The sequence below is a fragment of the Fistularia commersonii genome, chromosome 6 (genome assembly GCF_037954325.1).
Source record: "Fistularia commersonii isolate RoL2024-O1a breed Wild chromosome 6, RoL_Fcom_v1.0, whole genome shotgun sequence".
NCBI lineage: Eukaryota > Metazoa > Chordata > Actinopteri > Syngnathiformes > Fistulariidae > Fistularia > Fistularia commersonii.
This window is the reverse complement of record NC_141289.1, coordinates 4174807-4246895: the sequence shown is the minus strand read 5'-3', so window position 1 is coordinate 4246895 and position 72089 is coordinate 4174807. Positions and strand designations below refer to the sequence as shown.

The following is a 72089-nucleotide window of genomic DNA, read 5'->3' as shown; positions in this document are numbered from 1 at the left end:
CACATACACACACGTACACACACACAAACACACCTTCTTACAAGTCCAAAATCTGCAATGGACAAACATTCTTGGTAGCGCAGTATAGCTAATGTTATTCAAAGTTGACTGAGTGCTGCGATTAAATAATCTCTTCTTGTTTTATAATTATTATAAAATATTGAACAATCTGAAACTGTATCATTTGGTGTAATTGAGACACCAGCAACACCACCCCAACCCCAATTTGATTCATTTTGTGATTCTGATTCCAGCTCCTCCCAATGTAGGTCAGCTCTGATGTTCTGATCTCTGTGTTCCTTTCCATTGGAATCAACGGCAGAGAAAAAAAAAAAAAGGGATGCGTGTGGCGAGTTACCATGGTTACAGAATGACTATGGCGAGTGCTAATGTCTGTGGGAGGGTTGCCGATGCTGACAGCAGCTTAAATTGGGTAATTTTCAGAAATGAAATTGGACAAAATGTATTCTGCTGCCCTGCTTTGATGGTCTCACCAGTCAGAGCGCGTCGCATTTGTTTATGGCCTCTAAATGGATTGATCTCTGTGCAATTAATATTTACTAACTGGACATTATCCAATATTTTAATTGAAACATTTTCATTTTTTTAAAGTTTTTCTCTAAGGGATATTTAATCAATCAGACTAAAATAGTACAAAGTAAAACAATACTGTCTTAGTGAACACAAATGAGGTAATAACCACTTTAATTATTTTTAAGTTCAACATCAAACAAGTGATTTTACATTTAGATGCATCATGGACTGTTAAGAAGCATCACAGACCATTGCTCTCATAAACTTGAAAGTTTTCAAACCATATGTATAATAAATAGCTGGAACCTTGAACATCTACAACTTTTTCCATTTTGACATTTTTTTCTGAGTGACTGTGGTTCAGTAAAAAAATCAAAAATAAATGAAAATAGTTACAATGTAAATGATAATTACAATGATTATGATAAACTTACTGCCACTACTGCTATTACAACAAATAATAATAATAACAATAATAATGATAATAATAATGATCAAAATGTTGAGTGATATTTGATTAAGTGGTCACTTTTTACCTCCAACTACGGGTACTTTGGATCTTTGGTGACTGGATTGCACTTTTTGTATGTCGCTTTGGCTAAAAGTGTCTGTCAAATGACTGTAATGTAATGTAATGTAGTGATGATGATAATGATGATGACGATGATGATGAGGATGATGATGATTTACTTCTCCTCTCAGATTTTCCCTTCAGGGGTTGCCATAGATAAATCAACCTTTTCCATGTAACCCTATTCTCTGCATCCTACTACCTCCCACCAACTACTTTTTATCCTCTCTCACTACATCCATAAATCTTCTCTTTGGCCTTCCTCTAGACCTTCAATTCCAGCATCTGTCCAATTCCACTATCTCAGTCTGGCTTCTCTGTCTTTCTCTCCAAAACGTCTAACGTGCTGTTCTTCTGATAGACTCATTCCGGATCTTATCCATCCTTGTCACTCCCAAAGAGAATCTTAGCATCTTCATGTCTGTGACCTCCAGCTCTGCCTCCTGCTTTTTGTCATTGTAACTATTTCTAGGCCATACAGCATCACTGGTCTCACCACTGTCTTGTAAAACTTTTCCTTTCATCCTGGCTGATAGTCTTCTATCGCATAGTACCCATGATGCTTTTCTCCACCCATTCCAACCTACCTGTCAGGGTTCACACCTGATCCCCATTGTAATTGGCGCCAGCTGCAGCAGATGCCGCTAATCAAGATCCCTATAAAGGGCAGCGGCACTCTCTGCCTGGTGCCGGGGGATTGTGGTCCTCACAGACTACTGTGAAGCCTTGCTACGGCCGGACCCCCATTCCTTGCCACGACCGGACCCCAGGTGTGACCTCTGTTCCCTTCCCTCGTCACGACCGGGCCCAGTCGGCCGGCGTGACCTCTGTTCCCTTCCCTCGTCACGACCGGGTCCAGTCGGCCGGCGTGACCTCTGTTCCCTTCCCGAGTCATGACTGGGCCCAGTTGGCCGGCGTGACCTCTGTTCCCTCCCGCAACCCGTCCAGTCTGCCATCCTGCCTGGGGCCCGCCCCGTCTGCAACCCGTACTGTCCAGTCTGCAACCCGTACAGTCCCGCCCCGTCTGCAACCCGTACTGTTGAGGCCCAGCCTCTGCAGTTCTGTCTGCGACTCGCCCTGTCTGCATCCCGTACTGTCCAGTCTGCAACCCGTACTGTCCTGTCTGCAACCGTCCTGGTGAGCCCCTGCGTCCCGTCCAGTCTGCAACTCGTCCTGTCTGTAACCCGTTTTGGTGAGGCCCGGTCTCTGCAGTTCTGTCTGCAACCCGTCCTGTCTGCATCCCGTACATTCTAGTCTGCAACCCGCACTGGTGAGGCCTAGCCTCTGCAGTTCCATCTGCAACCCGTTCTGTCTGCGCCCCATCTGCACACCCGTCCAGTCTTCCCGTCCTGTCTGTATCCCGTCCAGTCTGCATCCCTTCCAGTCTGCAACTCGTCCCGTCTGTAACCCGTACTGGTGAGACCCAGCCTCTACAGTCCCGTCTGCATCCCGTCCCATCTGTACACCCGTCCCGTCTGCAACCAGCCCCGTCTGCAACCCGTCCTGTCCCGTCTGCAACCCGTCCTGTTTGCAACCCATCCCGTTTGCATCCCGTTCCGCCACTTCAACCAAATAAAAGTGCTTTCAACCCATCTCTGCCCCGAAGTGTGGTTCCCTGCTTGAGTCTGCCCCAGCACTTCGTGACACTACCTGAGCCTGTTTCTTCACTTTTCCACACTCCACTGCTATGGACTGCTGATCCAAAGTACCTGAAATTGTCTAACTTCTTGGTGTCCACTCCCTGTAGCCTCATCGTTCACCCAGGTTCCTCATTCACACACATATTCTGTCTTGGTGCGACTAACCTTCATACCTCCACCTCTCTAGATTTTCCTCAGCCTGTTCTCTGCTCACTAAAACTCACAATGTCATCTGCAAACATCACGGTCCATGGAGATTGCTATCTAACCTCATCCATCACCACTGCAAACAAGAAGGGGCTCAGAGATGATCCTTGATGGAGTCCCACCTCTACCTTGAACTTTGCTGTTACCCCTACAGCACAAGGCAAAACTGTCTCACAGCCAGCATACATGTCCTGCACCAGTCTAAAATACTTCTCTGCCACTCCAGACTTCCTCATACAATACCAGATTTCCTCCCTTGACACGGTGTCATATGCTTTTTCTAGCTCTACAAAAGCACAATGCAGCTCCCTCTGGCCTTCTCTGTACTTCTCCTTTAGCATTCTCAAAGCAAATTCTGCATCTGTAGTACTCTTGGTAGGCACGAAGCCATACTGCTGTTCACAAATGCTGACTTCTGCTCGATAGTATAATTTTCACTACTCTTTCCCACAACTTCATTGTATGGCTAATCAACTTTATTCCTCTTTAGTTGCCACAATTCTGCATACCACCACATAAAAATGGGCACCATCACGCTTCTCCATTCCTCAGGCATCTTCTCACTCTCTAAGATTGCTGTTGAATAATCTAGCCAGAAACTCTACCACTTCCTCTTCTAGACACTTCCATACCTCTGCAGATATATCATTAGGACCAACCATACTTGCATTTCCACATTCTACCACCAAGTCTCCTTATCTTCTTGCCTTCCAGATGATACAATAAGCACTCTCCTACCTGTCTCCCTTATCAAATTAGCTGTAGTTGTCCAGTCATTTGGAAGCTCTCCCTGACCACTTAGAGCCTTTCTCAACTCATCCCTGAAAACCATACAACACTCCTCTCTTTTCAGATTCCAACACCTTGTTCTCTGCGCTGCTTTAGTCCTCCTGATCTTTCTTGTTACCAGAGTCACTTAAAAAGATGATAGAGGCCTGTAATTTTCATCATACGTACACTTGTGCTATGAGAGTTATTGCCTGAATTATAAAGAATTTATTTGCAAATTGTGGTGGAAAATAAGTACTTGGTCAAGAAGTTTTCACCGATTTCTATCCTTTTTTTAAAGTCTATCACCATCTGTTCCTCTGTGTTCTGACCCTGTATACAAAAGCTGCTGATCATTTATTCATCCCTTCTATTGCCACTCTCAATTACCACTCTCTCATCTCTGGGTATATATTGCATCACTTCATCTAACTCATTCCAGAACTTTACCTTCTCTTCTAAGTCACATCCCACCTGTGGGGTATAGCCACTAACAACATTGAGCATCACACCTTCAATTTCCAGTTTCAAGCCCATAAGTCTGTCTGACATTCTTTTCACCTCTAGAACGTTCCTAACAAACTCCTCCTTTAAGATAACTCCTACTCCATTTCTCTTCTTGTCAGTAATATAATAGTACAACTATCCTAAACTTCTAGCCTTATTATCTTTCCACCTGGTCTCCTAGACACACAGTATATCCAATTTCATTCTCTGCAGCATGTCGACCAACTCTCTGCCTTTTCCTCTCATAGTCCCAATATTCAAAGTCCGTTCTCACATTCCCAGACTCTTGCCTTTCCTCTTCTCACTCCACTCCCGAACACACCTTCCTTTTCTCCGTCTTCAACCTACAGTTGCCCAATTTTCACTGGGACCCTGTAGGTCCTCGGTACCAATGACTGGGACCCTGTAGGTCCTCGGTACCCGGGCCTTGACCGTTCCAGTATGAGATTATTAGGTTTGATTTGCATTTTTGGTTTTGCCAAAGGTTTTATGCCGAATGCCTTTCCTGACGCAACCCTCTACTCGGTGAGACACTGGCCTATGTCCCCCTGAGGCTGGCTCAGGGAGACACTGGCAGCCCCGAGGCTGCATTGATGATGATAAATATATATCAATAATAATTATTATAATAATAATAATGAGAAGAAGAGTACAAAAAATACAACAGTGTCTTCCCACCGTAGAACTTGATATGAATTTGCAGTTTACTTCTTATGGCAATAGCAAACACCTGTGGAGCTGTATGTGCACAAGGGCAATGGACACTTATTCTTCAACTGATGAGGAAGATGTTCTTTATGTGTTTGTTAACTTGCAATCATTGATGGCTCTTACTCCTTCTCTATGGTTGTTACCATTGTCAGGCATAGGAAAGGATTGAAATTGGTGTAATTATGGCGTAAAAGGTGCAGAGAGCTCAAATTATAATGTCCTCGGGGTTCAGAAAGTTAAATATGAACTATGAGGACATACTGGAATTATTTAGGTGGAGATGGACTTTTTTGAACACCCGGAATCCTGGGCTTGTCTTAAACCAATACAAGGTTTGTGTGAAAAAATAAAAAAAATAACTCTGTGAACTCCAATGCGAAGACAAACCAAAGCACTGCAACTTCAAAGAGAAAAAAAGATAAAATGCCATTGTTTCATTGGCAGCTTGTGTTCAAAAGGACAAGACCAGAAGATAAATCATTGCGGCTTGTTTCGCTGCCTTACCCTCAGGGAGTTGCAAAACAGTAGCTCCTGCTTCTAATCATGTATCCTGAATAGAAGTCGTCAATTAAAGGCATGTTATCTTTTTCACCCATTTCTAAAACCCACCGAATAGCACCTTTTTTTGTTACATTTAACTAAAAGGAACATTCTTTCAGAAATTTACTTCACTTAATAAACATTGGAAGAGAGGTTGTTCATCAATAAGCAGTGCAGGTATGCTTCACTCTTTCTCAAACCTTTTTTTCTGTTTTTCCCTCTCTGAACTACAACAACCACCAACAGCAGTGAGCAGTACAACAAAGAGTATTCTGGTATGTAAGTGGCTCCAGTTATGCGTTTGATATTGAAAGTCTGACTTGTCTGGTGGAAAGTTTTCATGCACTTGTAGCAGCAACTCGGAAAATCACTTCCTCAATCCCAGCCCCTTAATCCAAGATGACCATTCCCAAGACAGACACTGGAGGTGTTTTTGAAAATACCGTTGGATAAGATTTCTGTTAGAAGTGTCTCCTTGAACCACACTTTAAAGCGGTATTTTCTGATTGGTACGTGATTTGTATGTTTGATATATTGCAAAAACACTGTTCTCAGGTATTCTTCGAGATGTCTAACATAATCTTCAGGTATTGACCTTTTGCTTTGTTTCTGACTCGTGTTAATGGATGGGGCTGACTTTTAAACTTGTATTTAAAGTTTAAGAGCTTAACCATGTCATCATGTTCAACCAGCATTTGTTTGTTTTTTTGTTGTTTTTGCACAAACGTTTAGCTGACTGCTTATGCTTTAGTTGTGGTAGGATATTCTTTGTCATTGTTTGACTGAAGTTTTAATCTTAAACAAAGATAAGGTAATCCTTTAATCGTCCCACAACAAGTCAGTTCTTTGTGACCTTTTGAAAGTAGGACAACACTAATCACATTAATTTTAATAAGCATTAAATTTATACAATTTGCAGTGAAGTAAAACAGTGTGTTGGACTGCTGTACAAAAACAAGAGTATAAACAGTTTACTTTATGTTGTAGAACATTGTGAATGGTTGTTTGATTCTATATACAGGACTGTCTCAGAAAATTAGAATATTGTGATTGTTGTGATTGTGATAGTTCTTTGTCTTCTGTAATGCAATTACAAAAACAAAAATGTCATACATTCTGGATTCATTCCAAATCAACTAAAACATTGCAAGCCTTTTATTATTTTAATATTGCTGATTATGGCTTATATCTTAGGAAAACTCAAAAATCTTATCACAAAATATTAGAATATCATGAAAAAGTATTTTTTGTTTTTTTAATTGCATTACAGAAGATAAAGAACTTTATCACAATATTCTAATTTTCTGAGACAGTCCTGTATGGCCCTGTGATCCGCTAGTGACCCAGGTGTACCTTGCCTATTGCCAAATGAAATTGGGGATAGGCTCCAGGCACCCCGTACCCTTGAGAGCAGAAGAGCGACGTATATAGACAATGAATTAACAACAGTATTGGCAGTTTGGTAAGCAATTTCAAAATAACATCAGTGACATTGCCTGTCTGTCATTTACAGTGTATCATACTTTTATTTTCTCAATACAAAGACAAAGATAGTTGTTAGTCAATATTTGCATACTAATTTTGGCGCTTCCTAGAAAGTATAGATACATATTCGTGTGTATTTTCTATTTTTTCATTTGGTGTTCAGCTGTGTATTTTGAAACCACGCACGAGTTCACCTTTGCAACAGAAGGTGTTTATTAGCATCACAGTTCTGTATCAACACAAGTTGTTTCTGATACGTATATCTTTAGTACATGTTGTTTGAAAAGTAACACTAGGGGTGTACTGTGCCAGGCGATGCTCAATAACACAGAAAAAAAATATATATAAAAAGAAAAGAACTCTATTCAAATGAACACGACAAAGTAAAAGTACAAAGGGAGTCGAAGCATCATACGGACAAACAAATCATCAAAGTTGTTTTCCCAAAAGCTGCCACTGGAAACTAAAGTAAAGAGAAGGTGCCCGGCGTTTTGGAGAGTAAATCCGCCTCGGTCCAGGAAAGAACACTTACACTTGGCAGGTTCTGTAAGTCATATTTTACTGAAAACAATCAGTTTGAACCAGAGCTACTTTGCAAATAGAGCTTTTTATGTTGAAAGTCTCTTTTTTTTTGCTGACAATGTTAATAATAATGATATTTCCAGCGGTTTTGGAGCCAAGGGCCTGAATCCCTGGCGTTACTAGGTTTGGACCAATCACAGAGAGAGCAATTTATAAGACGCCACCCAGGACTGAAGCATCAGACACTTCAACGTGATTAATCATCTCACTGCTAATGTTTAATACTTGCTGGTTTTAGCCTTTAAACTAATAACTTATTTCATTTATCTATTTATTCATATATTTATTTCGATCTTTCAACATTCACATCCTTGCATTTTTTAAAACAAAGTACTTGGACGTCACCAGCACTTTTCTCAAGACACAGGCCTTAGGCTCGCTTTTTCATTTATAGGCACTCGGTAGTTTTTCCCTTTCGTGAAAAAGATGTAAACTTCTCAAATTAAAAGCCAGGAATTCTGGAAACTTTTGTGGCTATTTTGAATCATTTATTTATTTTCACAATCATGGTGATCAGTGTGGCCAGGGTCAGGAAAGTAAACTGTAAGTAACAGCCAAAGAAACTCGCTAATGTTTTCACTGAATAATTGTTGTCCTCTCCATGGTCATGAGACTAATTAAAAAAGAATAAATACATTAAAAATAATTCTTCCTGACATGTTTACTTTAACAGGCAAAAACCTTTTTGGCATGTTCCTGGTTCCATTCCTGGCTCCTCCTAGTGTGTCAAAGTGTTGTTGAGTAAGACACTGAACCCCTAACTGCTCCCCTGCTCATGGTTCATCCATGATGGGTTAATTGCAGAGAATGAATTTCCCCACTAGGATTAATAAAAGATAAGTTCATTATTATGTTTCTGCTTTTGTTTGGTTGAATCAAGCTGGGATTGTTTTTTGATTTGTTGCTGTTGTAGCCAGGTGTGAACACAGGACCTGCCTGTTGGTGGGGGGGGTGTTTGAAACCAAACAACTGAACCGAAAACCTCATCGTGAGACCAGACTTGATTTGGATTTCCAAAGCTTGAGTGAATTGTGCGATTTGTGGTCGATACCGCCTTAATCCAATCCAATTTTTTTGAGAACCCTAGCCGTCCAATCTGCGACCACCAAACCCACATGATTCCCTGCTGAGCCTCTTATTATAATATATTTCAGTTTGTATGAAGGGTTGCTCTTGCAAAACTGAACTGTCGCCGAAGAAACGAACAAGCAATCCTCTGATTCAGCCCAAAGTATACCAGCAGTAGGTGTGAGAATAACCTGTGTAAAATAGCCCGCCCCCCCAGTTTAGGTATAGCAGGAGTGACCTTAATATCCCAATCATGGTGGAACAGGTAGATGAATAAAACGGGCCTACAGCCAACAAGGAAGTTGTGGCGTCTTCGGTTTTTGTCTTAAATTCAAATTCCACGTATCTGAATTAGAAGGCCTGGTGGGGATTCAACTTCAGCATTCGGAAAACATATCAGCTAAATTTATATTTTTGTTTGTATTTTCGTATGCAGCATCGGCTCCGGCCTTGCTCGACTGTCTGCCACGGGAACGCGGCGTACTGAATCGGTGCAGATTTTTATTGAGCAGAATAAATACATCTGAATGCGCGCTGACCTTTTTTTTGGTGGGGGATTCAGGTTTGGGAACATTTAGATTGAATTCACAAAATGTGTAGGTCTTCTCGCTGCACTCTGCAGCAGTTTTAAAGCTACTTTTGGGAACCCAGCTCTGGCTGAGCAGCATATTAAATACAAAGCATATACAGAACATATACAGATGGTGTTCGGTGCAAAGGAAACATTTACTGATACTTTGTAGGCGAGTGTTTCCTTTAGTTTGGCTCATATTTTACAGGTTCCCTGCTCCCCCATTATAAAACATGGTGTCTTAAAATGGGGATATGGGGAAAACAAAAAACATCACTTCCGCTGTAACGGCCATATGTCCAATGAAAAAAAAAATTAAAAAAAACAGTACAATTCACAATGTCTTCAGATCACTATTAATTACATGCTCTGTACACTGGGAGGTAATGAGATTTCATATATACACTGTTAAACCATGAAGAACCTTTGGGTTCCTTCACATTTCCGAGAACTCTTGAGGATTTGTACGAAATCGGGTTCCTCCATGAAGCATCGGGATTAATGTTCCCGGAGGATCCTCACGGCAGCCCGTTTGTTGGTGAACCTCTTGAGTCAAACTGGCCACAAAGGCTTTTTTCTGGAGAAGAGAAATCAGATTGAGGATTTTGAATGCAACTCTGACAGTTTCCTCTGGTTTCCGTCCCCCTCCCCCAAATATTTATCTTAATAGTGAAATTTTGCTTTTTTGTGTTTTTTTTTTAAGATACGAACCAATGTAAATACGCTCAACACGTAGTTTTAATATGTCGTCTAATGTCTAAAATCCATTATTTTCTTACTTTTAGGTCATTTCAGACCATATGATGCCGCAGAATCAAGAGGTTCTCCCCCAAAGTGAAGAACCCCCCTCTCTTCAAGGATCTTGTTCCTTTAACAGTGCTTGCACACAAGAACCACAACCATCTCCTATGTTTGGATTTATCCAAGGTCCCAGCTGTCAGTGTTGTGTGTTTTTTTCAGGAAGTTTATACAGTGCGGTATTTGGAAAACTACATTACAAGATGTGTAGTAAAAGATTCATCTCTAAATAAATTCTGTAAAATCGAGGCAACAGCCTCCCCCTGCAGATCATCTGTGCAAAAACAATATGGGTCAGCTAATCATTCTCCAATGTGGATCTCCAACGATGGCAACACTCTTGATTCTCCATTGGATGACAAAGATTGTTCTGTCTTTCTTTTTTTTTTATATATTTCTCCCCTCAGCAACCTTATGTTCCAAGCTGCTTGGAATTTCATTTAATTTTTTTTTTTTTCTTTCACTCACATTGAAATAACATGAATTTAAAGTGTTCATCATTTTGCTGTGGAAAAAGTCAGATGCCTTTTTTTTTTTTCTCAAGAGGATTTTGTGAACCTTAAAGTTCAAAACCATGCTTTTTTTAAAGGATTACTTTGGGTTCTCACTTCTACACATATCTCAAGTGTTATATTAGTTTTGATCATATGAATACTTTGTAGCACCTGATCTGACGTTTGGATGTGGGAGGCGACGCACTCGGGACCACGGACCTCAGCGGATCTCGGTCATGTTTATTCGCCCACAACCTCAGACTTAACCCTACGCGCCTCAGGCCTTTCTCAAACCAAAAATAATCACATTCTCAAGTGATGTGCTTTCTCTGAATGGGGAAGGAGCGAACATTTCGATCGGGGTTCATGGTGCTGGTGTGTTAAAGACCTGGGGATACTGTTTGCTTTCCAGCTGGTCCTCAGAAAAATAAGGAAAATATGGCTTCACTTTCTTTTAAATTCATGTCTTACAAAACATCACAGTCAACATTCAAATATGAATTGTAACATAATTGATAATACTGACACTCTTTCAGGCATTTCTATGAAGGCTCCAAATTATGTCTGAAATTAAGACTACTCTCAGATGTCTGAAGTTTTTGAGATGAAAGGTGAAAAATAGTGACAAAACTAAAAATAAAATTAATGAAAACCTACGACTACAATTACTATCATTACTACAACTACTATTACCACGACCTCTAAAATGTTGAAATAATAGTTATATACAAAAACTAACACAATTATTCTAACTAGATATCTAATAAAATTAGCATCCTGGATGACTCGTGTTTTAATCTTTATCAGCAGTTTCTGTGGTGCTGATGCCGAGGGATTGAGGGAATCAGCAAAAAAAATAAAACAAATAAAATAAAATAAAAAACATGTACGTATGTATATATATATATATATATATATATATATATATATATATATATATATATATATATATATATATATTTACATAAATATGTATATATGTAGCGACAGCCTCGGCCTATAATTTAACTTCTCACAATTGATGGACTGCATCTCATCAGCATTATTCTCTTGGCCAGTTTGATATTTCCTGACACGGACATTCATCTCACTGATCCTTTCAGTCCAGCTGAGCTGCGGCCCGGCAGTCTGTCGGTGGTGTTCATCCTTTTTGCCACGGGTGAATAATAAAAGCGTGATGCAAATGACCGTCCGAATATTTTCCCTCTTGTCGCTCAATTGCTTTTTCTGTCAAAGCATGTTTTCAGCCTGGTGGTGAGCAGCTTATCTCAAGTTGCAGTGGCTGGAATACCAATACAAATATTGTATTGTGTCCAGGCTCTGCAATATAAAACTCTTATTTATTGAACTGTAATACCTGTCCTTCTGTTGTTCTGAAAACTGCTAGCCGGAAAAATAGCTTTCCAGAAAAGGTGCTAAGATCCTCTTCTGGATGATTATCGTCGTAAAAAAAATTTTGGCTGACAGTTGTTCTCTGTTCTCTGGAAATGATTTTGTAATTTTTTTAGTTTTTTTTTTTTGCTAATCAGGCCACACTATCTAAAAATAAGAAAAAAATTAAAAAGGAGTAATATCTTGGTGAAGTACTACTTGACCTAGAAATAAGCCAATAAGCCTCTACAGACAAGCTAAAACATAGCAACAGATTTAGCTTTGGTACTATTTTGTATCTATGCACAATACAAATTAGTTATTTCTATACAAACTATGGCTTATTACTGCTAATAATGAAGAGCTTGCTTGATTATAACACTAAAAAATCCTTTCCCCCTCATTGAACCTTTACAGTGACTAACACTTGAATGAATAAACAATTAATAACCATCAATAATAAAATAAATCCTTGGTCCCGATATGGGGATATCTTCTTTCAAATGTTTTTCATTAGTTACAGTTGTGCTGGTCTTATTGGGGCCCAAAATAGCTAAAATAAACAAATTAATAAAAATATAAAACAGAAAAGAAACATAGCTGAAATATTTATGCTACAATGCTTCAATGAAACTAAAATGAATCCTATATTTTTCACAAGAGGCCAGAGGTCAAAGGCCAGAGCTCAAAGGTCAGGGCCAGATGACCTTCTCAAAATAAAAAGCAGTCGACTTCTTGTCGAAGTGAAACTTTACAGTTTTTAGATGTTCCATTTTGAAAAGAAACTTCGGAGACCAGCGATCCCTATCTGCTATGAAATTGGTCTGAATTTTGGAGCAATAGAAAGCATTTAAATTACTCCTCCACGTACCGGAACAGTGTTCCATTTTATTTTATTTTTTTCAAAGTAAACGGGAGAAAAAGTGATGGGAAACAAGTCGTAGGAGATAATGAGAAATTACTAAATGGTTCTGCAGCAGCGACCTAATGAAACCTTCAGAAAAAAAATGTTCCCCAGCCCAATCTCCAGTGTTTCACTGAAAACAACAGATGGACGAAAGATACCTTTCACTGTATGTCTCGCTTCCCCCAGCATAAATACCATTGCAGACGTGCCGATACATTTTTTTCAGGGGTTCGGGAGGATGCCGGGATTCATCATTTGTATTGTATTCTCGAATTCAGGATAATTTGCCATGGAGTCACCTGTCGCTATTCCACTGCCGTTCTCATCCATCTTCATGTTTTGGAAACTCCAGATGAGGCCAAATAAGCCTCCATGCATTCATACCAATAAATAGTAGTTTTGATTCAAAGGCACTATGATTCATAAACATTCTTCTGTCTATATTTTTTGTTAAATCTGATCAATGATTATAAATTCTTCTTCTTCTTCTTCTCTTCCTTTCAGTATTTCCCTACGGAGTCGCCAAAGCAAATCAACCTATTCCATCTAACCCTATTCTCTGTATCTCTCACACCAAGTAACTTCATATCCTCTCACACTACGTCCATAAATCTTCTCTTTGGTCTTCCTCTAGACCTCCTGCATGGCAGCTCCAACTCCAGCATCCGTCTACCAATATATTCATTATCACTCCTCAGTACATGACCGAACCATCTCAGTCCGGCTTCTCTGACCTTCACTCCAAAACATCTGTCATGTGCTGCTCCTCTGATGGACTCATTCTTGATCTTATACATCCTGGTCTCTCCTGTCTATTGGTCATTGTAACTGTTTCTAGGCCAAACAGCATCGCTGGTCTCGCCACTGTCTTGCACACCTTTCCTTTCATTCTGGCTGATAGTCTTCTATCATATAGTACCCCTGACACTTATCTCCACCCATTCCACCCATTGCTCTGGACTGTTGACCCCAAGTACCTGAAATCCTTCAACTTCTTGATCTCCACTCCCTGTAGCCTCACCACGCCACCCAAGTTCCTCTCATTCACACACATATACTCTGTCTTGATGTGACCAGCCTTCATTACTTTCCTTTCCAGAGCATACCTCCATCTCTCTAGCTTTTTCTCAACCTGTTCGCTGTTCACTACAGATCACAATGTCATCTGCAAACACCATGGTCCATGGAGATTCCTGTCTAACCTCATCTGTCAGCTTGTCCATGACAGATTCAACAGAATTTTTATGTATCTAATAAATCACTGTATTTCCCTGGTTAATCTTCCTAATATATAATTGTTAATTAAATAAAAAAAATGAAAATTACATTGAAACAATCTCTTTTTTGTTTTGAATGGTTGAGAGGTTTCTGAGCTAGAACAGTAAAGTCACTTTTACTGTGTCACACAGACAATAAATCACATCTATGTGATTTATTTACTTACTTTTAGGAAATCCTTGTAGTTAGTTTACAGCAAACTTATGAACATTTTACTTTTGACATTTTACTTGAAATTCATTTCCTCTGAATTAATGTGCTGAGATCAAGAAAAAAGAAAGAAAACAATTATTAAAATAATTGCCAATTTATAATTGGAAAACAGCTGATTAGCCAGTCTTGTTTCATGCAACCTTTCAGTTAAATGATTGATTTCTAGCTTGTGTGACAATCAGGAGTAAATGTTAATTTCATTTTTCCTCCTTTCAAAAAAACATTTTCTGTTCCTCTTGTTGCTCAAGGTGACCACATACTTGGTCCTTCCATCTGATGAAGTCCCATTATATTGAGTGTCTCTCAGTTTGCTCCACCTACACAATTCTCTACCACTTGTCCTTCCTCCTCACTATTGTGTCTGTCTCGTCCCAATCGGCCTGTCATGCATTTTGTCTTCAATATATTGGATTCAAAAGAATCCCCTCCCACATACATGGGCCTCGGTAACATCGGAGCAGTATCAAAAAAGTTCGGTACTCAATTAAAAATGTCAGAGCTTCCACAAAAGGAATTTTTAAAAAGGCGTGTGTGTGTGTGTATGTGTGTGTCTGTGTGTATCTGTGTGTGTATGTGTGTCGTGGTGGGCTTTCTGAACTCAGAAAAAGCTAACTGTAGATTTTTGATTATAGACTGCCTTTATATATTGTACCTTGACGTTCCACTCCACCTTGTATTATATTTTTTTTTTCAGTGTATCTTTCATAAATATAATTTCAATAACAACAAAATAATAATCTGTCTTATTTTCATATTTTTTTTAGTAAGATTCTTCGGATTCTTTTTGCAGATTTTAAGGAAACCTTTGGGGAATTTCACATTTTACCTTCCTGGCTCATCAAACTCTTGTGAGTGTTTTGAGGTTGTTTTTATTCACAATTTTGAAAAAAATATTTATGTTGTGGTTCTCCATTAAAAACTAAAACTGATGAGGAAAATGTTTAGATTTTTTTTCCTTTCTGAAGGAATTTGACACCAGCTATCACCAGCATCAGCTGTACAGTCAGCTGACCTGACTGAAACAGGTTTTGGCTAGCAACTAGCTAGCTCGAAGATGCTAATGTAGCTTCTCATGCCAAAATGAATGTGATGTTCAGTACGGTAGCCGCAGGTGTTACCATCTACAGTACTTTCTAAGTCTACTTTTATATTATGTTGTTATTGACTGGCCTTGTGGAGGTCAATGTGGAGGAACGGAACCTGGAGGTCATCAGCCAAAGGAAAATTAATGCGATTTCTTTCTGATTTCCTTCGGTTATGACACATTGTCAAATTTCTCTGAGTGTACATATAAATTATTTGTGTCAGTAGCATCTTTGTCAGCCTTTGGAGAATTATCTTGGGTCTTGCAGCTACTCGCAGGTTTACCACCTGAGTGTTCAGAACACCAGATCCCTCTGAATGTATTCCGGTCCAACCTTCGGTCATGACCATGTCCTTGAGATTACAGGCCTCCATCTGAGTGTCGCTGTTCAGTTTCTTCTTCATTAGTTGACAGCGATTTCACCTCCTCTTCTTCACTCCTTCGTGTCCTTCCTGTTCTTTTGTACTTCATTTTCTGTGCCCGTTCCTTCCTAGCTGCCTGCTACAGTAGTCAAATGTTGATATTAAATCAAATGTTGGATCGCAATGACAGCCCGGCTGTGAGTTTCATCCCAGCATTTTCATAAACAACTGATTTTCAAGGGGAGTCGATGTTGATAATTCGTTGAGTTTAGATCAAACACACAGGCGCAGTTTGAACTGGAGGCTCACTATTCGTCCCACCACCCCTTTCCCCACCCCAGTGGTCGTGGTTTGAAATGTCAGGATCTGAGACTAGTTTGCCAAATATTTAAATTATATATTGTAACACTTACCTCATAATTAAATAGAAAAAGACAAAAAAAATCACTGTCTAATTCTGTAATTTCATAGGAGCATTGGCAATGTTGGAATAGTACTTCAAAACAAACAGATAAATAAATAAATAAATAAATCAGACAGTTGCCTCAAAAAAATCTGAACAATCGGAATGAACTGGAAAAGTAATCACTACCTAAATAAAAAAAAAAAAAATCAACAAAAATATTTATTATTTGAATAACCTATTGTCCCAATTTTTAAAAACTCCAAATGCCAGATTTTTTGGCATTTAGCAAAAGGTGTGTCCACTTATAAACTTCAAAAAAGAAAAATCAGAAAAATCAGTTTAAATTATGCCAGAATACTTCCCAAATTTAAATTATATTTAGTTGTTTTTTTTGTGAACCGCCAATCTTCAGTCCTAACTGCACCTGTGGTCCCAGGTTGGACCCCATAGTCATGCCGAAGGGAGATTTAAACTTCAGCCTAATGAACCGTCCAGTGTCTCTCCGACTCCGGATTTTGTTGCCCGTTCTGTGCGGGATGTGGGCACAGGGAAGGGGGAGGGGAGGGGGAGCTGGGCGGTTTAATGGCCCCCCCGTTTCACGCTCACATTCAGAACCAATGGGGACGACGGCCATCATTTGCAAGGTAAGCATGACTGCTTCTCCGCTGCAGGTGCCTCTCATGAGCCCCACCATTAAATGCACCCACCCTTGCCTATTATCATTCACCGTTTCACCGTACTCCAATCCCTCTGATCCCACCTCGACCCCTCTCTTGCTTTTCTCTCTCCTTCTCATCTGGTGCCGATGTTCTTGTACTGGCACAACAGCAGGTTCTTGAAAGTCTTTTTGAAGGTGGCGTTGCACAGGGCGTAGCAGGCAGGGTTGATGGTGGAATTGACGTAGCACAGCCAGTAGCCGATGGCCCACACTGTGTCTGGCACGCAGGACTGGCAGAAAGTGGAAATCAGAACCATGACGTTGTACGGCGTCCACGTTATGATGAAAGCCAGAAGGATGGCGAAGATGGTCTTGGTCACCTATAGAAGGAGTAGAGGGGAGAAAATGAAGTAGGGGATCAGATATTTCGCGCCAGGCAGACAAAGGTTTATTTTAGCCCACTTTAATGCGGCCTGAAAATCAATTTGGTGCGTATTGAAATGAAAAGGAGCTTCCATTTAACTCAGTAGAACATTATTATGCTGAACCATTTGCCTTTTAGAGGCGGGAGACTCCAGTAAAGTGTCTTAAACACATTTCTTTTTAAATTTCATTATTTGGGTTTTTTCAGGTATATGTATGCGCATATCCACATTTATATCTTTAGCAACAACTTGACAGTTCAGCCCCTCAATGAACAATAACAAAATAAATTATCAAGCCAGCCAGGCTAATAGTCAAAAATTGCATGTGAACATTTGGCAAAAACACTACCAAAAGTCTTCTTCGCAATTTTTTTTCATTTCTTTTGCTTTACCGCTGAATAAGCTTCCTAACAATATGGAACAATACATATAAAATGCGTATTTATTCATTATCTACTGCTTATGCTTCATATATATATATATATATATATATATATATATGTATGCAGACTGAGCTGAAGGAGAATATCGCAGAGGGCAAGGACAGTTATAGGAGAAAGCTGGAGAGCAAACTCCAACAGAACAACATGAGGGAGGTGTGGAGTGGGTTGAAAACCATCACTGGCCATGGAAAACAAGGAAGCTAGATGATGGTAGGAGACCTGCATGAGGCCAACAAATTAAATCTGTTTTTCAATAGATTTGACGAAGAAGCCCTTGCCCACCCTCCCTCCAGCTCTGCTCAGGACTTTCCTCCCCCTGTGCCCTCCCCCCTTCACCTCTAAGACTTTTCCCCCTAGCTCATGCACCTCTTCTGCTTCCCTGTACGATGTCTCGTCAACACCTCAGCCCTCCTGCCCCCCACTGGGACTCTCTCCACCCCCTCCTGCCATCTTCACCGCCGAGGAGGTGAGAAGAGAGTTCAGTCGCCTTCATCCCAGGAAAGCCCCTGGCCCTGACGGATTTAGCCCCAGAGTGCTGAAAAGATGTGCCTCTCAGCTGTGTGGGATCTTCACACATCTCTTTAACCTGAGCTTGATCCAGATGGTTGTCCCTGACCGGTGGAAAACCTCATGTCTGGTCCCAGTGCCCAAGAAAAAGCATCCCAGCACACACAGCGACTACAGACCAGTGGCCCTGACATCACACGTCATGAAGTCGCTGGAGAGGCTCGTCCTGAGGCAACTTCGTACTGTTGTCGGACCTTCGCTGGACCCCCTGCAGTTCGCATACCAGCCCCGGATAGGAGTGGAAGACGCCATCATCTTCCTGCTGCACAGAGTATACACCCACCTTGAGGAGGCAGGGAGCATTGTGAGAGTCATGTTCTTTGACTTCTCCAGTGCTTTCAACACCATTCGACCTGCCCTGCTGAACAGGATGCTTCTAGACATGCAGGTGGATGCTTCACTCGCGGCCTGGATCAACAACTACCTCACAGGTCGGCCGCAGTATGTGAGGCTGGGGAACATCCCGTCAGACACCATTGTGAGCAGCACGGGGCGCCACAGGGGACGGTCCTGTCTCCCTTCCCGTTTACGCTCTACACCTCAGACTTCAGGTTCTCCTCGCAGTCCTGCCACCTGCAGAAATTCTCAGATGACTCTGCCATCGTGGGCTGCATCAACAGAGGCCAGGAGGAGGAGTACAGGAGCGTGGTGGACAGGTTTGTGGAGTGGTGTGGACTGAACCACCTGCAGCTCAATGTGTCTAAGACAAAGGAGCTGGTGGTGGATTTCAGGAAAAAAGGACCCACCTGAATCCGGTCACCATCAGGGGTACAGAAGTGGACATTGTGGACACCTACAAATACCTGGATGTCCACTTGGACAATAAACTGGACTGGACCTTGAACACCAATGCCATCTTCAAGAACAGAGCCGCCTGTTCTTCCTCAGGAGGCTCAGATCTTTCAACGTCTGCAGGACCATGCTGCAGATGTTTTACCTTGGTGGTGTCCAGCGTCATCTTCTACGCTGTTGTATGCTGGGGCAGCAGGCTCAAGACAGCTGACACCAACAGACTCAACAAGCTCATCAGGAGAGCTGGGTCGGTCTTGGGAGTGGAGCTGGAGTCTGTTGTGCAGGTGTCAGAGAGAGAGGGATGCTGAGGAAACTCCTCAGCAGCATGCACAACGTCCATCACCCCCTGCAGGCCACACTGACATCCTGTCAGGGCTCTTTCAGTCGTTGATTGATACCACCAAGGAGCTCCACTGAACGCCACAGGAGGTCTTTCCTACCCGAGGCTATCAGACTTTTTAATTCCCCTTCCCTCAGCCGCAGGGAATCTTCAAATCTTTGTACTTAAGACCTTAAAACACTTGATAACCTTAACCTTGACAATTTATATTTTATTGTATTTCTCATTTTTCTCCTTCCTACTATTATCTATTACTGTTATGTTTTTGCTTGAAACTCTGGCACAACAATTTCCTTCGGGATAAATAAAGTTGTTCTCATCTCATCTCATCATATATATATATACAGTATATACATATATATATACACAAGAAACATACACAAATATATTTATATATATATATATATATATATACTGCTCAAAAAAATAAAGGGAACACTTGAACAATATAATGTAACTCCAAGTCAATCACACTTCTGTGAAATCATAGTGTCCACTCAGGAAGCAACACAGATTCATTTTGACTTGTTTTAAGGACATTACATCAAAGTTGGATCAGCCTGGAGTGTGTTTTTACACTTTAATTTTGAATGTGATTCCTAATCCAGACCTCCATGGGTTAATACATATGATTTCCATTGATCATTTTTGTGTGATTTTGTTGTCAGCACATTCAACTGTGTAAAGAGCAAAGTATTTCATAAGAATATTTCATTCATTTAGATCTAGGATGTGTTTTTCAAGTGTTCCCTTTATTTTTTTGAGCAGTGTATATATATATATGGTATGTGTCCTCAGGCCCATCCTTTACACCCTGTTCACCCACAATGGTGTGTTGCCCCCCATGAGGACAACACCATCCTGAAGTTCACAGATGACACCACAGTGACATCATTGGCGGAGACGAAACAGCCTACAGGACTGAAATGACGAGTCTGGTGAAGTGGTGTGAGGACAACAACTTCACCCTCAACACAGACAAGACCAAGGAGATTACAGTGGCCATAAGGAAGGAGAGGAGCCTCTGTTCCTCTGCTCCTCCTCAGCCTCTGCTCCTCCAAGGTCTTGGGGTTAAGAGGTTGAGCAGCATCAAATGCCTGGGTATACAAATAAGCAAGGACCTCACTTGCTCCCTCAACACCACGCAGATGGTTAGGAGGACTCAATAGCAGCTGTACTTCCTGAGGAGGCTGAGAAGGTTTGGTATGTCGCCTAAGATCCTCAGCAACTTCTACAGCTGCATTGCTGAGAGCATCTTGACCAGCTGCATCACTGTGTGGCACAGCAGCCCCAGTGCTCTGAACCGCAGATGCCTGGAGCGAATGGTAAAGACTGCAGAGAGGATCACCAGAACCCCACTGCCTTCTCTGTAGAGCATCTACCACAAGAGAGCTGCCTCCATTGCCAAGGACCACGCCCACCCTCAACATGGACTTTTCATACTCCTACCCTCCAGCCAGAGATACAGGACTGTGAAATGTAGAACAACAAGACTTGAGAACTCGTTCGACCCGACTGCCATCAGAATCTAAACAGCTGACACTCATTCTTCTTTTCTGCAATTTAAATGCAGCACTGCACATTAAACTACTACAATTTGAACTGTCTCCCAGGTCCTCGCCACCTCCTGGGATGTTAGCTCACCTGTGCTCGAGAAATTCTTGAGAGGTTGGATGCTGTTGGGGATTTCTTCTACAGTGCCTCCTGGCCTTTAATCACTCCCACATTGCTTCTCCTATGACAACGCCAAGATTTCGTTTATCTTGAATCTCCTTTCTGACAAGGCCATAAGACAAAACGAGGCCCGGTTCCAGGACCCATCCTGCTTTGCTTCCACCTTCAAGGAATTCTTTCAGGAGTTCAAGCTGACCATCAGCCAGGATCCTGACCACCGCACCCAATCTCGGGATGCTCACACAGGGTCAGTGAACTGTTTCCAACTTTGCCGTTGAGTTTGGGATATTTGCTACTGTGTCTGGCTGTAACTCTCCCGTGCTGAAGAGTGCTTTTTTTCACGCCCTCTGTGACTCCTTGGCGGATACATCTGCTCCCTTGTATGAGCCAGAAGCCCTAGCCCTCCGGTTCCAGAACCAATGCAGGTCTATTGGTGCCGCCTCTCTCCGGTTCCAGAACCAATGCAGGTCTATTGGTGCCGCCTCTCTCCGGAGGAACATCAACGGCGAATACTATCTAAACAATGGCTCTACAACAGATCCTCTAGTCATTTTGTAGCCTCCTGTCCTGTTCCACCAAGGAGAGAGGGCTTGCAAGAAGATGCAGGAAGGCTGGTAAGCTATCTCAGAACAGGTACCTCGACTCATGCCCCCTGCTACTCTTGATTTTATTCGCGACACCCTCTCAGTGCATTCATTGACACTGGATTTGCGTGCAGAATCTGATCGATCACTCTCTGGTCCAGCAGTCCAACACTGAACCCATGTCTCTGCCTGCACCATTGAATGTTTCTGCCCCAAACAGTAGGGCCTTACCTCAGATAACCCACAAACCAAGCCCTTAGAGTTGATAATTTCTAGAAACCAACGTGAACAGACATCCTATGCTTCCCCACGTTGCACTCACCCACTGTCCTTGGCTTCAACTGACTCCAGCACCACAACCCGCACCTTAACTGGTCTGAGCTAAGGTTTGAATCATGGTCATCTAACTGCCAATCCTTTTGCCTGCAGAGTGCCATCCTGCCAAGTCTGCTTCCCCCGATCCCGAAAAAGCTGACCCAGTTGACTTGTCCCCAAAGAATCATGAGTTCAGCCAGGTCTTGAACAAAGAGAAGGCTCATTGTCCTCCTCCTCAACGCCCCTGCAATTGAGCAATAAGTCTTCTCCCTGAGGCACCGCTACAATACTGTCAGCTGTATATTTCTTGTCTGGAAAGGGTGGCCCTGGAGAGGAACATCCACGAATCACTTGCTGCAGGAATTATCCACCACTCATCTCCCCTGGGGGGAGGATTTTTTTCTCTAGGTAAAGGCTGCACGCTCCAGCCTTGTTTCGACTACAGAGGACTGTAGTCCGTAGACTGTACAGAGGTTGTCAGCCATTGAACCTGCTCAAGGTGCAACTGGTTTTTCCATGGTCAACTCCTGCAACACCTACCATCTACTTAAAATCTGCCAGGGAAACGAATGGAGGATTGCCTTTAAGACCCAAGAAACAGCTGGTCATGCCCTTCGGCCTTTGCAACGCCCCAGCTGTTTCAAGCCCTGATTAACAATGTACATCGTGACTGTCTGAGCATTTTTGTTTGTCTATCTGGATGACATTCTCATCTGTTCAAAGTCTCTCTTGGACCAACATAAGCATGTACAAGTGGCCCAGCAGCCACTACTGGAGAACTGCCTCTACATTAAGGCCAATAAATGTGAGTTTTAAGATCCCTCAATTGCCTTTCTCGGTTACATCCTGGAGGGCGGACAGCTTTGTACAGGCCCAGCAAAAATGAAAGCAGTCCTGGACTGGCCAATTCCACAAACACTCAAACAACTCCAGAGGGTCCTAGGGTTTGCTCATTTTTACCACCATTTCATTCAGAATAACAGCCAAACAGCTTCTCCACTGAACACCCTAACCTCTACGAAGGCCCCCTTCTTGTGGACTTCTGAAGTGGAGCTTCTCCCAGGCACCCATCCTCATCCAGCCTGATCCCCACGAGCAATTTGTGCTTGAGGTCAACACCTCAGACAGGGGTCGGCGCAGTCCTTTCCCAACGCTTAGACTCTAGAATGCTTCAACCTTGCATGTCATACTTTCACAGGTTATCCCCAGCCAACAGGAACTACGATGTGGAGAATCAGGAACTTCTTGCAATCAGGCTTGCTTTGGAGGAGTGTTGGCATTGTTTGGACTGGACTGGTAGTCTGGACTGATCACTAAAACCTAGCTTACCTACAGTCTGACAAGCATCTTAACTCTCGTCAGTCCCACTGGTCTCTTCCTTTTCCCGGTTAAACCTCTCCATCTCAAATCGTCCATGGGCCCAAAACACAAAGCCTGATGCTCTTTCCCGTCAGTTCTCTGATTACAGAGACCCCAGCTTCCATCCTGCCGCCCAACTGCACCGTTGGGGCTCTCTCTTGGCCCATTAAAGATGTTGCCAACCATACCCTGGCACTGGTCTACCCGTCAAGACATAAGTCCCCACCTTGGTCCGCCCTCGTCTCATCTACTGGGTCCATTCCTCCAAGTTTTCTGCCTATCCAGGTATCAGCCGATCCATTGCCCTAATAAGCCGCCATTTCTGGTAGCCGTCAATCCAGAAGGATATCAGGGACTATGTTCCTTATGTCTGTTCTGCACACACAACAAGTCCGACCATCTGCGTGACTCCTTCAACCTTTGACCATTCCAAAGAGAACCTGGTCAAATAACTCCATCGACTTTGTCATTGTCCTTTACTGCCTCTAAGGGTGTGACCACCATCTAGTCAAGCATATTTTCTGCCTCCACTGCATCCCCCAAGAATTCTCATCCAACCATGGACCACAGTTCACCTCCCAGGTATGGAGGCAGTTTTGCCTCGTACTCGATGCTAGGGTCTCCCTCACCTCGGATTACCACCTCCAGTCCAATGGTCAGACGGGGCGGATTAATCTGTATCAAGAGCTTGGCCACCCTCAGGTGCTTCACGTCCACCAACTCCTCTGAATGGAGCCAGTTTCTCCCCTTGGTTGAATATGCTCACAATTCACACATCTCTGCTGCCACTGTTCTGTCCCCTTTCGAGGCGTCCCTGGATTACAAACCATCACTCTTCCCCGCAGATGAGTTGAAGATTGCCACCACTTCAGTCCAACACTGATCCGTCACTGCAGGCGCATTTCTAAGCAAAACCGCCGCTTTGCTGACTGAAGGTGGACTCCTGTTCCCGTCTATTTACCTGAGCAAAGAGTCTGGCTCTCATCTCGTGACATTCCCTTGAAATTCACCTCTTGGAAGCTTGATTCCTCGGCCCATTTGAGATAGAGTCTGTAATCAACCCCTCTGCGATTTGCCTCTGTGTTCGCCCGACCTTCCATGTATCCCAGCTCAAGCATGTCCATGCTAGTGCCTTGTGCCCTCCTTCTACGCCCCCTCCACCCACCCAGGATGTTGGGGGGCACCCTGCATACTCAACCTAGGGGAGAAACTGGCTCCATTCAGATGAGTTGGTGGACATGAGGCACCTGAGGGTGGCCAAGCTCTTGATTGATTGCTGGGGATGGCAATACCTGGATAGGGAGGGCCATGGCCCTGAGGACCGATCTCGGGTGCCTCCCTCATTCATCTTGGATACATCCCTCAAAGCCCCCCACCCATCACCAGTGATTGACCAGGCGAATAATTCAAGCTGCAGTTGATCAGGCCTCATCAAGCAGAGGATATGAGGAGCCTGCTACCAGCCCCTCGGTTCCAGATTGTTGGTTGTTCCTTGCTTGTTTATTACCCCCTTGTATTCTTTGTCTAGCATTTCCTCACCAGCTCATAGTTCCTGATGGTCAACTCCTCTCCTTGCCAGCCCCTGGTTCTGTCGCCCCTGGTTCCTGAGACAACCCTGCCCCAGCACAGCTCTCGTCAATAAAACCCTAAAGGCGCCCTACCTCCTGAGCGTCCTTGCGTTTGGGTCAGACACCTTCTTTAAACCTGACCGGGATTTTGTGTTCCCCCCCAATTCGTGCAACTGCCATTTAAAAGAACTGTGTACTTGTGTACCCTTTGTGTACTATTAGATCCTGCTACTATGGCATTAACTGAGCCTCCTCACCAAATGCCTCCCCTCCTCCCCCACACTGTAGCTGACAGTCACGTTTATGTCTTTAAAAAAATGATACAATTTATCGCTAGAGTGCATGTACATATGTGGGAGATGAAGGGACACCAGATTACAATGGGGGAGGAATTAGGGAAGTGGTAAACAGCGATGTAGCAGTCAGCTGACTCATCCACCTGATAAGGATGAGCTGCTGTGGCAAATCAACAGCAGTCGGCTCAGTTTGGGTTCAGGGCTTTGGACCTCGTGTCTGCTTTTTTTTTTTTTTTATGTCCGCGATCAATATCTAACACATTCCAGATCAGTATTGGCGATTAAAAGATGGGAACAGGATTAAAACAATTTCAGTTTTGCCATAAAACCTTGTGGATTATGATTTTTTTTTTTTTGTCTACACTTGCTGAAAAGTCGTAAGTAAACTGAAAACAAATGCAGAGAATAATGTAATGAAGTTCAGCTTTTTTTTATTTTGACCTTTGCATTTTATCTCTGTTTGAAGGATGTTTTGTTTTTTTTTGGTTTATTTTTCATCTTATGATGAGTCACTTGATTTCTTTCCAATGTTGTTGATTCCTTTTAAGATAATTTTCAGTTAATTATTGCAACTTTTTTTTAAAATAAAGAACCAAAACCATTCTCAGCCTTAAATAGTTTACGTAGTTTGCTCAATCCACTAGGCGACTCAGTGAGACCCCCTGAGTTGCTGTAAACTGTGCTCAGGTTGAACTCACCTGTGAATACTGAAGTAACAAGCAGGTAAGAAAGGGTTGAAATATCTCCAAGTCTGGATATGTATTGATAAGTGTTCTTAATAACATCTCTAGACTTGAATCAGTTCTAGCTACTGCTCAGGTTTCAGGAGAGGGTTAACTTTCATTTCATGCAGCCAGCTAACTGGGACTTTGACTGAATCCAGATGTCTGCAGTCCATCATGACAACTCCATGTTGTATTTGTGAAATGCTGTCATTTTCTCAAGAACTCTGTATTTGCCCATGTTGTACTCATACAACTAATGAACTCCCTTGAAATATCCATGATGGCCAGAAGATGAGTCATAATGATGTTTTGATGGTCCCCAGTCTTTCCTCAGATTCCCCTGGAAACCTGTCGGAGGCTCTGAGCTCCTCCGAGCGCTGCGTAAAATGTGAAACGCAATAACAAAATCGAGGTAGTTTTGAGCTGCTCTGCTGTTTATCAGTCAAGCCCAACCGCTGACTACAATTAGAGGCAAATTGCTTTACATCCCCTCCAAAAGCTCCAATTGCCACTGATGCATTAAGGCTGAATAACTCATGATATGGCATCACATTGATAATGACTGTGAAATTACCTCTGACCTTTGAACTCAACCACTTTTTTCGTGCGTCAGACAGAATGTTTGCGTCAAACATGAAAGATTTTCATCAAGCTTATAGAATGAATTTCAAAATGTTAAAAAATTCAATTATCAGATTCCATTGTGCCTGTTGCCAGTGGGGATTTGAAGGCAGAGTTCATTTGATATAATGCTATATTTTATGAAGATGGTCAGATCCTTCAAAAAACAAAAAAAAATATGAAAATGTGTATTTCAATGTCGGTCTCGGCTTCGGAAGAAACACCATGAACGTGCTCCAGACAACAGTACATAAACACAGTAAAAAGTGTAAAGCCAAAGCCTGTTGGCCCATTAGGCAACAATGCAAATGCTAAGGCCAGCATGGCCTCAAGGAGGTCCCACAAAAAATTGGGAAAAAAATAATCAGCCAACAAACTTAGTTTTTGATTAAAATTAGAATAAACCTGCAAACAAGCCTCGGTGGATGAACACACAAACAACAAACTCATGGGCCCCCAGCATTGTGGCGTTGTAGTGTAGCGGCAGTTGCGCATGCTACTCTTTACAACATTCATTGTTGTGTTCTAATGTTGTAATGCCTTTTTTGTGCTTTTTTTAGTAAGCTACTCCTCATTTTGGCTCCCAAAAGGTTTCAAGTGCTTGTGCTAATGGCATTAATAATAATAAGAAGTTAAGAAGATGATCTGAAGATGGAACTAATAGCCAAACTTGAGATGAGTATTCGCATTGCATATCTCACAAAGCACTATGACATGATTAAGTCAACCATCTGGACAATCCTGAAGAACAAAGATGCGTTAAAGACAGCGGATGTGGCTAAAGATGCAACGTTAAAAAAAGCAAAGTTGAAGTTAGTTTGGATTAATAGAAGACAGCTTGCTGAAGATAGTGTTAACGGATAGCGTTTCCAAGGGTCTCATATGCGAGACGCTCTACTTTTGATGATTTAGAGAAGGAAAGGCCAAGCCCAAGTGCCGGCAATAAGAGGAAGAACACCAGAATTACAGCACTATGTATTTTGCCACAGAGTAAACCCATAAAAAAGTTTTAAAAGGCTGCAGTTTTTTGAGTGCAAACATTTTGGTTTGCGAACTGAGTCATAAACACAAATTAAATTCATAATCTGAGATTCTGCCTTAGTTACTGCTGACTCTTAAGATGGAAAAACCCATATTAATTCAAATGTAAAGCATTCACCAATTAAAATGACTTCAAATGATGGTACCAAATAAGCCCCCCTTTCTCCAGCCTGGGGTACTTTGGGGTATTTAAAATTGTATTTTGGGGGGATTTATTTGTAATTTCTTAAGCACGTAAAGCGGGTGACATTTTATCTTATAAATTCTGATTTATCCGATTTATTTTGCAAGCATATGTAAATCACTGACGGAGGGATGGGCGCCATATTAAAACATTCCAAGGGCACCACACTGGGTAGGGATAGTTCTGGAAAAAATTTTTTTTAAAGTGCTGGTATATTCAAGAAGTAGTAGTCAAAATCGATTGCACTTTTGGGTCTTTAGAAAAAACATAAAACAGGAATAAATTGACTCTTCTAGTCAAAACAAGCCATTAACATATTCATCTATTTTGGATCATAACCTACAGCAGAGATACTAAAATATAAACTCAGCTCACTGACTAAAACTACACCAAAAATACAATGACCGTGACGAGGCCATATCACAGACATACCTTCTTTTCTCTGGCGGCCATTTGTCGTTTCCTCTTCACCTGGCTCCGGGCAATGCTGGCGAACTTCCTGGCTACCGTTCTGGGCCTACTGATGGGGATGGAGTGTCTCTCAGCTCCTTCCACAGGAGGGACGATCTCTATGGCTGTGATGCACTCGTCCCCAGCCTGCTTGGTGACGATCTTTATTTTGGACCACTTCGAGGAGGGGTTGATCTTGGCTGCGGAAGGATTGGCCGTTGTCGTGATTACTGGGTTGGGATTTGTCGCAGCCTGGGAGAGAATCCAATGAATTTTAGTCGGTGAATTGTCCCGGCCTCTGATCTTTTTTCAATTTTTTTCTTGAAATGTGCATTAAATCCAGCAAGTTTCTGGAGTTCACATCCCTCACTTGGTCTTTACAATTCATGAAATGCAACATTTTTCCAATATGCACATTCTTGATCATATTCCACAGTGTCAGCACATCCTGATTTCTTTACAGATGCCAATTTACTCCTCTGCTAACCTTGTAAAGGTTAAAAATATGAGGCTCACATCGTGGTATGACTAACTATGTCTATGTGCTGACCTGAGAACACCTTGGGATTCTCCCAAGAGATCTTGACCAAGTGGATGGGAAGAGGGAAGTGTGGGTCTCCCTGCTTCGGAAGATAGTAACGTATGGGTGGATCTCTTCCCCAAATCCAAGTAGATTTTGGGCTTCCACCTCACAGAGATCACTCCTTTGTTTGATTCCAACAGGGTGTCTTTTCTGTGTTTGTATGGTCTGCCTAGGTTATTTCCCAGTCTAAAACATGCAGCAGGTCCATTGGACACTCTGAATTGGCCAAATGAAAGAGTGAGTAGTTTGTTTCTTGATATGGCCCTGCGATCCACTGGATGATGACAGCAAGGGACAGGTCAGCAAAAAACAAAACAAAAACAAAACAAAAAATATTGGCCATCACTTAACTGCTGTTAAAATCAACAGAATTACATTTGTCAGATCCTAGCTAGATCCTCTATTCTTGAAATCTGCCTTTCATTATGTTTTGAGGCTCCTTTCATATTTGTACGAAATCTGAATAAATAAAGTCGGGCTGGAGTCAGAAATAAGCAAAAAAAAAAAAGATGGATTGAGTACATTTGATTTTTGAGGTTATCGTGAACTCATTTATTCACATCTTCAATTTCACCCACAATCCCCGAGACTGACAATAAGTGACGGGTATGTTTGTATACCTCGGGTGCCGCCGCATTGACGGTCTTCCCCTTGGGTTCTGTCGGGGGAATGAAAGCTGTGGATGAATCGTTAGAGCTCTCCTTCTCCTCCTGCAGAGAAGAGACAGGGGGCGATATTTGAAGAAACCAAACAGAGCCTTCTGGCAATGCTCCAGGTGTGGCGGGTACCTGTGTTAGCCCCGGACTGGGCTGCGCCGGTGCCTGCGGCTGCTCCGCTTTGGTCTCCTCCACTCTGCCGTTCTTCACCGCTTCCTCCGCGGTGGTGTTGGAGTCCACGCTGAATTTAGGGGTCAAGCGTGGGCTCGCCTGAGGGCTGGTCTCATTATTGTTGTTCTGCTTCAACAAGTGACTCTTAATCAAGCTGGGAGTTCTGGGAAATTAATTAAAATTGCCCAGCGATGTTAATAAAGTCATACATCTTTAGATAAGCCAACAAATTGCTGGACGCTCCAATGAAAGCATACGTATTTCTATAATATACTCTGCGGCAAATTAAAAACATGGCTCTGCTGCTTCTTCATATTTATGTTTCGGCACCTTGTTTTTATTCTTCTTCTCTGTATGCGTTGACAGTCATTCATGCACGTATATGCATGAATGACTGTCATTCCACAGACATATGGCTGGGGGGGGCGGCAATTTTACCGAGTTGGACAAAATAAAAAAAAAAAACAATGTATATGAGTTGTGGTTTGCAGCAAGAAAAACGTCTAAATTTACAGTATTTGAAAGATCTCTTGTGAAAATCCTAATAAAAATAGAGCTATCTGAGTTGGCAAAAGAAATTGAGCAACATCGTCCTTGTCATATATATAAATAACTTTCATTGGTGGGTTTTTCAGAAATATTTTCAATGTAAATGCACAAAATTCAATTTCTATGCACAAGGACAAGATGTGAACAGTGTTATTTGTGTTTTTCACTTTCCTGTCATGTTGCACGAAAACAAGTCTGCTTTGCAGTGGCAAAATAAAAAATAAAGTGAAAACTGCATTTAATATTTCCTTGTCACTTCAACCGAAATTCTTACTTTATTCCCTTCTTCTCTTTCTTCTCTGGCTTGTGTTTGGAGACCCTGCTCCTGGAGGCCAAGGAGATGTGGATGTACAGGACTGTCATGATGATGACAGGGAGATAGAACGCCGCTATAGCCGTGCCGAACGTCACTGCGGGGTTGGACAGGAACTGCAGGGGGAGACGGAGAGGAAAAGCTGAGCAGACGAGCCGACGGGCCTTTTTTTGATTCATCTCTTATCAGTCAGAGATATGTCAGGAACGTGGACAGCCTCGGCAAGAGAGGGGCAGAAAAGGGGCCAATGCTGTCTAGCAGTACAAAGACGATGGAGATGAGAGACCGAGCCGCTCTGCGCTTCTTTACACCTAATCTGTCATGGCCAATCTCAGAAAAGGACGTTTCCCTTCTTTTGCAAATTGTTCTTTCAACAGCAAGGGGTCGTCATTTTCGTGCGCACTCGCACGCCAAGGAGACTGGGCCTGGGAGATTTTACAGACCTGTGCTACAAAATACCACCCGCCAGCTGATTTTCAGCCCTGTTGACGACCTGCACTGTTAGTCAATAAATGTTTTTTCATCATTTAATAAAAGCAGAAAACTCATCAAAGTGTGTGATTCTACAAGTTGACAAGTAAGCATTCATTTACAGTACATTCGAAATTAGCTTCACGTAGTGAAAGAACGTTGCTCTTTTAAATGTATCATAAGCTTCTACCCGGGTCTCTGTCAGCACTGCACGATTTGATCACAAAGAAAAAAACGCTCCGAACCTTGAATCATACGGTCTTGCAACTCCACCAGTGGCAGTCAGAAAAGTTAGAAATCATTGAAGAACTCCCGATGGACATTGTTGTCTTTCAGTGAGTCAATACTGCAAAGGATTACCTGTCCACTTGACTTTACAAAATCATTTCTCGTTGTTAGACCTATTCGGTCAAATGAATGTGTCACTGAATCTCCCCAAGGCGATCAGATAACTATCCTTCTTCAGCTTATCAAGTCCATCCTCAAGCAAAGTACGAACAACTGGTGATCTCTGGCCTCTCTAATTTTAAACAGGAATTTGTGACGTAGCAGGGGCATCTTATTGGGATTAAAATAAAAATTAAAAAATAACTGTCATCACAAGCCTTTTGATTGTATTTAAAATGAAAAGCCTTTAATGGAAACAACTGTTTAATTGCTTTAAAGTAAATAAAATTAATTAAATTACTTGATATTGACGCTTGACTGGTTTAGACGTATACCATTACTAAATAGTAATGGTATAAATATTGTTTGATCGCAGAAAACTCAGGGATGGGAGGAGTTTGGGGAGACCATGGAGAAAGACTTCTGGTGGCCTTCAAGGAGATTCTAGTCCACCATTCGGCAGCTCAGGAGTGGGAAGCAGTGCTCAATCAACACTGTGTACAGTGGCAGCGGTGTGCTGCTGAGCTCAACTCGAAACGTTGTAGATCAGCAGCAGGGATATCTCTGAAACCTCCTCAACCCTGTTGAAATGCCTTCCAATGAGGAAGCAGAGCCACTGGGGGCGCGGTCGCTGAACCAGCTCTAATCACTCGACAGGGTCCTCAAGGGGGCATGGGAGTTTAATCAACCAGTCTACATGTGCTTTGTGGACCTGGAGAAGGACTTTGACCATGTCCCGCGAGAACAGCCCGTATGATGGGTGTCCATCATACGGGCTGTTCAGTCCCTGTACAATTGGTGTCGGAGCTTAGTCTGCATTGCTGGTTGTAAGTCAGACCTGTTTCCGGTAAGAGTTGGACTCCGCCAGGGTTGCCCTTTGTCACAGATTCTGTTCATAACTTTTATGGACAGAATTTCTAGTTGCTGCCAGGGTGTCAAGGGGATACGGTTTGGTGGCCGCAGGATTGAATCTCTACTTTTTGCAGATGATGTGGTTCTGTGGCTTCATCAGGCCATGATCTCCAGCTCTCACTTGAACAGTTCGCAGCCGAATGTGAAGCGGCCAGGATGAGGATCAGCACTCCCTAATCTGAGACCTTGTTGCTCAACCAGAAATGGGTGGAATCCCCACTCCAGGTCGGCGAAGAGGTTCTGCCACAAGTGGAGGAGTTCAAGTATCTCAGGTTCTTGCTAACAAGTGAAGGAAGGATGGAGCGGGACATTGACACGCGGAGCGGTGCGGCGTCTGCAGCGATGCGGACTCTGTCGTGGTGAAGAAGGAGCTGTGCCAAAAGGCAAAGCTCTCAATTTACCGAGGGATCTACATGCCCATCGTAACCTATGGTCACAATCTGTGGGTAGTAACCAAAAGAACAAGATTGCGGATATAAGTAGCCGAATTGACTCCACAGGGTGGCCGGGTTACAGGAGCTCAGAGTAGAGCTACTCCATGCTGTTCCTCCGCATGGAGAGGAGCCAGATGAGATGGGCCGGGCATCTGGTCAGGATGCCTCCTGGATGCCTCTCAGGGGTGTTATTTCGGGCATGTCCGTCTGGGAAGAGACCATGGGGAAGACCCAGGACACGCTGGAGAGACTATGTCTCCAGGTTTGCCTGGGAATGCCTTCGGGTCCTACCAGAGGAGCTAGACCAGGCCTGGCCAACCTGTGGCTCCTGACCCACATGTGGCTGTCACGTTCATGTCGATTTTTGTGTTTGTTTGTTGTTTTTTTTTGCTGTGCGCGGAGAACGCTGGAGCGGCACGTGATTGCACAAGTAAAAAACACACAAACACAAAATTCAACATGAACTTAAGAGCCTGTGGGTCAGAAGCCACAGGTTGCCCAGGCCTGAGCAAGACCATGTGGAAGGGAAGAAGGAGGTCTGGGCCTCTGAGGGAGGGGGAAAGGGAGGTGGGCCCCGGCTGCTGCCCCCCAATCCCAACTCCGGATAAGCAAGAGAAGATGGAACAATGGATGGAAGGTTCAGGATTATCTTTTGGGTTGAGTTTAATTCACCTTAATGTTTTTTACCTGCTGGGATCGTACCTGTATGTAACACTCCCCAGGGGGGACTGTTCGCTGTCCAACGATGAACTGCCAGAACAAGATGGCAGGAGCCCAGAGGATGAAGGACAGGATCCAGGCAGCCGCGATCATCAACCCAGCCATCTTGGTTGTCCTCCTGGCCGGATATGTCAGGGGTTTGGTCACGCAGAAATACCGATCAAAACTGATGATCAGCAAATTCATCACGGACGCGTTGGAGACCACGTAGTCCAAAGCCAACCACAGGTCACAGATGACCGGCCCAAGCGGCCAGTAGCCGACGATGATGTAAACAGTATACAGGTTCATGCTGAAAACACCAATGATCAAATCGGCACATGCTAAAGAAAATAAGAAGTAGTTATTAACAGTCTGTAAGTGGCGGTTGACTTTGATGGACAGCATGACTAAAATATTTCCTGTAACAGTCACGAAGCTCAGAGATCCGGTAACCAAGGCGATGAAAAACATCTCCAGGGCCTTGTAGGAACTTGCGCCTCCTGCGCCGTCATCCACTGACGTGCATGATGTAGAGTCATTTGTGGACAAGTTGCAGGAGGCATTGTACAGGTCACTTGACTGGTTGACCGACAAGCCTGAAAGACACAACAAAGAAGACTGAGTGAGGAACAATTAGGACTTTTTTTTTTACGGGAAACTTTTTTAAATGCATTCCAGTCTTTCTTCTTCCATCTTTTCAATGGGTAAAATAAGAATTAGAAAAAGCTATCAACACAGTAATTATGTTTGAAACTGCATTTCTAAAGATTCTTCAAAGGTCTGAACAAAAAGTAGAATAGAAGAACTAAGAATAGGGTATTCTGAAAACCTGTCTCCTTTGAGCATTTTCCCCATGCGAAGGACCGTCTAACGTCACCCTGAGGAGACTGTGGTTTTATCAGGTTGGCTTTGCTGAATGTAAATGTGAACCAGAGATACGGGAGGACACTTCTCCGCATTGTAATCTCAAGAGATATGAAATGTTAAAGCGGGATCATCGGAGATTAGGGTTTGAAATGCCTTCAGATATAAGTGACTTTGAGGGGAAACAGTGATCTAATTCAGCGCAAACATTGCATGCTTCAGCAGCGCAGCAGTTATTATTATCAAACCGCCCCAACCCTCTGAAATCCCTGTTCTGCTGATCTCGCTGTTTCCTTCTGGGACGTAACCGGGGCAGAGTTTAAGCACAAAATATCAACATTTAAACATATTTGCGTCACAAGTTATTCCACTTGATATATAGTAGCTGCAATGCCTGTGAGGTTTCTCAGTCATCCAGGCCAATGCATATCCAGGAGGGTTCAAATCAGAGCAACAACCCGCAGTTCGACATGCGTCTGATCCCACGATGCTGAATAACGATTAGCTCAGCTCACCTACAAGTGTTACTCTCTCACTGCACGTGAATCTCATACCGAGCCTGGAGGAAGCCTTTGGCATGAGCATGATCCTGCACGTCTACTTGCAAAGTAATCCTCCCCCGAGCTGATCACCATTTTCGGTGGACATTGATTTTCATATTAATGTATGGCTCTGTTCGGATTGTAGCCATCTGATTAACAGGACACCTAACAAAAAAAGTTTTTTGATGGTTTTGCGTCACAATTCAGCAGCTCCTCAATAATGTAAAAAATACTCTCATTTAATTTATTCATTTTAATTTTTACTTTGAATTAATGCGCTGGGCCGAGCATCTTTATAAAGGTGATTGATGGCTGGCTCCCATCTGCTTCAAATCAACACTGTCACTGATTAAAGGACGTATAAAGGACGATAATCGATACAATAAGTCCTGGCGGGGTGGTGAATGCATCAACTGGTTATACTGGTTGACAAAACATTGCAAAACTGTTTTCGGTTGTTGGACCTATTGTGTCAAACAAATGTGACACTGAATCTCGCCGAGAGCAATCAGACAGTGACACTTGCTCAGCTTATCTGTGTTTGAAAAGACTAGGAATGACTGATGTCTGATTTCTAATACTTTAATTTTAACTCTCTACCAAAAGGTTGTGATATAGAAAGAGCAGTAACAACACATAATGGCCAGACCACATTGTGATTAAAATAAAGAATAAAATATGAGAATCAAGACTGTTATCACAAGCCTTTAGATTGTATTGATAATGAAAGCCTTTACCAGAATTAATTAAAATACAATTCATTTGAATGATATATTATTACATGTGAATGATATACATTAAAATTAAATTAAATTAATTTCATTTGAATAATTCATTTTTAATCATTATTTTAAATGTCAACTACAAATTATCTGATGTTGTCTTTAAGCTTGACTGATCTGGAGAAGAACAGACATATATAATATTAATTGATTTAAGGGGAACAAAAAGTTGTTTGTAAAGTTTGTCCTCTATGCTAAAATACTAAAAACACAAACATGGGAAAAAAAAGTTACAAAGCACACCCCCCCCCCCCACACACACACACATACATACACAAACACAAATTGTGTTTTATGCCCAGCTGTAGCAGCAGTCATTCCTGCATTCAACACAACAGGGTTATTCCTGCATTCAACACAATGCCACTATCGAATGATAATGGTTCCCAATGGGTTATTTTAATGGTGTTTAATAACATATAGTTACTCAAGTGAAGGGCCGCAGGACAACACACCTGCTCCTACTTGGCTGATGAACACAGGGGTGGCTATCTTTCTGAGGATCTGCTACTGACATTCATTTCCTCCTGGGGGATAAACATTTTTGTCGCATCTCACTTTTGCAACCAGTATACAAAGACAAATGGTCTTTGTTAGCAAGAAAGTAAACAATAGCATATTGAGAACTCAAATAACCATGACCATATATGAGGACTCAGAAGCGTAAATGGTCAGCATGACGGTGCAAAACTTTTGAGACTTTTACTCTATTTCAGTTTAAACACTTGAAAACCAGACAGAACAAAATTGTTAATCCTTTTCAGTTAATATTCTTAAAATACCAGTGAGACATAAATGGGTTGACATGGTGTTGTGCTGATTCAGGATGAGGGGTTGAACCACCATCCCTGTAATTACTCTAAAATTTGTTGTCAGCTAACTGTGACAAATACAAGAGAAAACATTCAAGTCAGATTCAGACCATTATTTTACATTTGAGTCTGTGTTAAATAGCACACTGTGTGACTAATTGGTTTTTCTTAATTATTTATTTTCCCAACCATTACCAAAAACACATTGATATGGCGCAGTGTGACAATGTCAAAGTGTGATACATACAGTTAGAGGATGGCTGAGGGCGGCTGTGCCACCAGTTAAGCCTGACTGAAGTTGCTAGTCATGACACATGGATTTGTGCTGATGATGATTTCAGCTTTGCAAACTCTGTATAAAATAAGCTCTGGTGGAGAAGGTGTTCCACTGAGATTCCAAAAGTCATTACTGTCAGAGTCCTATTCCTCTCCAACGCAAACAATCTTACAAACTCCGGCACGGAAACAATATTGGCTTGTTTGCAGAGAAAAACAAATAAACAAAACAAGGCGGGTTGATTCCGCTTCAGGCCTTCAGATTGGCTAACATGAAGCTTGCAACAATAAATTCCCATCGGGCTGCTGATGACATGCGCAACAAGCTCATTGTGAAAAGCCATATTTAGTTCTCATGCAGACATTTTGCATCCTTATCTAATGTTCACAGTCTTTATTCAGACATTATATAAGTCTTACCAATTATATAAGTTAACACAAAGGACCATATTGGCCTCTGATGCAAATTGTTTTATTGACTACTGACTGTTGTGCAAATGTAGAATATTCTTCCTATCTGCAGTTATATTATCAATAGCAGGCAGTGCAAATGTAGTCTAAGGACTACAGGGAGTCCATGATAGTCTTCTCGGAGGACCTAATGGTATTTCACATTTATTGGAATGATTTTAAGGGGTTTTGACAAAGCACTAGTGATGTGACCTTTAAAACGTCAACTATTGATAATTCCCTTGTCTTTTTTCATTCATTTATTATCTACAATGCATATCCATTAAGGGGAGACTGGAGCCAATCCCTGGATAAGGTCACCAATTGATCCCAAGATCCCACATGGAGACATACAGCTATTCACATCTGCAGATAATTAAAAGTATTAATTTAACTTACTGGATGGCTTAGGATTGTGGACTAAAGAGTGAATACATGAAGAGAACCCAAGAATAATTTAATAATATTATTGAAGTTTAGTTACTATCCTATTAGACTCCACACAGGGAGGACCTCATGGAAATCAAACCAGGAATCTTTTTGCTGTGAGTTGCAAACTTGAACCAGCAAACTTGAGTGTCATTTCACTTCCACTTGTCTATATTACTTTATTTGAAAAAAATGCCGGAAATTTAATTTCACAAATGTGTTGATAAAAAAGTTTTTTTACCTACAATATTTAATGGAGTCATCGTGGTAAAAAATAAAAATCGCAAATGTGACTATTTATAGCTGATAACAAAGATGGTTCTGCAGCATCAGTGTCAATTATAACTGACACACAAAAAAGTAGTAGCATTTATATATTGAATATATTTTGATAGAATATTGTTGATAAACTTATGATCATCAACGTCATTTTCCAAGCACTTGTGTCCACATAGTTGCATGGTCCACTTTTCAGAGTGAATCTTTTGATCTTGGGTGATCTGTATGAGTCACATTTCTTCTTCAAGATGATTTGGACGTCAATCCAGACTTTAGCACAGGCCAGTCCTGGCCACTGACATCTCATCGATTGGTCATATCATCATAAAACAGCAAATTCTGAAACTCCCATGGCTTTCCATCTTAATTTCTGGTCTGATCTAACCATGTGAAACCAAATCCCCATCAAAGCATGGGCATTTCAAATGTCTGCTTGTACTGTACTCTTGGTGGGGCACAACGCACTTACAAATTATTTTAACTGGGCAAGTATTTTGTGGTTGCAGTGGACTCTGGTGATGTTTCTCCATTTCAATCAGGCTTCATTCACATCTGGGAAGGTGTCACTGGTACAAACCAGTAAGCCAGGGTATTTAAAATGGCTAGCCTTATTGACATTCTGGTTCCCATTTGTCTTCTACTATTGTATGTTCAGCCCATTTTAGTGCAGGCCAGGTTACCATTTGTCTATCTTGAAGACTCTGGCGGTCTACCTTGACCGGTCTATCTTGAAGACCCATGGGTGCACTCACTGGGTATCTGCTATGAAGGTATCCATGGACAGAATGAACAGTGGCTAGCAGAATTGTAAAGTAGCTGCCTCCAACAGATTTACCATTCGGGGACAATGTGTCATTGGTACATGAGGGACCCTTTCGAATGCCTCCGCTATCTCTACCTGTTGATTGCGTAGTATTTCTTTAAAATATATTTTGAATATATATTTTGATAGACTGCTGTCAAGGGCGGCACTGTGGCGCAATGGTAGTGCTTCTGCCGGGGAGCAAGAAACTTTGTGGTTTGATTCCAACAACAGAATTTCATGTGTAGAGTTTGCATGTTCTCCCAGTGTTTGCAACTGCCTAGATGTACAAATGAGAGTACGAACAGTTGTATGTCTGCAGTGGATTACACCATGGACTGCTTGGGCAGCCTGGTGTTACTTCCTCATTTAGCAGAAGTAGGCTTCAGCCACAAGAAGTAGTTTCCCCCTTTCCCATTCTTTCTCTTGCTTATACATCAAGTTTGTGGAGTTTTACTCCACAAACTTGAACACAAGCATATAGCTGTTTTACCACATTAAAAGCAAACATTGATACGTCCCCTACGCCTCCTGTTGCAGTTAACCCAAGATGACGACTACGATCTACATACATGTAAGAGCAGCGTCTTTTGGAATTTTATCTTGAGCCTGTTTCGCACCTGATTTTATCACATTTTCTCAGTGCCAATACATGACAAAACTTTATAGGTAGTAAGTATTACAAGTTCCAAGACCTTTTTTGAGTTTTGAGTGGTTAACCAAATAAATAAATACAATAAAAAAAAAAAACATTGTTGCTTGTTCAATTTATCTAAAAAATTCGCATTGCAATACTGATGGAAGATTGACTGTATGAAATATGCTACTTAGCATATTTTCGGTTAAGTTTATTTTGTATGACAGCATTGGAAAGGGTGGTTAAGCGGTTGCCTCGCAACAAGAATGACCCTGGTTCAAGACCAACAGGGAGCACTTTCTTTGTCAAAGGTATACAGCAGGTTTAGTGGACATCCTGAATTGTCCAGACATAAAAATGGTTATGTCTCCATATGAAAGCTGAGATTGCATCCACCAACCTGCAACAAAACCTTGTTTTCTGGTCATCGTCACTCAAGCTCGTCTACATCATAGAGCTTGCGGTGCCCCGGGAGGGTGCAGTGGAGGAGGCTGAACGGAAGAACCTGAGATACGCTGAACTTGTGTGTAGATGATCAGCAACAAGGCTGGAAAGCGAAGGTTCGTCCAGTGGAAGTAGGCTGCAGAGGTTTCATAGCCACCTCAACATCTAGGTTACTCAGAGAGATGGGAGTACAAGGACTCAACCACAGACAGGCAGTCAAGGACTTCTCCAGGGCAGCTGAGAACAGAAGCCAGTGGCTGTGGTTGAAGAGAAAAGATTCAACTTGGGCCCTCAAGTGAGCTGATAGCATCTAGGGCAGACCTGGGCATTTTAGGGCCCGCGGGCCACATCCGGCCCGTTTACCTTTTTTGTACGGCCCGCCAAACTATTTCCTTTTAATACCGTATTTTCACGACCATAAGGCGCACCTTACTAAAAGGCGCAATCTCGGTTATGTGTGCCATTATTGTATTTAACACACACATAAGGCGTACCAAATGATAGGGCGCGGGTTTTATAAACAATCCACAGCCACGCTTCCCCCTTTAACGTTCTCATGGTGTCCTCTACTACTTCCGCCTTACAACAACAACAACAACACACACACACACACACACACACACACACACACACACACATGCATACAAGTGTGCGTATTTAAAAATAGAGCGGGAGCAAAACTGAGTTTGGTTGTGCTTTATTTAAGTATTGATTACAAAGCAGTAACTCATCAATCAAACCCATCGGAGTCTTCATCCTCGGTTTGTGATTTGAACATCTGCGCTAAATCTCCATCAAACATACTTTCTTCACTGTCAGAGTCACTTTCCGTGCTGTGCGGCTCCTCGGAAATGGTGCCGGCTTTTGCGAAAGCTCGAACAGCGCCAGCAGACACGTTAGCCCAAGCATCTACAATCCATTCGCAAATTGTGGCGTAACTCGCCCGGCGCTGTCTTCCACTCTTCGTAAAAGAGTGGTCTCCATCGGTCATCCATCACTCCCACGCCGCTCGCAGCCTTACTTTGAACGGCCGGTTCCGGCCCGGAATGATAGGAAGCTCAGAGTTCGTTTACTTCACTTGTTTTTTCACATCGGCTGTGAGATGGGCACGCATAGTCACAGATCAACAGCGATGGTGATGCGTGGAAAAAAACACCTGGTTTCCATACCCGCGTTTTTATATACCGTACAATCCACGCCCACGCTTCCCCCTTTAACATTCTCATTGTGTTCTCTACTACGTCCGCCTTACAACAACACACACACACACACACACACACACAAAGCGCACTGAACGATAGGGCGCACCGCACGTTTTGAAGACAATCTTTGACTTTTATGTGCGCATTATGGTCGTGAAAATACGGTATTTTAAGAAGTATTTTCAATCAATATTGAATTTAGAAACTCCTTATTTTTTCCCCTTTGTTTAATTTTGTATGGATGATTACATATAAAATAATGTCGGTACATTAATGATCATTCATGATTTTAAAGTAAAAAAAGAAATAAAATGCCAAAAAATGTAAATAATTAAAATGAAATTTTCATTTTGTTCGATTTACATGGCACCAAGTTGGCCCGCGCATAAAAATGAAAAAAGACATGCGGCCCACCAGCCAAAATTATTGCCCACCCCTGATCTAGGGAGTGAACCTGGGATGCTGGGATTCACTGCTGAACCCTCTGGAGATGTTGTGGGCCAATCAGCGAAACATCCATGAAAGAGGGCACTCACTTGACAACCCGAAGGAAGCCATCACTCACTTGAACCCCACAGAGTTTCATCGATGCCTTAGGTATGCTTTTATTGAGGGATATCAACACCTAGTCCTACACAATAGATCTATTAAAAAAGACAGGCTTTGTTTGTTGGTTCAAACACGTGATCCATTGAATTTAGATTCAATTGTTTCACACTGAGAGTAGGATGTTTTTTACTTATTGTGTTGTTAAAGCACCTCTTTACAAGACAAGAAAGTCCAAGGTCAGTCAAATAAAGGAGCTTGTCTTAAGACAATGTCTTTTTTTTGTTTTCAGCACCCTCAACACGATTATTGTGATACATTGAAAGACTGTACCCGAAATTAAATTTCTAACTTATGCTGTAGGTAAAGAGCAAAATAGACTAAGGTCATCTCATAGTCTATTGTCTGAAACTTCACATTTAAAAAAGGATTTTGCACTTGCAACTTAGTGTACTGTAAGCTTTATAAAAAAAATGTAACCAACGTTTTTAATAAATCTTTTAAATTCGAAGGGTGTCCTCCGCGGTATGAAGGTTGACATTTATTTTTCAGCTATTTTTTTTCAAAGGGAATTTTCAAGAGTTGTGATGGCCTCGTCTCCCAATAGAGGCTCTATTGTTTGCCTTGCTGACAAGCTTTTACAGTATCATACTTGACGTTTGGTGAACAGAAAGGTTCCACTTATGTCCTAGTGGTCATAATGTATAAAATCATCATCATTTTTGGGTGATTTTGTGGATTTGTATGTTTTGCTGAAGGGAGCGGTCTTAAACATTTATTCTCCACTGCTAATGCCCGAGAGATTTCAGTTGTTTGAAAAGAGTTGCAGAAGGATGTTTTTCATGAGAGACAGAAGTCACTGAGATGTTCTTCCTTTTGCCTCTGTGTGAAGCCATTGTTGTCTTGCAATGCCCATAGTGACCATGAATGTCTAGTTTAAACCCTTTAATATCTTGTGCTGTTTGGCTTTGTTGTGTCACTTGTAAAAAACTGCTGAGTTTTCAATAGTAAATGTCATAAAGCATATTCTCCTTGTTGCAAGCTCAGCTCAGGAAATTTAAATGATCACTGGTTGATTCTGTAGATAATTTATGTCAACAGATTTGTCATTTCTGTTTCGATAAAAACTCATTAAACCAAGACTTCTTTCTAAACTTATTTCTGAACAAATTCATTTGATATTTTTCCCTACTTAAATTAGTAGATGAATAATTTAAAGCCACAAATAAAGAATCATAAACTTGCTTGAAAATTCCAATACAAAAATCAACTAAACTCAGCAAAGGCCTTTCAAGGTTTGAGGAAAAAAATCTGAAATTGACAAAGTATATATCTAATTTGCATTTATAAAAATGCATGTGTGTATTATGTGTATATTGCTGGACACCTTCCTTTCCTTTGGGGTAAATAACAGATCTCTACTCTATGTTATGAGACTTCCTAAAAACTTCAATATGAAGAAAACCGTGTGATAAAACAGTTAAGGTAACATGTTGAAATGGCCAGCACACTGACCATGAGCATCAAAGTTGCTGGCTTGAATCCTGAAGGAGTTATTCTGTCTAAAATATGCATATTTCTGCATGCTTCTTCATCTGGTGAACAACTTCTCCTGGATTTATGGCCAATTTCTGACATCATGTGCAGAACGAGCAGTGTTTGAAATGAACTTAGACCATGGAAGACCCATTGTTTACCTTTGACATCACTGGTCTGGCTCTTTGCAACCAGAATTAGCTTGCAGAACAAACATCTCAACAAACTCAGACGCCTCAACATCAGGGTTCATTTGTGCAGAAATTGGCGACAGTGGCGAAAAAAAAAAAAAAGTCAACCTGCAGTGACTGAAGCAGCTAGCTGTAGCTGGTGTGTTCATGCTTGGCTCCAAAAGTCAACTCTGCTTTGGACAATCCATGACAGGTCAAAAACAGGGTTCTGTCTGAGCGATATGCTGAGTCAAGGTATTCAAACTAATTGAACAACGAGAAAGAGAGAGAGAGAGAGAGAGAGTGAGATACCCTATGCATTAAGATTCAATGGGCCGTATTAAGAGCCGTATAAACGCTGCAGAACAAAGAAGAGCAGGAGATGGACTGCAGAGGGGAATAAGGGAGCTTCATTTTTTAAACATGAAAGCAGAGCTCATAATTTTTGCACAGCTCCCGCCCTCCACACTTTCATTGACGCGAATTCAGGGATTATTCAGCAGGGTAGCCAGACATGATGAGCTTTTTCTTTTTCTCGCTCTCTTTTTTTTAAATTTTTTTTAATGCGGAAATGTCCCCCTCAACATTCCCAGTGAAATTTCACGCTGAAATTGGATTTCATTGATGGAACGTGGGAAAGCAAGACAAAGCCAAAATCGAACGCTACATCCCGTCCAGCTCAAATTTCCCACAGTTGTGAAAAGTTACTGATGAGAAGTGGCAGATAGTGAATGTTTGATAAGAACCTCCTGAATAACTCAGCAATGCTAAATGAAGGACGATGAGGAACATAATGAGGAGTTAGTCTCCGCAGACACCCCCATCCACACACTATACAGCTAATGTTATCAGGGAGACAGGTAGGAGAGTACTTGGTGTAAAATCTTGGAAGGAAAGTAGATAAGGAGACTGGGTGGTGAAATGAGAAAGTGCGGTTAGCAAAGAAGTGGGACACTTAGGGGACTGAAGAGAAGAGACAGGTGAACAGGGAAATACTGTACAGCGTAAGATAAAGATAGAGGTAGCAAAAGCAAAACAAAGGGCATACAATGACTTGTATGCTTGGTTGGACAGTAAGGTGGGAGATAATTATCTATACAGGTTGGTGATACAGAGATAGAGATGGAAAGACTGCACAGCAGGTCTGGGTGATTAAGGATAGAAGGGGAAATGTATTGAGAGATGATAGAAGAGTGATGACTGAAGAAAATGAAAGAGAGGAGAGGGTGGAAGAGGTGACTATTGTAGACCGCAAAGTGGCACAAATTAGCGAAATTGAAGTGAGGATGGCATTAAAGAAGATGAAGAGTGGAAAGGCAGTTGGTCCTGCTGATATACCTGTGGAGTTGTGGATGCGTTTAGAAGAGGCAGTGGTAGAGTTTCTGGCCAGATTATTCAACAGTATCTTAGAGAGTGAGAAGATGCCTGAGGAATGGAAACAAAGTGAGATGGTGCCTATTTTTAAGAATGAGGGGTATGTGCAGAATTGAGGCAGCTATAGAAGGATAAAGTTGATGAGCCATACAATGAAGTTATGGGAAAGAGTACTGGAAAATAGACTGGGAGCAGAAGTCAGCATTCATGAACAGCAGTATGGCTTCATGCCTCGAAATAGTACTACAGATGCAGTATTTGCTTTGAGAATGCTAATAGAGAGGCACAGAAAGCGCCAGAGCGAGCTGCATTGTGTTTTTGTAGACCTAGAAAAAGCATAAGTGAGGGTGCCAAGAGAGAAACTCTGGTATTGTATGAGGAAGTCTGGAGTGGCAGAGAAGTATGCTAGACTGGTGCAGGACATGTATGCAAGATTCAAAATGGTGGTGAGGTGAGCTGTAGATGTGACAAGTTCAAGGAGGTGGGACTTCATCAGGGATCGGCTCTGAACCCCTTCTCGTTTGCAGTGGTGATGGACAGGCTGACAGATGAGGTTAGACAGGAATCTCCATGGACCATGATGTTTGCAGAAGACATTGTGATCTGTAGCGAGCAGAGGACAGTTTGAGGAAAATCTAGAGAGGTGGAGGTATGCTCTGAAAGGGTGAGGACTGAAGGTTAGTCTCAGCAAGACAGAGTATACGTGTATGAATGAGAGGAACCTCGGTGGAACGATGAGGCTACAGGGAGAGGAGATCAAGAAGTTGGAAGATTTCAGGCACTTGGGGTCGACAGTCTAGGGCAGGAGTTGGCAACCTTTAACACCCAAAGAGCCATTTGGACCCGGTTTCCATGGAAAAAAAAAAACACTGGGAGCCGCAAATAATTTTTGACGTCTAAAATAAAGGTACCAGTGTACATATTGCTTTTTATTACCTTTACACTTTGTATAAACAAGTGTGCAGTGTGTTGCTTATGAAATCCACAAAGTGCTACAGAGAAAATTGAATTTTATTTATGGAATGAACACATTTTGAACATTTTGAGCTTTGGGCTTTCAGAGCATTTAGTGTAGCCTTGACCTGAATTTTAAAAATGAATTGGGAAAAAATCACTGTGTCAGTACACAATGAAAAATAAATATGTGGAAAATGTCTTCATAAATATTTATTTTACCTGGTTAATGGGATTTCGGCTCCTGAACTTTTGCGCACAGCATCTGCAAATCAGGACCATACCAGCTGGCGGGTATACTGGTTTCCGCGAGTGGGACGTTTATTTTTAGCCTTGAAAAATAATGGATATAATTTCATTTTAATATTTCAAGATCACAATAATCTTCCGACTTAGAACTAAAATTAAAAAAAGGAACTAACACAAATAAAATACACTTCAATCAAATATTTATAATTTATTTTCCCAAGCCGTTCGGAGCCGCAGTGTAAGAATGAAAGAGCCGCATGCAGCTCCGGTTCAAGCAGGTTGAAATGAGTGGGGAAAAGTGTCAGGGGTACTGTGCGATAGAAGACTATCAGCCAGAATGAAAGGAAAGGTACACAAGACAGTGGTGAGACCAGCGATACTGTATGGCCAAGAAAAAGTTACAATGACGAAAAGACAGGAGGCAGAACTAGAAGTCGCAGAGATGAAGATGCTAAGGTTCTCTTTGGGAGTGATCAGGATGGATAGGATCAGGAATAAGTCTATTAGAGGAACAGCACATGTTAGATGTTTTGGAGAGAAGGTCAGAGAAGCCAGTCTGAGATCGTTTGATCATGTACAGAGGGTTAGTGAATATATTAGTAGACCAATGCTGGAATTGGAGCTGCCAGGCAGGAGGTCTTGAGGAAGACCAAGGAGAAGATTTATGGACGCAGTGAGAGAGGATATGAAGGTTAATTGGTGTGAGCAGGGAGGATACAGACAATAGGGTTAGATGGAGAAGGTTGATTTGCTGTGGCGACCCATGAAGGGAAAAGCCGAAAAGAGAAGAAGAAGAAGAAGAAGAAGAAGAAGAAGAAGAAGAAGAAGAAGAAGACCTCATAGTCATTATTCTATTTTAAATTGATCACCATGGCTGCAGAGACTGAAAGGAAGTCAATGAATGAAAAATGGCCCCAAACAAAACAGACAAAACAGAAGACATATAAAAATCTAAATATATGTTTATTTATTTTATAGATTTAGATTTCAAAAAGAGAAAAATACATATTTACTTGATAAATATGTATAGCACAGCAAAAAGAATATTAATCTAATTTTCTATTTAAACAAAATAAGATCAGGAATTGGTACAAAAATTCAAGAAACCGTATCTATATAGATAAAATTAAACTACATTTATATATCTTATTCTAAAAACTAGATGTACATACAAACTGAAATAAAAATGTGTGTGTGTGTGTGTGTATAGACATATATATATATATATATATATATATATATATACATATATATAATTTCTTCTCATTCCTGTATGCACCCTCTATCTATGTCCATGTCAATTGTATTAGAATATATGAAGTCGTAAAAGTAAATTTATTCTCATCCTGGTTCTCTGAGTAATTTCAACTAAACTTACAACCCTGCTTTATTTTTCTGCTGCATACCTGTATTTTTTTCTGTGTTCCATGCTGTTTTTTGTGTTTATGTTTCTATTTTTAATGATGTTGCTTCGATTTTTTTGCTGAGAGAAGCACTTAAGGGTTCCACGTGCTTGAATATGTGCAATATAAATACATCTCTGCCTTTGTATTCCCGTTAAGAGCGGCACTCGCCGTAATCGATGCATAAAAAGCACTAAATTGACGCGTGAAAAAGGAAAGAGGACGTGGGGAGCGAAATGTCAAGCCCTCCACAGCCTGTAGACAAAATGTCTTATTTCTTTGTCTGAAGATTTTTTATATTTGTTTCCAGGCATTTCATTAGTGGATAAGTATTGGATGGCTTGATTGCCAATGGCTTCTTCTGAAATATTAAATGATTGTTTTTGTTGTTTGCTTGTTTTTTTAATCTCTGGAAATCTGCTAGCAAATCAAATGAAAATGGGCCAAAAAAGGGAGAAAAATTAAAAACAACTTAGAAAGAGCAGTTTCATGATAATTTATATTGTGCTGTATAAAAAAGGTAGTATCATAAATACATACAAATTATTTACTTGTGTGTTTCCAATTTCATTTACTTTAATTAAAATATTTTAACTTGGATGCACTCAAGGTCCACTGATTCTTTGTCGAGAATCAAATACAACAATAAATAAATGAAACGTTGTGCCTTTTTGTTGGCAAGATTATGAGTTTAGGTCAACATGCTGTCAAATTCTGAGTTTGGAGGTTTTTTAACTATCCTTTGAATCAGCGACGTTTGACAGAAGGGTTCAGATCGTTCGTTTCACACTAATAGAAGCATAACAGCCAAATCAAATTTGAGCCCTGGGGCATCAATCACTTCCCTGACCAGGATCTTTAAATATATAATCCACAAAGCTTGAGACTTCAATTTTCTGTCACTTCATTAAATTAAAGTTTCAAACATTCAGAGTTTTTTTTCCTGTTCTTTTACCTTTCTAATTGTTTTCCCTTTTTCCTTAGGCTTAAAAAAAATCAAACCAAAAAAAAAAACAAACAGAGAAATAGTAATGATTGATAATTAAATATTACATATATATATATATATTAATAAAACCAAATCAAAGTTTCTCATGTTCACTGTATTTTTTCTTTCACTTAGAAGTTTCTTAGCAGCATTCATTTTTTACCCTTAGAAAGTCTTCAGTTCAAGGGAAATCAAAACAAAGCACAAACAAAAATAAAATGAAAAAAACTCTAAGTAGTTGAATAGTAATGATTAAAAAAAAACCAAATAAATATCGAAATATTATATGAATTAAATAATATAATTGGAGGAATTACTGTAGAGGATTTCAGTTTGTTTTTTTTTGATAAAAAATACACCCTTCGTATTAAATGATATATAGATTCACTTATATTTTATGATTATTTTTGAATTTAGGCTTAATGTTATAGTGTTTCAAATACTAGGCATGGCGTCTTTATTTCCCTCATGCCAGCTGGAGCTCTATGTTTGTTCCTCTGCTTCTCCTGCATCTCCAGGTGGACTGACAGCCCACAGCGGGACACATCACAAGGTAACCTGGCCAGATGTCAGTCCGAATGAAGGGGCGCCTGTTGACTTATTGGCGCCTGCACCCCTGCTGTGAGAAGTTCTCCTATTTACTGACTGACCAAAGAAGAGAAGCAAAGGGGGCAGAAAGGTTTTTTAAAAAGGACTTTGACTACCATTCTATTACCGGAAATAAATAAATATAATATTTTGCAGTGTAATCTACAGAAAAAAAAAAAAAAAAGACTTCTTTATGTCTATATATGTCTGTATACAGTGTACAGTATGCATATATATATATATATATTCATTATTACCCTATTTATTGATGCAGTACAATGTTTGTTTCCATTAGTGTTACAGAATATATGCTACAAGAACTAAATCAAGAAGTACATACTTGTAAGGCTATGGTTACTAGAGGGCTCACTAATTATTAGCAGTCAAGGGGCAATAGTGCCTTCACAATTTCCACGCAAACTCTTCACAGAAAGGCAGACTCGAGCCAGGGACCTTCTTGCTGTGTGGCAGAAGTAGAAGTAATTAGGAGACCTCAAATATTGAAGTTTTATAGGGGCATGGCGGATTCTCAGGGGCCATGACTTGATCTACTGAGGCAATCTTACTGGACAGCCACTATTGAATGATGGACTTATTGATGAATTGTTTTAGCTGTTGTTCGATCTGTAAATCATGATAAAGAGTGAGATCAAACCTGCTCTACATGGAAAACATCATGAGGCAACTGTGTCTTCTATGCATAAAATCTGACTTGACATTATGTAAGTACTTTTCTGATCGAAAGCATGTAAGAGAATTGGAAGATTTAGAACATATTTTTTAATGGGGGTAAAAAAACTGCTAAACACATGTCAGTTAACTAAGATGCTAATTATATAGATTTTCTTTTTCACAGGGCCACAGATGGAGACAAACAACCTTAACTCATTCATTCACAGATTTTTTTTTTTCTGCTTGTTTTTGGACTATGGGAGGAAACTAGAGAAACACACACTGTCACTGTTTTTATTCAACACTTACTAGCATGTTCATTTTATTGTGTGTGTGTGTGTGTGTGTGTGTGTGTGTGTGTGTGTGTGTGTGTGTGTGTGTTTTCTTTATCTATGGACTGGCTGTTGTTCCCTTGGGACAGTACACTCATCATTTGGAATAAATAGGTGCATTGCTCCTGCGCCAGTAATTTGTAACTGGATGACACTCTAGTGATGTGTTGGGGATGATGTCATGTATGTTGGGTTTGTGAAACAAGCACCTGTACCATCCTTAAGGACTAAGAATTTCCCTCACAGGACAATAAGAGTTTATCTGATTGGACATGGAGAGAGGATGCAAACTCCAGACAGAAAGGCTCTGTCAAGGACAGTCAAATTCATCCGCACCATACTCAGTCATCCATTTCATTATGGACCTTGCTTTGTGCACTGGTGCACAGTCATGTTGGAAAAGGAAGGGGCCAGCTCCAAACTGTTCCCACAATATTGGTCGAAATATCTTGGTATGCTGAAGTTTTCAGAGTTCCCTTCACTGGAACTAAGGGGCCAAGCCCAGCTCCTGAAGAACAACCCTACACCACAATCCCCCCTCCACCAAACCTCATACTTGGCACCATGCAGTCAGACAAATACGGCTCTCCTGGCAACCGCCAAACTCAAACTCGTCCATCAGATTGCCAGATAGAGGCCCGATTCATCACTCCACTGAATGTGTCTCCACTGCTCTAGAGACCAGTGGACCCTATTGGCTTGGATGCAGCTGCTCTGCCATGGAAATACATTCTTTGAAACTCTTTGCGCACTGCTCTTGAGCTAAACTGAAGATCACATGAAGTTCAAGATTTAAAGCATTTATTGTCACATGTACGGTGTACAAACATGAACCTTGTACCGTGAAATTCCTACTTTGCTGTCCACAGTGTATTGGGAAATGTGCTGGTAGATCAGAGTCCACTCTAATTGAAAAAAGCTGGCAGGCGGCTGCGGAGCGAGCAAACACATCTGCCATGGAGGGCGCCATGTTTAATTTAATGTCATTTAGTTTAATTTGTTTAAAATAAAGAAGTTTGGAGATCTGTAGCAACTGACTGCAGAAAGTTGGCGACCCCTTCACACCATGCGCCTTAGCATCTACTGACCCCACTCCATCAGTTAACAGGGCCTACCACTTCATGGCTGATTTGCTGTTGTTCCCAAACACTTCTTCTTCTTCTTCTTGTTCTTTCAGCTTTTCCCTTCAGGGGTCGCCACAGCGAGTCAACTTTCTTCATCTAACCTTATTCTCTGTATCCTCCTCTCTCACACCAACTAACTTCATATCCTCTCTCACTGCATCCATTAATCTCTTTGGCCTTCCTTGAGACCTCTTGCCTGGCAGCTCCAATTCTAGCATCTGTCTACCAATATATTCACTATCCCTCCTTTGTACATGACCGAACCATCTAAGTCTGGCCTCTCTGACCTTCTCCCAACCTTCTCTCAACCATCTCTGCAATCTCTAGCTCTGCCTCCTGTCTTTTGGTCATTGTAACTGTTTCTAGTCCATACAGCATCGCTGGTCTCCCCACTGTCTTGTGCACCTTTCCTTTCACTCTGGCCGATACCATTCTATCACATAGTACCCCTGACACTTCTCTCCATCCATTCCAACCGGCTTGAACACGTCTCTTCACCTCTTTTCCTCACTCTCCGTTGCTCTGGACATTGACCCCAAGTACCTGAAATCCTCCAACTTCTTGATCTCCACTCCCTGTAGCCTCACTGTTCCATCCCGGTTCCTCTCATTCACAGACATATATTCTGCCTTTGTGCGACTAACTTTCATTCCTCTCCTTTCAAAAGCATATCTCCACCTCTCTAGATTTCCTCAACCTGATTTCTGCTCTCACTACAGATCACAGTGTTACCTGAAAACATCATGGTCAATCACCACTGTAAACAAGAAGGGTCTCAGAGCTGATCCCTGAAGGAGTCCCACCTTAACCTTGAACTTCTCTGTTAGCCTTACAGCACACCTAACCACTGTCTCACAGCTATCATACATGTCCTGCACCAGTCTAACATACTTCACTGTTACTCCAGACTTCAGCAGGACCAACTGCTTTTTCACTCTTCATCCTCTTCAATGCCTTTCTCACTTCACTTTCCCTAATCTCTGTTACTCTGTGGTCTACCCCTTCTACCCTTGCCTCTCTTTCATGTTCCACATTCATCAGCTCTCTAAAGTACTGTTTCCATTTTCCCATCGCTGTTCTAGTATCTTGAAATACAATTCCCTCTCCATTCTTAATCACCCGGACCTGCTGTACATATTTTCCATCATTATCTCTCTGTTTCGCCAACCTGTATAGATCATTCTCTCCCTCCTTACTGTCCGACCAAGCGTACAGGTCATTGTGCGCCTTTTTTTGCCTTTGCTACCTCTATCTTTACCTTACATTGTATCTCCCTGTACTCCTGTCTGTTCTCTTCAGTCCTCTCAGTATCCCACTTCTTCTTTGCTAACTGCTTTCTCTGTATATACTCTTGCACTTCCACCACCAAGTCTCTTTATCTACTTTCCTTCCATAATGTGCTCTCCTACCTGTCTCCCTGATAACATTAGCTGTAGTCTGAAGGTCTTCCTGATCACCCAGAGCCTTTCTCAACTCCTCCCAGAAAACTATGCAGCATTCCTCCCTTTTAGGCTTCCACCACTTTGTGCTCTGCTCTGTCTTTGTCCTCTTGATCTTCCTTGTCACCAGAGTCATCCTATAAACCACCATCCTATGCTGTCCGGCTACGCTCTCACTTACAACTAACGTATTGTCCGCACCATAAGGCGCACCAGATTATAAGGCACGCCTTCAACGAATGACCTATTTAAAAAAAAAAATCGTATATGAGGCACACCGCATTATAAGGGGTATAGAGTAGAAGCTACAGTAGTGGCTGGGGTTGCGTTATGCATTCACTAAATGGAGCTGCGCTAGAGGGAATGTCAACAAAACAGTCAGATAAGTCAGTCAAACTTTATCAATAGAATACAAACCAATGTTTTGACAACTCCATTCATTACCAAAACAAGTTAGTGTATTCAAAATACGGTACCGTATGTACCAGTAGCTCTTACCGGTATTTGCGCCACCTTCGTTGAAAACAATGTATTTCCAACTCCATTTGTCACAGTTCAAAGCCTTTCATAAAATGAAAGCACCAGGAAGGACCGCCTCTTAATTCATTGATGTTAAGTTCCCTAGCTAGCGCTGTTGTCTTAATTCGAATAGTGACTGTAGAGACACTTCTACTTGCTGCTCTCTTTTCAACCCACTCTTCGAGTTTGTCCTCCAACTGTGGCCATTACGCTTTGTTTCCTCAGAAACTGTGTTTAGTCATCTTTACTTGGCGCAGGCCATTTTATTGCTTCCTCCACTTCCGTACCATTGATTCATTAATGTTGAATTCTCTCGCTGCTGCTCAATTCCCATGATCTATTGCGTGACTGATCGCCTTCAGTTTAAACTCTGCGTCGTAAGCGTGTCTCTTGAAAGGTGCCATTCGGGGTCTTTATACACACACAAGTGGTGTGGGACTGGGATTCCCCTTTACCGTTTTTCCCACTGCTACTTCGGCGACGTGCGCACACACACACACAAACACACACAAATGGAAATGAAAATGCACGCTTCGCGCAGTCATATATCCCTGCATGCACCGCACGCTATTTCCTCTACGGGAGAAAATGGAGTCGGCAGCTGCTTCTCGTAGTTATGAGACCTCTAGCGGCTCAGTATTGATCCATATATATGGCGCACCGCATCAGAAGGCGCACTGTCATTTTTTGAGAAAATTACAGGCTTTTAGGTGCGCCTTATAGTGCGGAAAATATGGTTATTTGCAGTCACTGATCTCTTTCAGGTTACCTCGCCTATACAAGATATAGTCTACCTGTGTTTTATAAGTTATAAGTTATTCTATGTTCCTATCTTTTCGGCCTGTTCCGAAGCTTCTAGCTGTACTTCCTTTCCACCTGGTCTCCAAGACACACAGTACATACACTTTCCTTTTCTGCATCATGTCGACCAACTCTCGACCCTCTCCTGTCATTGTCCAGATATATATAGGGATATAAGTCCCTACTCTCAGTCCAAAACTCTTGCCTTTCCTCTTCTCTCTCTGCTTCCGAACACACTTTCCTCCTCTCCTTCTTTGACCTACAGTATCCCAGTTTCCATTGGTTCCCTGTAGGTCATCGGCACCAATGGCGGTTGTTGTTAACCCGGGCCTTGACCAATCAAGTATGATCTGGTTATTAGGTTTGATTCAAGTGTTTGATTTTGGCAAAAGTTTTACGCTGGATGCCCTTCCTGACGCAACCCTCCGCTTGGGACCGGCTCAGGGTGGCACGGGCCAGTGTCTCCCTGAGGCTGCATTATCTTAACAATTCTGTAATGTATACTATTTCTTCGAAATTATTTTTTTAAGTAAAATTGTGTGTTTTCAATAATCAAAATTTTACAGACTTTTCATAATGACTGACCCATCTGCAGGGCCATGAAAACTGAACCCACAAGCTTTCCATGACTGAGATCAACATTCAAACTTTAAACTTGTGATAAAAAAGCTGAAGGACTCAAATACATTTAGCACATGGGTGATTTTGGTGATGCTTAATTCCAGGACCACTGCCTGTTTCAGGTGATTTTTTTCAAATGTTTGGAAAAAAAAAGTAATGTTTTTTCAATGTCATTGAACACAAAACTTATGTTCCTTTTAAATCAATTATGGCGAAAAATGCCATTTCATCTCTTCTCTTCATCTCATCTCTAGCATATTTCAAGTAATATTTCATAAATAACCTTGTTTCCTTTAAATAAGAAATCATAATTTTGTGAAGTACTCGTCTTTGCACGTCAAAACACAATTCAATACACAGATGTGGAAACTTACAAACTCACGCTGTTGTATTTATTTTTGGAATGTTCTAATGAACACTAACTCTTAAAAGGTGTGTGGGGACTGTGTGTTCGTGCGTGCATATGTTTTATCCATTCACTTCCCAGCGGCAGAGGCACTGTGACGACAACATCAATAACAATCAATAATCGTACAGATGTGATTGAACGCGAAGCGAAGCACAGGTGGCCGAGCATTAAGCAACTATTTCAGGGAAAATAATTAAAGAAATAAATTGTATTTAAATTTCTCCCCTTGTCACGGACACACACACACATCCGGTCTGAGCTGGAATCCTACATGAAATATACAACAAGGCAGATGAGGAAAACCGCATTGCCAATGATTTCATCACCGTCATCCTGCGTATCTCATGTATGCATGAACGGCATGAACAGCAAGAACAGCAACAAGGCTCATGCCAGCGCGCTACTGCAACATTTATACCTCCTTCACATACGCGCCTGCTGTAAAGCGGCGGCTTCTTCCATAAAATTAATGTAAAATGGACATTATTTTAAATTATGAAAAACCTCCTGGCCTCATTACTAAAGTGTTAGATCGAGCGGAAGATCTTAATTTCATTCAGCGGAGTGAGAACAATAATCATGGGTGTGATTATTTCTAACGGGCGGCAAATCATACAGAAATATTGGACGATGACAGGCAGAGGCGAGAAGGTTGTCCCAAGGAACTAAAATTTTTGTAATTTTTAATTTTCTTAGATAAACTAAATAATTTGAATAGAAACCAAGAAATCCTGGTGTAAAAACAGGAACAAAGTGGTTAAAAATCATTGAATTTTATACAAAACTTTAAATGGACAAAGAGTTAGTGACTGTTGATTGGATAACGCAGTGGGTTAGGGTTAGTTGGCAGGGAAGGCAAGGACTGATAAATTAATCATATCTTATATTCATATTTAAAAAATTTCTCCCCATTTTAAATACATGGTTCAGCAAATTTGCAACTTGCAATTATTATTATTAGTTATTCGACAGGCTCCTATTATTTTCTAAAAGAAACAGCAAAAGTTTTTGCTTTATAGTGTAGTGCCGTGTATTTACAGCGGCCTTAAGAATGATGCTTCACACGCTGAAAGCCAAGAAGGTCCACAACTTATTCCACTTGTCCCAACTTGTGCAACATGGAGTACCTGAAGAAATGGTACAAAATAAAGCCCATGTCAGAGAAGGTCCTAACAAAAAAGTGAAATTTGATTTGTGAATTAAAAAAATGGCACTTGATCGATGTTATTTTTAATACGATTTCTGAGCTGGATTTGTTCATCGGCGCGCGTCTGCTTAAAGTTGTTTGTCTCGGATTAACATCTGATTTGAAGATGTTTTTTCCTCTATAAATATTTATGTTTGTTGTTTTTGTTGTTTCTTGCCAGGATCACCAAGGAAGTAGCAGGTCAAGAAATAATAAGAAAAGAAAAAATAATGATGGGAGGGTTATGGGCATACCTTAATATAGAAATAAAATACACATGCTAAAAATTGAATAAATGGAAAGTGTCCCCATGGAAATTAAGCTTTTGCTGCAGTTTTCCCGTAAACAAGCCCCAGAGGTCAGGAAGTACAAACGACCAGCCCCTAATTATTTGTCTGTGGTGAATACAGAAGTTAAAGGTCTAAAGAGGGTTGCTTTATCAAGATCACAAATACATTGATAAACTAAATAATAACAATTATAAGACAAAAAAACAAGCATCTGAAAGAATGGAAAGCAATTTTTCACATAGTAATTGAAGTGTAATCATTGTGACTGTTTAATAAGAGATTTACTGAAAAAAAGACAATCATGGATGACAAATAGTTGAAAGATAATCAATTTGGACCTTTTATTCCCCTTGTAGTTTGTAGTCTGTGTTTGCTGACTAAAGCCTGCCAATAACAATGTGGCTTAATAAGAGGCTTAGGATCCAAGATGGAGACTTTCATTTGCCGTTGTTTAAAATCCTAATACCAAAGCACACACCAAAGAGTGCTACAGATGCAGATTTGCTTTGATAATGCTTTGAGAGAAGTATAGCGAAGGTCAGAGGGAGTTGCGTTGTGCCTCTGTAGACCCAGAAAAAGCATACGACAGGGTGGCAACAGTAGAACTATGGTATTGTATGAGGAGTGGCAGAAAAGTATGTTAGACTGGTGCAGAACATGTATGCAAGATGTGAGTCAGTGGTGAGATCTAGGTGTGACAGAGAAGTTCAAGGTTGAGGTGGGTTCAGGGTTCAGCTCTGAGCCTCCTTGTTAGTAGTGGTGATTGGCAGGGTGACAGATGAGGTTAAAGAGGAATCTTCATGGACCATAATGTTTTCAGATGACATTGTGATCCAATCTGTAGTGAGAGCAGGGAACAGATGGAGAAAAATCTAGAGAGATGGAGGTATGCTCTGGAAAGGAGAGAAATGAAGGTTAGACGCAGCAAGACAGAACATACGTGTGAGAGACCGAAGTGAAATGGTGAGGCTTCAGGGAATAGAGATCAAGAAGGTGGGGAATTGTAAGTTCTTAGGGTCAACAGTCTAGGGCAATGGAGAGTGTGGAAAAGAGGTGAAGAAATGCAGGTTGGAAGGGGAAAGTGTCAGGGGGTGCTAAGGGATAGAAGGATATCAGTCAGACATGTCTGTGGAGTAATTTTGGTCAAGGCGAATTCTTGTCGTGGCAATGATTGTTTGAGGTGGCAATCTTTTTGTCATGGGAACTGAACTGGAATTTCTCCACTTGAAGACATTTCACCCCTTATCCAACTGAAGTGAAGAAGCATGTCGGATGAGGGGTGAAACATTTTGACAGGAGTATATCAGATAGAATGAAAGGGAAGGGATACAAGACAGTGGTGAATCAAGCAATGCTGTATGGTTTAGAGACAATGGCTTTGGAGAAAAGACAGCAAGCAGAGCTGGGGGTAGAAGAGATGAAGATGCTGAGGCTCTCTTTGCAAGTGACGAGGATAGAATCAAGAATGAGTCTATCAGAAAAACAGCACATGTTAGATGTTTTGGAGATCATGTCTGAGAAGCCAGACTCAGTCATTGGTGTCCACGGCTATTAGCATTATTTGGTAAAAAAAATGGTGGGCAAAGTACCTTCCTCAGACTTTCCCCATCAAATTGGATGTTCTGGCAGCTCAGAAGATATTGTCAGATTGGCATCAAAAGCTAACCTTGGAGGCAGAAACAATCTGAGGCAACAACCTCAGACAATTATCGCCAGTGTTGTCTTCCAGCCAGGAACATATAATGGCGTCCTCGTTGCATACTTGTTCTTATGTTTAAAGCTGCGACAATGGAGCCGTATCATTGTATCACAGCAAAAACACCAAAAGACGGGCTTCTATTCTGATGTGCAATGCTAATGGGATTCGTCTCACCAGCGTGTTATTTTGTTTTACTTGCATGCCAATAGAAGTTACAATTCAAGGCTGAAATTCCGCTCAGGTTTTAAAATGGTTCTGTACCACGTTATTGGTTGTGATGAGCAATCGTTTGATTAAAAAAAAAAAAAAAAAAATTATTGACCTTGAGAAGATTATCTTTAATCCAAGGATTTCAGTTTTTGGATCTTTTTTCAATAATCATACATTTTATTTAAAGCACCTTGCTCAACACCGAAGGACATTGTACAGACATATAAATATACACAAAATACAGATCTAAAAGAAACAGTAAAACAATAAAAGTGACAATGTGGTAAATAAATTAAATAAATAGGTAAATAAATAAATAGATGACATATTGATGTTACATTAATTTTCATGACTTCATGTCATTTGGTCATTCAAATTAATATTTGCTAAATATGGGTTAGCATAGTTGGGCAGGTATAGATCAAATTGTGAGATATAAACTTGGTATATTTTTTTGTGTGTTTGGATGAGCATGTGGGAAATTTTGAAGACTTAAAAAAAACAAGATTTTTAAGCCCTTGTTTAGTTCTTGCAAAGTGGGTTGGGGTAAAAGAGACAAACATTTGCAAGATCTTGCTGTACTATTTACATTAATAGAAACGTTCCCCAGGTCATCCATGGTCAGAGCACACTAGACACACCAATGGAGTTGGAGAAGTTTATTTAGTGAGTTGGATTTTGACCTGGGCCTTTTAAAGCAGTGCTTGGCAGTAGACATGGGTTCGATATTAAAGAAAGAGATCTAAAAAGATTCTTCAGCAAGCAAGGACTTTCTTAATGCAAAGTGTAATCAGATATTGGGGTCCTGGTTGATTCTATTAAGAAACAACTGCAATAATTAAATACTATTTAATATCTTTGTAAATTAGGCACAAGTCAAAAAATAGTTATTCTATTATAAAATTATTATTAGGATTAATCTTTTTTTTTAGCTTTCAATTTTTTACCCCCACATCTCCTAAGGGTGCTCTGTAAACTTTGGCTCTGGAATGGAAATGGAACGCATTTTTTTCAAATGGCTAATTTATGTGTAATTACTGTTGATTAAGGGATTTTCTGAAAGAAAAAAACAAGAAACAATTATGGATTGACAGATGGTTGAAAGAAAGACTTTTTATTCCTCTTGTAGTTTGTAGTCTGTGTTTACTGACTAAAGCCTGCCAATAATAACACAGCTTACTGAGCGGCTTAAGATTCAAGATGAAGACTTTCATTTGTCTTTGTTTCACATCCTAATACAAAACCACAAACCAATTACTGAGAATGTTATTAGAATAAAATGAAAACCTTCTTTTAAAGGTTAAAATTGGTCAATTATGAGCCATGACTAAACACATTCCCTTATTATTAGCAGTCATTTTACTTTGTGTTTAATATTTGTATATTTTCCTACACTTTTTGCTTCCTCTTTGAACTCACCAGGTAATAATGATTTGTTTATTTCTACATTTTTATTTTCCCTGCATATCATTGTCCATCGTTATTAGCATTATTTGGTACAAAAACATGGTGGGTGAAGTAACTTCCTTACTTTTCCCATTGAATTGGATGTTGGATATCTTTGTATTTTCAACCCAGGTCAAAAAATGTATTCTTATTATGATTGAATTATTATCATAATTTAATTATTAAAAAATCATATATATATTTTTAACCTATAAGCCTTATTTTGTTTGTTTCCCTGCATAAAAGTGTCCATCATTATTAGAATAATGTATTTATTTGTTTTTTTTAGCCTTCAAAATATTGTTAGGATTTTTTCTCCAGACCATAACAAGGACATAAGGTTGCGAGAAATTTGTCAACACGCCACGTAACTATGGAATAAACAGAAACAGAGGGTTTTATGTTTTTGTACGTTTTGTATGTTTTTGGTTGACCCGCTCTTTCCCTCCCTGTCATTTGACATCATTATTATATCCTGACAGTAAAGCAGGCATCACACACACGCACACAAACATGTCCATGCACCCTGCCATGTTCTGCTCCTCGCGGGTTTGGCAGCAATAATGGTTACAAATACAGAAGTCTGACAACCAGCTGTTAACAGCCCAGTTACTTCAAAGAGTTCAGGTGTCTTGTAATTCAACAACTGCAGATTTATAAAAAAGCAAGACTAGATAGAGACAGCAAAAATAGCAGCAATAAAATGTAATGAAATAAAGTGAAATAAAAAAAAAATTCAAGGGGTAATTTCTGAATGTAGGAATTTTAAATTTTCTGAATAATCCAACTTAACACTCCACAGAGAAAACAATTCTTATTTGTTAAAGTAGATAGTTCAGGTTTGACCACCAGATGTAATGGGATCCATAATCAGATCTACATTTTTTTCCCCTCCCTGATATTTGAAACTCATAACATCAGCCCATCTGTATTCCTGTTTAAAAATATTACATCTCACCAATGAATCCCTCCTAAACCTGAAGAGACAGCGGTAAATTGGACACGCTGACTGTGCGTGTGTGTGTGTTACATGCGCGAGTCACATTAGCAATTCTATTTGATTCACTCACTCCGGTAATTGAGTTTCTCTTCCTCCCGACCGTCAGACCGTCTCATCAGCTCTGCACTTGTGTTCCTCCTGTTTATTTGACCTGGCAGAGAAAAGCCCAGTGAAAATAACTGTCTGACCCAGCTGTTAAATATCTGTTTGACCGCAATGCACACACAGGCAATCCCTCTGTGTAATTGTTTTCTCTCACAGCGTCTTTTAAAAAAACTAGAAAGGGAGATATCTGTCAGGGTGATCTCCACCCGGTGAGTTCTGAAAAAGCAGCAGAGGGAAAAAAAAACGCCTCTATGAAGACCAGCCCTGCAGGCAACCCTGATGGCCTATGCAGACGCTGGATGTAGGTCGAGATGTCAGGTGACACAAACGCCGGCTTGACCCCTGTAACTGACGACGGCCATGTTGTGCTGCCGTGTCACTAACTGACCCAAAATCAGATCTGGGCTGATTCGCACAAAGGAGGATCGGTGGCATTGCCGGGACGTGACGCAAACTGGCGGAGGGCATTCAAGCGCAGAAACCTCACTCCATTCTGCTCACCATTGCCCTCCCTGCTAACCTCCCCATCCGTCAACTTTAATTTCTTGTTTCAAATCTTCAATTGTACCTCCTTCGTTTGCAGGATTTTTTTTTTCTTATTTTCTGGTAAATTCTTGCTCATGTTAATTTTATTTTTCTTCAGAATATTTTCCTCATTCTTGTTTTCTTGTTCTTTTTTTTTTTAACATTAACAGTCAAGTCGGAATTTACTTTTTTTTTTTTTGGTTTTTAAATCTATTTAGCAGAGGATTGTAAAATAAGAATGAGAAGACTTGAATGGTCTGACAAAGCTCCAAGTTTCTTTCTGTTATAGAGATAAATAAAGTTAAAGGGAACGCGGATGATGCTGGTTATAATTTCACATGCAATTGAGGCCTGGTATCTTTTTTTAATTAAACAAATGATAAATTATAATTAAAGTTTGAGCCATGTCAGCAGACACTTCCTCTGTAGCACCCAATTCCGCTCCCTCTATATGCTCCCCCAACTCTTAATTCCTCTATCACCCCTCTGCATCCCTCTCCTCCCCCCTCCATCATCACATCCCCCTGCCCGCCCCCGCTTCCATGCCAGTCCCCGGGCCCGACGCCAGTGAAAACATCTGGGAAGGGGCACGGCCACTACATGCAGGCCCCCGCCTCAGAAACTAGGCCATGGCTTGTATGGAGATAATGGAGGATCCAATCCAGCTTCATTAGAAGTTGTTTTTTTTTATTGTAAAAACACATGAGGAGAGGGGAATGCGTGGAACAAGTTCTAAGGTGGAAGGAACCACTCTTTTTGCAACCCTTATGGTCATTTTTTTATTTTCATTTTATTGCCCTTTTATAAATGCCGCATGATATTGAAAAATAAAATGATTGTTCAATTATCTAATTTTAAAAAATGAATAGTTAAAAATCAAACAACAGGATTCTTGACATGATTTATGAGATAAAACCTTGCTTTTTGGGGGCTTTTTTGGAATTGTCTTTATAGCTAGGTGAGCAGAAGGAGATGGTTACCGCCTTCACCCTAAATCCTTTAAGATTCCAAGAATTTCCCAGTAAATTCCTGAATGAGACATTCTGAGGCTCGATCGTTTCTTGATACGCCCAAATATTAAGCCCCATGACCAAGTGTGTCCACGAATGGCACAATCATGAGGACAAGCGGTGGATTTTCCAAGCTCCTGCCTCCTGGGACATTTTAAAGAGGTGTTGATGGGTATCTTCAAATGTCAAACATGGTCAAGGCTTTTAGTGTGAAAAGTCTGGAAGTTGTAAAGACTGCACAGCTGATCGCGCAAACACCCACCCACACACACACACACACACATACACACACACACACACAAACACACACACACAGCAGAATTTATACAACAATGGGTGCTCTCGGTGGCCCCAAGGGATGTGATACACTTCACAAATACAAACTGCCCTTCGGTAAAAAAAGCTTGTCTCACAAACACAGAGTGCGTTCCATCAAATGTTGCAGTGTTTTGGATTTCACTGATACCAACAATTCACAAAATGCAAAAAAAAAGAATTTTCAGAAAAAAAAGTGTTTTATTTTGTAAACAACAATAACAACAATAATAATAATAAGGAGAAGAAGAAGAAGAAAAAGAAGAAGAAGAAGAAGAAAGAGGAAGAAAAAAAGAATTTTTCTTATTCTTATATGCATATTCTTATATAATTCTTATTATATATCATATCATTTATATGTGTGCATACATTGATATTATATATATTATATAAAAGTAAAATATTACTATGCTATCATTATCATTATCATTATCATTATCATTATCATTATCATTATCATTATTGTTGTTCTTGTTGTTGTTGTCTTTGTTGTTGTTGTTGTTGTTGTTGTTGGTGGTGGTGGTGGTGGTGGTGGTGGTGGCATTGTTATTGGTATTGTTATTATTATGCTCTCACAGAGTACAGCACAATGTTGTTTCGCCTAGAAAATATAACATTCAAGAAAACACATCAGATATTTAAAAAAAAAAGAGAAATCCAGTCTCCCACCTTCTTTAGCGATGTGTATCAGGTTTCCAACCAGTTCCAATTGCATCATTTTGGGGAGAAAAACTCAACCGCTTCACACTTCATATGTTTTTTTTCCCTTTGTGGTCTTGTTTACACCCCTCACAGGCTGGACGCTGGCGGTGCAACCCACGATATTTTTGTTACGAGAATATGATTGGCTACAGGTGAGGAGACACAGACCAACTGGTTCACCATAAAACACTTTGATAGATCTGGATGCACATGTAAAAATTATTTTATCGCCACTGATGCCACTGATGCCACTGATGAAGACTTAACTGCATATAAGCCGTTTTGGCCAACTTCATCGTTGCGGAGGGTAGGACACTTCCTGTCTGTGCAGTATCACATGACAAGAACATCACCCCAGTACCCACTGCTTCGGCAGAGCAATAGCCGGACCCTCCTCCCCCCTTCGGCTCCCTGGAGGGGGAATAAAGTCTCAAACTCTATCTGACCCGCTGAGCCTCTCTGTGTTTACCAGGAAACTAAAGCTCTTCCACAAACACCTAAATGGATTTAATAAAAAAAAAAAAGGAAAAGAAAAAATCTGTGCATCTTAACTGCTCGCCGCCCAGCCTGCTGTCACCCCACTCCTCCTCCACATCTTCCACTTAGAGCCTGCGACTCTGCATCTTGACATTTACCATTTCGCTTGTGTTTTTTTTGTTTGTTTTTTTTTGCACTCTTAAAAACATCCAATAAAAGATTACCTTCCCGATGTTTCATTCCTGGGGTTTTTGCAAAATTGTCTCGAGTGGATTTCAGGTAGCTTGTCAGACAGCCGTGGGTGATTTACGAGTTATTTCATTTTTCGCCCATTCCGCTCCTCTCCCTCTTTTGCTGGCCAATGTCAGAAATTAAGTTTTGTAATTAAAGAACATGTCTCTCTCAAACTCAACAAGCATAGACATTTACTGTGAACACAGTTCAAATGAAGCTGGCCTGACTCCACTGGCTTCCTGTTCGGAGGCTGTCCTTCAAGTCAAGATGGGCTGAATGAATGAATTAATGTGATTTGTTATTTAATTTACATCTCCTAAATTGCTTTATAAATATTCATTTATTATCGATATCACTTATTCCGCAGTCAGGGTCATTGCAGCTGCGGGAGCCTATCCCAGCTGCGATTGGGTGAAAGGCGGGGTTCCTCCCTGACAACCACATAGGGAGAACCACTCACCCTCTCATTCAAACGTCTGGCTAATTTTGGCTCCACCCTTGAAAACATGTATTTATAGGATTTAGAGACATTGGCTAAACTTTGTCGCTGTCTATTGCATTTTTGACAAAAATCTATTTTCCAGAGGAAATAACCAAACAGCAAAAACAATTACTATTTAATCAGACATGGATTAAAATCCAAGGCGCTCATGGAGACAATATTTTCTACACAAAACCTAGAAAAATAACAATTTGAATTGAAAGGTCAGACTAGACACCTGAAAATCTGAAAATCTGAACAATAGAAAAAAAAAAACCTGACATTTGGCAAAACACAACAACTTCTAACAATAATAATAATAATAGTAATAATAACAGCTGGGTGACACGGTGGCGCACTGGTTAGCGCTTCACAGCACGATGGACCCATGTTTATACGAATATATTTTTTTTTTTTGCAGATTATACATTTGCATCATATTGATGATAGTCAAATTATCATCATTACCATAATCATCATTATTATTATTACTCTTGTCCCTGTTGATGTTATTTTTATGATTATTATTATTATTAGGCTCCTCAGCAAAATGTATGAAAATAACCAAGAAACATGAAAAATATAAATGCTACAAATTCAGTATTTGAATCCTCAAAAAATTAAGGTATGCAGAGATAATAAGAACTAAGCATAATATCAGGAAAAATATGTGAAATAAACAGGATTTGTCATTGAAAAATTTGACAAACACTCTCTTCCCCAAAAATGAAGAAAACGCACAGGATTTTTAATTGAATAATGAAAACGAACATTCCTGAAATTTGCACATACCTGAAGAAAGAATATAAACAAGAAATGAGTGATGAGGAACTCATCAAAATGGGCAAAAAAAAATTCCAAGAACAATAGCCCCCTGACAAAGTAATGGAATCCCTCTGTTTACTGAGGATCTCAAAAACTAAGCTAAAGGTCACCGCTAGAAGAGTTTTGGAGGTCAAAGGTCACTGAGCTGTGACACAGCCCAGTGAGCATACCTGGTTTTTGCCTCTTACCATACCAGTAATATAAAATGGCAGTGGAAGATTTTTACAAGCTTAATCTTCGGGCAAATGCAGGAGTGCATTTTCCGTCTTACAGTATGAAATCATGTATATGAGCCCCCCGAAAAAGCCATTATCCATGCAGGCATGTGCGTGTGCCTTTGTGCACACATCACAGGGATATGTTCACTGCAGGGACACCGATGCAAACAGGATAAAATTAGGGGAGCAGAAGGAGGGGAGGAGATATCAGAGCGAAGGAGAAGGAGGTGAGGAGGAGCTGCTTGAAGGAGGGGTTGGAAACGGGTTGGAATGGCATGAAAATGGAGGAGAGCGTTACATCAACCCCCGGATGTTTTATCTAGAACTCCCAACTGTCAATCACAATGCCATCACATGACACACGAGTATCACAGCAGACTGAAGGCTGAAAGACGTTTGCACGCCCCAACCGGTAAAACTGCAGATTCAAATCTGACATAAAAGAAACTTCAGATGCGGAAAAAGGAGCGAAAAGGAAGAACCCTATCTGCTATGACATTTTTAAAACTTCTACCTTTCCATTTATCGCCAATAAATCCATGAAAAAACAAAATCTCCCTGCGTCGGCTCAGGAGGCGCAACAAACCTTCTGGTGGCCAGAACTAAAGGAATTAAGACAGCTCAACACTTTAGAAAGATATCAGAAAGGAAATGAATGAGGAACAAATATCGTAATTCTGAAACTAGTGATACAATTAATAGTAAGCTGATAATTAACATAAATATTACCTGAAAAAAACAGTCATGTTGGGAAGAGCACAAAATATTTGCCTAAAAGATGAATATAATAATAGCATAACTAAAAATTTGTGCGTGAACATTTTTCAAAATTACTTTAAATATATACTCAAATGTTCAAAGTATTTTTATTTAAAAAAATTAACACTCTTATGTAGAATGGAACTGGATTAAATTTACAGTGAAATATATGGTTCCCCTCGTTGCCTTTGCATATTATGCATCCTGTTTCAGGAACAAATTCAATTGATGAGCTGTGACAGGCAGATTGATGTTACCAAGAAAGAAGTGTGAAGAAGTGCTTTTTGGTCATTTGTTTATCTGAAGAAAGACCATTTCAAACTGGAATTACACACGTAAATCCAAAATTTACAAGAATTTAAGAAAAATTTAAGAAAATGTCTGAAAATGTGTTTAAAAAAACCCAAAAGTGAGAATTTTTACAAGATAAAATAAAACAAATTTTTGATTTTTAATTTCAATTTTAATTTCAGCAGTCTGAAATAACATGTTTAACAATATGTAACATTTATTATGTATTATTTTAACTATGAAATAATTATATTTATAAGATTAAGTGATAATATTAATGTGAACATAAATCATAATTATACTGCAAAGGAAAATAATAGTTAAATGCCTCTCACAAAAAATTAAGTCAAATATTATTTGTGACACCAATAAAGATTTAAAAATAAAATAAAATAAAATAAAATAAAATAAAATAAAATAAAATAAAATATTATCCAGAGAGCGTGATGTCTTATTTAATCTGAAAGGATTGTGCCATATATCAATAAGCAAGCAATAAGCAAGAGAATGACTGAAAAAATGGCCAAAAAAAAATCTAAAAATCTGAAATCTTGATATCACATTTTTTGAAATTATTTAAGTTTTTTTTTTTTTTTATAAATTTGAGTAAATAATTTATTGAAAGCATTGAGATAATTTTCATCTTCAAGTCGAGGCAAAAGGTGAAAGTTCATGTTTTGGTCCAAAGACTCCAATGCCTGCCGACGTTTCAGTCACTTTTCCTTCCTGACATTTGAGATTCATAAACGAAACATCTGGAAACAGCATGACCCTCATTTTCTGTCTCTTTTCCAGCCTCATGTATTCCAACTCATTCGTGAATGGAGGAGGGAAGACAAGCAACGGGGGAGATGAAAAGAGCAGCAGCAGAGGAAGAAGACAAGTTTATTCATGCTTTTTAATCTCTAAAAAACCTAATTCTGTTTGTCTGCTCTCTGTGTTTCTCCTGTCACTTTCTCCTCCACCTCCTGTCTCCCTACGCCCCTTAATCCTCATCTTAATTCTTCCTTCTTCTGTTCCCAGTATAATCTGCAGCCCCCCCTCCCCCCCCCCCCCCCGAACCCCCCCCCCCCCCACCCCCGCCCCCATGTTTGAATATTAAAAATCTGTCCTTTTTTCGCTTTTTTTTCAGGCAGCCATGAAAACACAGCTACTTCCAACACAGTCAAAATTTTAAAATCAGAAGGAATATTTACTCACCTGCTTATACAACAATAATAATAACAATAATAATAATAATAATAAAAATAATAATAATAATAACAATTAGGCTCCAGTATCCCTCGCAACATTGAGTCCAGGATAAGCAGCAGGGAATCGATGGATGGATGGATGGATGGATGGATGGATGGATGGATGGATGGATGGATGGATGGATGGATGGATAACAATAATAATAATGAGATATATATATATATATATATATATATGTGCACAATCACAATTGAAACAAATAATTTAACAATAATGTTTTTCTACATTCAAATTCTTAGCTTAAGTATTTTTTTTACCTTTACATTCTTGACTTTCTAATTGTTTTTTACATGATTTTAACATGCCTGCCGTTCTTACATAGCTATTATTATTATTAATTTATTAATTTTGTTATTCATGGCATCCCAGTCATAACATACCAGGATGTTGATATGACAACATCAAAACAACGAAGGTGTATTATTTCCGATTCTGCCAAGGCGTCGTGAACCTGCACGTTTACCGTAAATAACCGAAGTGAAGCGCCTCACTCACCGGTGAAGTTCCAGAGGGGCTGCAGCCCCCCGACTCCAGTACTGCCGTTACTCATGTTGCATGACGCGTGGAGCACCGGACAACCTCCGTTAGACCCTCCGCCGCTCGCGGGGATTCCAAGTTTTTTTTCCCCTCTTTTTTTTTATATATATATTTTTTTTTTTCTTCCACCTGCGGAAAATCCCCCTCTTTCGTTCCTTCTGAATTCACCTTTTGTTGTAGTTTGTCTATCTGCTATTCTCAGAGACTTTATTTCTCTTTTTTTTTTTTCAAATCTCCCCCGTGGTGGTTCGTCGTTCCTGGTGTCGGTGAGACCCTATTGACATCCAACGGCGCGTTTTTTTTGTCATTATTTTTATTTAATATTTTTAAGTTTTTTGGCGGGGAGAATAGGGAGAGCACGGAGAGGATCCCGCCGCACCGTTTGCCTCGTGCTCTACGGAAGTAAGATGCGTTCATTGAGTGAGTGAGAGAGAGAGAGAGAGAGAGAGAGAGAGAGAGAGAGAGAGAGAGAGAGAGAGAGAGAGAGAGAGAGAGAGAGAGCATTGTGATGTCACGTCTCTCGACCAATCGTGAGTGAAAGAGTCTGATTGAAGTTTGTTGCGTCCCAGTGTTATTTGTTTACCTTCTTCTTGTGACGTCACAGTATTACTACCTTGGAGCAGGGGTCAGACACCTTTTTGACTGGAAGAGCCATAAAAGCCAAATATTTCTAAATATATTTCATTGAGAGCCATAGAGTATTTTTAATGTATAATTAATTAAATATGTATTACTTTCAATGCGACCTCGGGTGCTGCATGGATTTGTTCGAAGAGTTGCTTTATATTTGACCGTTTCATCAATGCAATTTTACCACTGCATATTGGACATACCGCAGATCCAAATGCAAATTTCTTTTTCCACGCAGACTGGAATGATTTTTTTTTTCCTTTTCACCATCTTTTCTTTTACAAGGATAAACTAGTTGGCTATCTGATGAAATTGATTTCTTCACCTTAACAATGACCCGGACATGCTCGGAAGCCATTGGTTCCCGACCCGACTAACGGGTGACCCATGAAATTTAAATCTAATTTGTGTTTACTTTAAAATGATAGTATATATCACAAGTATTTTAAAATCAGTTCCAAACTGGTTTTTTTTTCAACTCAAAATTGTCTTGGAGCCATATGCCATTACTGGAAGAGCCATATGTGGCTTGCGAGCCATAGGTTCCCAACCGTTGCCAAGTGTAAAATAAAAATAAAAGTCCCAGATGTTCACTTCCTCCATCTGTTGATGGTTGAGGGCAAACAGATTTTTTTTCACTTTTTTCTTTTTTTTTTGACAAGGACAAACAAAAAGTATTGATTGATTTTTGTGGAATGGAATTTATCCTACCTTTTTTGGCAGAATCTTACTAATTTTAAACTCTTTATAATTACTTTCAAATTCAAATTCAAACAACTGTATGTGTCCCCTGAAAATGTGTTAAAATACACTTATTAGCAGCATTCAATTATTAAAATGTGACGGTCAGAAGCAACAAGAAAGGTGAGGTTTTTGTGCTTTTTTTGTTTGTTGTTTTTTTGTTAAAATTTTCAAAAAGAAATTTAAGAGCATTTTAAAAAAGGGAAATTGTCTGGAAACATACCAAAATTAGTATAAAAATAACCCCAAAGTGGGTTAGAATAAGAATATTTAAAAAACCTTGAAACCACAAGGTTTGAAAGCACTATATGGGTGGAGACAGTATACCAGACAGTAAAGAAAAGCTGACACCGCCCTCTCTGCTAAAAAGATGAATTAAATACTTTCCTAATTTATAGAGATTCTTAATAATTTATAGAGAACATTTTTCAAATAATTTCAATTTTAAATATTGAAAGTGTTTTGTTAAAAAAATGCACAATGTCTTTTAGAGTGTAATTATATGTTAATGATGGAGGAAAAAATTGTTCTCCGAGTGGCTATTGCACATAATATATCTAGTTACACGAAAAAATTCTGGTGATAAAATTTGATGTTAGTCCTTTGTATTTATCTGAAAAAAAAACTATTTCAATCTTGAGTCAGACACAAAATTTGTCAAAAAATTTTAATAGTTTGAAATGTGTAAAAATTAAAATTAAAACAAAGCATTGAGTGAAAGTGCTCTATGAATAGAGACCATTTACCATTCAGAGGTAAAATTCTGTCTCTGCTCCCTTGCTGCTACATCAACAACTCTGATTTGTTGCCTTGATTTGTAAATTCTATCATGTTTAGTTTATTTTAAAAATCAAAAACAAAAGAAATACATTTCTGTGAATCTCAGCAAAGGCCAGATGAGGCCACAGCTTGTGGGGGCGTCAGGACGCCGGGTGAGCTGGCCCAGTGGATAATCTGCTTGCGGTTCTGTTGGAAACACAGACGTTTCAGAAGGTGTCCTTCCCCTGAGACAGACTCATTCCAGATCCAGGGGGCCAGGGGGCTCTGCCAGCGATGCTCAACTCGAGGAACCCCAGAGCGGCGATGTCCTTGCCGTTACGGAGGAGGTAGATAATCACATTATGAATCGCTTCAGGCACAGATCCATTGCAGTCCGGCCCTTGCATGCTCAGGCTAAAAGTTCACTTCATGCTTGATGTTAAAAAAGTACCAACTGATGCTTTTGGTTTTTGTGCACCTTCTATGCCAACAGGCCATTGGAACAGGTCAATATTTAAGAAACATCTAAAACATCATTGGTTGTTTTCTGGTGAAAAGATTTTTCCATCCACATGTGGCTGTTTGTTTTTCAATGGACAGTCTAAAGCCTTGATTGTGCTCTTGCTTCCCTCTTCCCGGTTGGCCGCAAAGAGCAGCCGCTGTGAAGTGGCGCTATTAAAAAACAACCAATCCCCTTAAACACCGCTGAGTTTATTTGCAGCGGAAATAAACATGTTACGCGGAAGTAAATCCTGGCTGTCAAAAATCGAAATGGTCTCGGTCTGCGAAGGATGAAAAATTAGCACCCACTCCTTCCAGACGCTAGGATAACGTAACTCCCAGAACTGAACCAGGTCAAATCGAATACACAAGACACTAACACTCTTCTTTCTGATTCTCAAGTCGTTTTCACATGAGTCAGGATGTGCGCTATTTTTTGTTAAGCTAAATGTTAGCTAAATGTAATTGCAATGCCCAATTAACAAGGATCCAAAATGTCAACAGTTAAGCAGAATTTCGCTTTTACTGTAATGTTGAATGTCAAGATGATGTCTAAAGTAAAGCAGAATATGGCTTTTGTGGTAATGTCGAAATGTCAAGACGGGCTTGACATTTTAACAGGAGGGTGGAACGTTTGAGTAAAGCCTCCACAAATAAGCCCACTGCAAATGGAGTAGCTTGAATTTCAAAATCAATAGCATAATTGATTTATAATCAATAAATTAACAGCAAGTTGTTTCAGTTTTGGTGCATTTCTGATCACAATGGCTGATAAGATGCTCTGCTGTGCCTGAGTTCCCAAATTGCAAAAAAGAAGGCTAAACTGCTTCGTTATACTGTAGTTGTCATGGTAACAGTTGATAAATGTGTCTCATTTAAAATCAGTGCCGGTCAGTAGTTACTCATTGCTTGCTGTCACCGATGCTAACATCAGCATTGCTAATTTACTATCACCTGAGTCAAGCCTGCTCTCTGACCCCTCTTTAGCACTCCGATCGCTGACCAGGGCCTGACTCATCGTGCCAAGTGTGGATTCTTGTTCAGTCAGGTACAAGGAAAAACACCCTTCGTCTTTTATTTACCCCTGAGGAATGTTCTGGAGGTGAACATTCCCCATGAATAACCCATTTGAGTGTAATTGAGACTAAAGGTTACGCCTTGTTAAGAGTGTGACCTTTGTAAGAGGCAGGTGTCAAACCTGCTGCTAGGTGGAACAACCTGGAATTTAATTTCCTTTTCTGCACTTGCAGCTTCGTTACAGTTCACTAGCCTGTGTTTCTGTGCTTCGGGTGCAGATACTTTGGGCATAAAGTGTTTTGGCGGCTCATTCTTT

The 72089-nt window shown here is 40.6% G+C and overlaps 1 protein-coding gene across 1 annotated transcript; it reads right to left on the bottom strand.

The window, feature by feature from the left end:
- Window positions 1–15026: 15026 nt before the first annotated feature.
- Window positions 15027–68523, bottom strand: chrm4a (cholinergic receptor, muscarinic 4a). Its single transcript, XM_086147797.1, has 7 exons — window positions 68084–68523; window positions 33318–33913; window positions 30373–30527; window positions 29511–29712; window positions 29343–29432; window positions 28122–28391; window positions 15027–17135 (listed from the first exon to the last, which is right to left on the bottom strand). The coding sequence occupies exons 1-7, from the start codon at window positions 68136–68138 to the stop codon at window positions 16890–16892; spliced, it is 1614 nt and encodes a 537-aa protein (XP_086003923.1). The 5' UTR covers window positions 68139–68523; the 3' UTR covers window positions 15027–16889.
- Window positions 68524–72089: the final 3566 nt, after the last annotated feature.

Excerpts from the sequence above, each read along its gene's own strand:
- chrm4a (XM_086147797.1), bottom strand. The coding sequence starts at position 68,138 with ATGAGTAACGGCAGTACTGGAGTCGGGGGGCTGCAGCCCCTCTGGAAC. Across the intron at positions 33,914-68,083 it reads GCCCCTCTGGAACTTCACCG|GCTTGTCGGTCAACCAGTCA; the intron begins GTGAGTGAGGCG and ends TGTGTCTTTCAG. Across the intron at positions 28,392-29,342 it reads TCAATGCGGCGGCACCCGAG|GCTGCGACAAATCCCAACCC; the intron begins GTATACAAACAT and ends ATTCTCTCCCAG.